This window comes from Arachis hypogaea, chromosome 15, assembly GCF_003086295.3.
Source record: "Arachis hypogaea cultivar Tifrunner chromosome 15, arahy.Tifrunner.gnm2.J5K5, whole genome shotgun sequence".
In the NCBI taxonomy this organism is placed as follows: domain Eukaryota; kingdom Viridiplantae; phylum Streptophyta; class Magnoliopsida; order Fabales; family Fabaceae; genus Arachis; species Arachis hypogaea.
In genome coordinates, this window is record NC_092050.1 from 141,676,738 (window position 1) to 141,737,685 (window position 60,948).

General features: G+C 34.4%; 4 protein-coding genes and 2 long non-coding RNA genes across 21 annotated transcripts; 5 read left to right on the forward strand and 1 right to left on the reverse strand.

Moving 5' to 3' along the window:
- The first annotated feature begins 15,033 nt into the window (after positions 1–15,033).
- LOC112750975 (uncharacterized) lies at positions 15,034–18,467 on the forward strand. Of its 2 annotated transcripts, none has more exons than XM_029293431.2 (2): positions 15,034–16,671; positions 17,952–18,467. In XM_029293431.2, the coding sequence occupies exon 1, from the start codon at positions 16,111–16,113 to the stop codon at positions 16,660–16,662; it is 552 nt and encodes a 183-aa protein (XP_029149264.1). In that variant the 5' UTR covers positions 15,034–16,110; the 3' UTR covers positions 16,663–16,671; positions 17,952–18,467. The 2 variants fall into 2 exon arrangements, with proteins under 2 accessions (XP_029149264.1, XP_072073129.1); XM_072217028.1 differs by having other exon boundaries at positions 17,965–18,467.
- Positions 18,468–26,757: 8,290 nt separating this feature from the next.
- LOC112750977 (uncharacterized) lies at positions 26,758–30,394 on the forward strand. Of its 8 annotated transcripts, XR_011872386.1 has the most exons (5): positions 26,758–26,823; positions 27,139–28,474; positions 28,966–29,112; positions 29,874–29,921; positions 30,084–30,394. XR_011872386.1 is itself a non-coding variant. In XM_029293364.2 (3 exons), the coding sequence occupies exons 1-2, from the start codon at positions 26,786–26,788 to the stop codon at positions 28,460–28,462; spliced, it is 1,362 nt and encodes a 453-aa protein (XP_029149197.1). In that variant the 5' UTR covers positions 26,774–26,785; the 3' UTR covers positions 28,463–28,474; positions 28,966–30,394. The 8 variants fall into 8 exon arrangements, 2 of the variants coding, with proteins under 2 accessions (XP_072073127.1, XP_029149197.1); XR_011872384.1 differs by having other exon boundaries at positions 26,764–28,470; XR_011872383.1 differs by having other exon boundaries at positions 26,758–29,112.
- A 4,357-nt stretch (positions 30,395–34,751) lies between these two features.
- Positions 34,752–36,872, forward strand: LOC112750978 (uncharacterized). 6 transcript variants are annotated; one of them, XR_011872388.1, is made up of 5 exons: positions 34,752–35,058; positions 35,365–35,457; positions 35,911–36,159; positions 36,260–36,334; positions 36,539–36,872. It is a non-coding gene; the product is annotated as an uncharacterized lncRNA (long non-coding RNA). The 6 variants fall into 6 exon arrangements; XR_003176131.2 differs by having other exon boundaries at positions 36,263–36,334; XR_011872389.1 differs by having other exon boundaries at positions 35,911–36,105.
- A 1,979-nt stretch (positions 36,873–38,851) lies between these two features.
- On the forward strand, positions 38,852–41,237 carry LOC112750979 (uncharacterized). 3 transcript variants are annotated; one of them, XR_003176136.3, is made up of 4 exons: positions 38,852–39,310; positions 39,379–39,479; positions 39,570–40,310; positions 40,675–41,237. It is a non-coding gene; the product is annotated as an uncharacterized lncRNA (long non-coding RNA). The 3 variants fall into 3 exon arrangements; XR_011872391.1 differs by having other exon boundaries at positions 38,852–39,269; XR_011872392.1 differs by having other exon boundaries at positions 38,876–39,282.
- A 2,651-nt stretch (positions 41,238–43,888) lies between these two features.
- On the forward strand, positions 43,889–47,103 carry LOC112749083 (uncharacterized). The gene is made up of 12 exons (XM_025797351.3): positions 43,889–44,082; positions 44,267–44,387; positions 44,479–44,551; positions 44,642–45,094; positions 45,175–45,351; positions 45,476–45,573; positions 45,658–45,742; positions 45,830–45,916; positions 46,011–46,094; positions 46,179–46,313; positions 46,398–46,598; positions 46,702–47,103. Exons 2-12 carry the CDS (start codon positions 44,365–44,367, stop codon positions 46,801–46,803), a joined length of 1,518 nt encoding a protein of 505 aa, XP_025653136.2. The 5' UTR covers positions 43,889–44,082; positions 44,267–44,364; the 3' UTR covers positions 46,804–47,103.
- Positions 47,104–48,811: 1,708 nt separating this feature from the next.
- On the reverse strand, positions 48,812–53,543 carry LOC112749085 (protein FAR1-RELATED SEQUENCE 5-like). Its single transcript, XM_072218238.1, has 3 exons — positions 53,283–53,543; positions 48,926–50,837; positions 48,812–48,837 (listed from the first exon to the last, which is right to left on the reverse strand). Exons 1-3 carry the CDS (start codon positions 53,298–53,300, stop codon positions 48,812–48,814), a joined length of 1,956 nt encoding a protein of 651 aa, XP_072074339.1. The 5' UTR covers positions 53,301–53,543.
- Between the last annotated feature and the right edge of the window lie 7,405 nt (positions 53,544–60,948).

Sequence of the window (60,948 nt, forward strand, 5' to 3'; positions counted from 1 at the left end):
ATCTCTTTTAGCTACGGGTGTGTCCATTGGTTTATAACTTTTCATGCCATATCTACTTAAAATCTTTTTGATATAGTTCTTTTGTGATAATCCAAGAATACCTTGAGAGTGATCTCTTAGTATCTCGATTCCTAATACAAAAGAGGCATCACCAAGATCTTTCATTTCAAATTTGTTTGATAGAAATTTCTTAGTTTCATGCAACAAGGCTATATCGTTACTGGCAAGTAGAATGTCATCAACATATAAGACCAAAAAAAGTATTTACTCCCACTGAACTTGCAGTACACATTCATCTATAATATTTACCTCAAAACCATATGAGGTAATGACTTGATGAAGCTTGTGATACTATTGACGCAAAGCTTGTTTGAGATCATAGATGGATTTTCTTCTTTTTTTTTTATTGGATCTCTTTAATGGTACTTCTTGAGGTTGTTGAGCTTGCTGTATGGGTTGGGGTTGAGGAGGATTCTCATTATTTTCCTATATTGTAGCAGTATCTTGAGCAACAACAATATTCTCATTATTTTCTTGTACTGTAACTGGATCTACAGTAGGATTCTCATTGTGCTCTTGTACTATAACTGTATCTTGAACAATAATAGCTACAAAGACCTGATCATTGTCAGTTACAGAATTCTCATCAAAAACAACATTCTTAATATTTTCTTCCCCCCAAACTCAACATCCTCAAGAAATCTTGCATTTCCCGTTTTAAAAATAGACCTTGATGTAGGATTGTAAAACTTATACCCCCATGAACGCTCAGCGTAACCAACAAAGTAGCAACTGATGGTTCTTGAGTCCAATTTTCTTTTGTGCGACTTATAAGGTCACATCTCAATTAGACATCCCCAAATATGCAAATGCTTTATACTGGGCCTTTTTTCAGTCCAAATTTCATAAGGGATTTTGTTAACTGCTTTGCTTGGTATCCTATTAAGGATGTATAGTGCTGTCTTTAATGCTTCTCCTCAGACTGATTCAGGCAAGGAAGAATGACTAACCATACTTCTCAACATGTCTTTAAAAGTTTGGTTCCTTCGCTCTGCAACACCATTCATGCTAGGTTTGCCTGGCATGGTGTATTGCGGAACAATACAGCATTCTTCTAGGAAAAGAGTGAAAGGCCCGAGACGTTCTCACTTGAACCGTCATATCTTCTGTAGTATTCACCACCAAGATCATATTTGACAACTTTAATTTTCTTCCCAAGTTGAAATTCAACTTCAGCTTTGAAAGACTTGAAAACATCTAAGGCTTGGGACTTTTCATGGATTAAATATAGATACCCGTAATGAGAGTAATCATCTATGAACGTAATAAAATACCGTTGTCCATTCCAAGAAACAGTACGGAATGAGCCACATATATCAGTATGTATCAGTTCTAAGACATCTTTTGCTCTCTCGGCACCTAATTTTCTTTCCTTTTTGTCCTTTTTCCCTTTATGCACTCAATGCAGGCTTTAAAGTCCGCCAAATTTAGGGTTCCAAGAATTCCATCTAACACGAGCCTCTGAATTCTCTATTTAGATATGTGACCTAGGCGTTTGTGCCATAATGATGCCGAATTATTATTTAGTTTTCGTTTTGTACCTGTTTGCAGTATTTCATTATTATATGAATTCAAATAAAGCCTATATAGATTATCTACAAATGACCAGAGCAAATATTATTCAAATTATAAAAGAGACTGACTTTATTGTCTCTGAACGAACAAAAATAACCTGATTTATCCAAACGAGAAACAGAAACTAAATTTCGTCTAAATGACGGTACATAAAATGTCTCTAATAAATCCAAGTAAAATCCACTCGTGGAAGATAATCTAAAGGTTCCTATAACTTCAACTGCAACTATATTGCCGTCTGCCACATAGATGTATCTTTCAGCATCACTTGGCGGTCGGGAGCATGCGCAGTAACACTTATATGAGTAGTAGCAGCAGAATCTACCCACCAAGTATCAACAGGTGCAAAACTTAAACTAGCCTCAGAACAAACAAAAGTAAGAATTATACCTTTCTTTACATGCCAAGTGGCATATTTGGTACAATCCTTCTTCATGTGTCCCACCTTCTTACAGAAGAAACAGGTTGAAACTTGATCCTATTTCTTAGTCTTTTTCTACTAAGAAGGAACATCCGCAGTAGTATTACGCTTTCTTTTATATTGAGAAGATGAAGCCATGTGAGCACTTTCAGTCTTATCTTGTTGTAGCCTCTCTTCTTCTTGCACACAGTGAGATATAAGCTCATTTAAAGACCAAGTATCCTTCAGAGTGTTATAACTCACTTTGAATTGCCCAAAATATGCAGGAAGGAAGGTCAAAATGAAATGCACGAGTAAATCTTCAGAAAACTCTAACTTTAGTGCTTTCAATTTTGAAGCAAGAGGAGACATTTCCATAATGTACTCCCTTATGTTCCCTTTACCTTTATACCTCATGGAGACAAGTTTGCTCAAAAGGCTACTTGCCTCCGCCTTTTCATTCTTAGCAAAGAATTTTTCAACCTCTTTCAGGAACTATTTGGCATCTTTATCCTCAGTAATTGATCCCCAAAATGCCTCAGGAATTGAGCGTTTCATGATCATAATGCTCATTCGATTGGATCCCTCCCACTTCTCTATTTTAACCTCATTGAGATTTTCTAGAGTGAAAGTAGGTTTTTCCTCTCGAAGAGCTATATCCAGATTCATACAACCGAGGACAATCTCCACGGTATCCTTCCAAACCTTAAAGTTGGAACCATTCAGCATAGGAATACTGCTAATTTGTGCTAATTTGTGCAGAAGCATTGGTAGCTAAAGCCTGATAAACCACAATTTTATGGTTTATCTTGTATTGAATTTGGTGGATTTTATCAACTTTTCTTACACTTATTAGTTGAAAAAGCATGGTTTTATGAATTTCTCCTAAATTGTGCTTAAGAGTAAAAACATGATTTTTAGGCCATTAAATTGCTAAATTTAATTCACTTTTCTCCTATTCAATGCCTTGATATGTTTGTTTTAGTGATCTAAGGTTTTGAAGGTAAGAATGACTTGAGAAAATGGAAGAAAAGCATGCAAAGTGGGAGAATTAATGAAGAAATAAAGAAATTGCTAAACTGTCAATCCTGACCTCTTGGTACTAAATCGATCATAAATTGAGCCATAGAGATCCGAATGAGGCGGTTTTAGTTGCATTGAAAAGCTAACATTCGGAGCTTTAAAATGATATGTAATTTGTCACAATTTCCTTACAGTTAGGTGATGCGTACGCGTCGCGGGATCAACATGCTTCACTTAAGGCAACATGTGACCAGCGATTTCTAGCTCATTTTGGGCCCAATCCAACCCATTTCTGATGTTATTGAACCTAAGGATTGAAGGGGATGAACCAAGTAGTCATAATTTAAGTTTTTTTTATCATGTTTTAGGTTAGAATTCTAGAAAGAGAAGCTCTCTCTTCTCTCTAGAATTTAGGGTAGTTTAAGCCTAATTTTCTTAGATCTAAGTTTTGATTCTTGTTTCTAGTTCAACTCTCTTTATATTTTATTGTTCTATGATCTTAATATTATTATTTTCTCTTGTTAATTTCTTTTTGTTTCCATTTTTACTTTCATGAACTCTTGTTGGATCTTGATTTTCTTTAATGCAATTTTGATGTTTCTTTGTTTATTGATGTTTATTTGAGTTATTATTATTGTTATTTTGCATTTGGTAGTCATAGATTTTATTAATTCTTGCTATTTACTATACTTTCCTTTTATGCCTTCCAAGTGTTTGATAAAAAACTTGGTTGGATTTTAGAGTAGATTTTTGTGTTCTTGACTTGGGTTGGTAACTTGGGTAACCTTGAGTTACTAATGTCCAAGTGATTGATAATTTGTTTCCATTGACTCTAGTCTCTCACTAAATTAATTAGTGAGTTAGCTAGGACTTATGGATTAGGATTGATGAAGCCCATTTGACTTTCCTCCAATATTGGGGATGACAAAGTGGGATTGGTCCTTCTAATTATCATATTGTGGTTGGTAACAAGGATAGTGATCCTTAACCATCAACCCTTGCCAAGACCTTTTTACCATTTGAGTTTCATTTACTTTCATGCAATTTATATTTCTTGTTCATCATTCAAAAATCCAAAAACACTTTCCCGTAACCAATAATATGCACACTTCCCTGCAATTCTTTGAGAGATGACCCGAGGTTTAAATACTCTCAGTTTTTATTGGGTTTGACTTAAGTGACAAATAAATTAAACTTTGATTGAGGATTGTTTGTCGGTTTGGATCTATACTTCGACAGAATTATTTTGTGAAAATTCCTAACCGACGATTTTCCAACGGTTTGGATCTATATAGTTGATGAATGAATTGAGTTGCCATTGTTAGGTACTTTCTTGCCTTTAATATCATTCTTGTCTATATTGCCTCAAATGTTAGTTTGTTTGTTAAATTTATGCTTTGAGTTGTAGGTTAGTTATTTTGAACTTAATTTTTGTTTGAATTGCAAGTTTGTTTGAATTACTTAGTATAGTATTTGCAAAATTTTTCAAAAACTTAAAGATTTTTATCAGATTTGAATTTTGGTTGTTTTGGAGTGTATATAATGGGTGGGAGTTCCCTGTTTATGTTTCATGTTTAAAAAAACAGGAGGGGGTATCAAGCGTACGCCTCGCCTACGCGTGACCCCAATAATTTGATCACGCCAGGATCGTGCGAGCACTGTGCTGCTGCATGACTCCAAACAGAGAGTTGCGTGCGTAGGGTGCGGGAATCGTGCGTCAAGCACAATTTCTTCCCACGCGTATGCGTCACCCTCTATTTTCCCCTTCTCACGCCTACGCGTGCCAAACACGTACGCGTCGCATCCCATTTCTGCCACTCACGCATATGTGTACACGTGACCCCCCTTCCTATTTCACTCACTTCTTTTCTTCTCCTCTCTCCATTTCTTTTCTTCTTTCCTCTTCTCCTCTATTCTTTCCTTCTTCCAACTATCATCTACCACTACCATTTACCATCCATCATCATCTCTTTTAGTTAGTTAGTTAGTTAGTTTAATTTTCTATTTAATTTTCTATTTTAGTGGATAAGCGCTGGATTATTGATTTAATTTGCTGCTTCTTGATGCTAAAATTTTTCATTGTTGGATTTCTTTATTGAGGTTACAAATTGTTGCTTGGTATTGAATTCTTCATGCTTAATTTTGTGCATACCAAGTACTTATGCCTTTGCCTTCAAAGCACTCTAAACCTTTTGAATTGCATGTTTTGGCCACCATGTGATTTGAATTCTTTATTTTGATTAGGCAATTTTGATGATTGGATGATGTGCATTTATCTTAATGCATCGTGTTGCTTGATCATATGCATCCATGTGTTATGCTTATGCCTTAATGACATGTTGATTCTTAATTGTCTAACTATGTGCTCTACACATACTTAAAACTAGTCATTTTGGCATAATGATTCATTTGTGAAATTGGATTGTAAACTCACCTAGGGACATCTTTTTGAAACTCTCAAGCTATATGGACCATGCTTGCTATGTGATTGATTTTAAACTTATATCTCTCTTTTCTTAAGTTGCATAGCACCCATATCTTCCACACTTTATTTCAACTAGGTGATGCAAACAAAAATTTAATGTGTGTCATTGATTGATGTGTAAGTTTCATATTTCATTTGGTTCATTAAGTTCTCTCGCACATCAACCAATGTCTATTCATCATCCAATTTACAATTGCTTGATTTCTTACTTGAGTGCTTTCATGCCTCTTTATTACTTGTTTGTTTGTCTTAACCAACAAGTTTTCTTTAAAGTATTTCAAGCACACTAGAATGAGTAAAGTGCATACTTCTGTTGTGTAATTGTGGCATAGCTTTCAATGCTAGTGTATGTGTTCTAACCCGCTCGCAATTTGGAATTCACACATTTGTTTTCATCAATGTCACACACTTATTCACTCACTTTATTTTAGTGATTCTTACCTCATTCCAACAATATATGCTTCCTTACTTTTACATTCACTTGTCTTACTATCTTGTTTTCTATTTTTCAAGATGAACCACCATAAGTAAAAACGGAAGCGGAAAAAAGAACATGCAGTAGCCGGTTGATCCACCAGCTGAAGGTGGCAATCCGCATAGTCGCCGTACCCCCTTGCTCACCTTTGAATGCACAAGAACAGTGCAACCTTTTAAGTGTGGGGAGGTCGTCCGACCAATCGGCCGATTTTTGGGTGAAAATTTTTCAATCCCAAAACTTTCACATTTTATTTTATTTTATTACTAGGTCTTTTAGAATTTTTAGTTGCATTTTCTTATTCTGCATATATATATATATATAATAAACTTAGCTAAAATAATGAAATTTTCTAAGAATTTTATCTATAGGGCACCCCAATTGATTTGAGTAAAATTTTTCATTGAACTTGCTTGAATTATATATTGTGGAACATGTTTTTGAGCTAAGAACACATAAGCATGTGAGTTTTGACCCTAATCATGTGATTACATCATATTAACCACTAATTTTCTTCTTGTATGTGTTATTCTCTTTCTATGATTGTAATCTTTGATTTGTTTGATTCTTTATGTCTATTATTCTATGTATGAATGCATTTATATGATTGAGGTCTTTATTTCGAATAGCTCACTTAACCAAGTGGCCTTACCCTTTTATCTACCTTTGTTAACCAATTTTGAGCCTATTTTAATCCCCTTTTTGTTCTTAATTTTAGCATATTACTAGCCTTAAAGCAGAAAACAATGAATGTCCTTAATTTGCATCTTTGATTAGCTTAGGCTAGTGAGAGTGTGCATCATTCAAGTGTGGAAAAGCTTGGGAATATTGGTTGAGATAAAAGTATATTTTTGTATTTTTGTTGAAGATCTTGGGAATTGGGTACATACTCATGCATTAAATGTTTAAACCATATGCATTGATACTCTTGTATATATATTTTATTTTGAAAAGAAAAAAAAAAGAGAAAAAGGAAAGAAAAAGGAAAAAAATATATAAAAATAAAAAGAACAAAAAAATAAGAAGAAAAAGAAAGCAATAAAAAGGGGACAAAATGCTTCAAAATAAATTAATAATATCAATGCATATGTGGTGTGAAATGAAAAGAATGCATGAGTGTGTGAAAAAGTGAAGAATGGGTAGTTAGGTTTGCATTTGAATTGTATAGGTTGTTGTAGGTTAGGTGGAAGTTTAAGTTAATCAAAGATTCAAATTCTAGTCCACTTGATCAAATATAATCTTACCTTGACCCTAACCTCACTACAACCTATGGATAAGTCCTCATGATACTTGTATGCATGCTTTGAATAATTGTTGATTGTTAGAAGAAGAACAAATCTTAGAAAGTATGATTAGAGGAGAATTGAGTGAATCAACCCTATACACTTGAGCGATCAGAGCAGATACACATCCGGTGAGGGGTTCGATTGCTCAATTACATGTTTTCACCTATAATTATCTCCTTCTTACAAGTTTATAATTCTTTTCAATAACTCAATTTAATTATGAATTTGATTTGATTATGATTGCCTTAGCCCCCTTATGTTCATATTTTTATTCTTGGAAATTGATTTATTTTTACTAAGTAGTTGCATGCATTGCATTTAGATAGTTTGCATTAAATAAATATTCATACCCCATTTCTTGTCTTTCTTTATACTTAGCATGAGGACATGCTATTTTTTAAGTGTGGGGAGATTGATAAACCACAATTTTATGGTTTATCTTGTATTGAATTTGGTGGATTTTATCAACTTTTTCTACACTTATTCGTTGAAATAGCATGGTTTTGTAAATTTCTCCTAAATTGTGCTTAAGAGTAAAAACATACTTTTTAGACCTTTAAATTGTTTAATTTAATTCACTTTTCTCTCATTCGATGCCTTGATATGTTTGTTTAAGTGATCTAAGGCTTTGAAGGTAAGAATGGCTTAAGAAAATGGAAGAAAAACATGCAAAGTAGGAGAATTAATGAAGAAAAGAAGAAATTGCTAAGCTGTCAATCATGACCTCTTCGTACTAAATCAATCATAACTTGAGCTACATAGATCTAAATGAGGCAGTTTCAGTTGTGTTGGAAAGCTAACATCCGGACAGGGACGGACCTACATTGATAGAAGAGGGGGCATTTGCCCCCACAAGGTTTTAAAGAAAAACTAATACCACATATATATATATATATATATATATATATATATTAAAATAAAATATAAATAATTTTTTATGTTTTATGTTAAAAAAATATTTTGTTAAACTTAACATTTAATAATAATTATATTGTTAAATTTGATTTAGCATAAAATAAAAATTAAATAAATAAATAAACTCAAAAAAAGTGATAATTAATTTTATTATATTAGTTAATTAGATGATAATTAAATTAAGTTATATTAGCTTAGTCGTCCACTTAAACAAGTGTTGTGAATTCGAATTTCGTCTCGCATATATAGTAACTCATTGGCCCTGTTAAATAAAATTCAAATTTTTTATAATTAATCCTTAATTTGTTGGGTATTGTAGGAAAAAGAATATATCTATATCTAAATTTTATTATATTTTTGCCCCCACAACTAAATTTTTCTGGGTCCGTCACTGCATCCGAGGCTTCAAAATGATATGCAATCTGCCATGGTTGCCTTGCAGTTAGATGATGCGTACGTGTGACCAATGCGTACGCATCGCAGGATCAGCGTGCTTCACTCAAGGCAACACGTGACCAGCGATTTCTAGCTCATTTTGGGCCCAATCCAACCCATTTCTAATGCTATTGAACCCAAAGATTAAAGGGAGATGAGTCAAATAGTCATAATTTAAGTTTTTTTTAATCATATTTTAGTTTAGAATTTAGGATAGTTTAGACCTAATTTTCTTAGATCTAAGTTTTAATTCTTGTTTCTAGTTCAACTCTCTTTATATTTTATTGTTCTATGGTCTTAATATTCTTAGTTTCTCTTGTTAATTTCTTTTTGTTGCCATTTTTACTTTCATGAACTCTTGTTGGATCTTATTTTTTTAATGCAATTTTGATGTTTCTTTGTTTATTGATGTTTATTTGAGTTATTATTATTGTTATTTTGCATTTGGTAGTCATAGATTTTATTAATTCTTGCTATTTATCATGCTTTCCTTTTTTACCTTCCAAGTGTTTGATAAAATGTTTGGTTGGATTTTAGAGTAGATTTTTGTATTCTTGGCTTGGGTTGGTAACTTGGTTAACCTTGAGTTACTAATGTCCAAGTGATTGATAATGTGTTTCCATTCACTCTAGTCTCTCACTAAATTAACTAGTGAGATAGTTAGGACTTATGGATTAGGATTAATGAAACTCATTTGACTTTCCTCCAATATTGGGGATGACAATGTGGGATTGATCCTTCTAATTATCATATTGTGGTTGGTAACAAGGATAATGATCTTTAACCATTAACTCCTTCCCAAGACCTTTTTACCATTTGAGTTTCATTTACTTTCATGCAATTTATAGTTCTTGTTCATCATTCAAAAACCCAAAAATACTTTTCCATAACCAATAATATGCACACTTCCCTGCAATTCCTTGAGAGACGACCCAAAGTTTAAATACTTTCGGTTTTTATTGGGTTTGACTTAAGTGACAAACAAATTAAACTTTGATTGAGGATTGTTTGTCAGTTTGGATCTATACTTCGATGGAATTATTTTGTGAAAATTCCTAACCGACGATTTTCCTACATCAAAGCCATAGTTTTTGGATTAGAACAAAAGGAACATGCAGTAAACATTAGTTAAATAATGAAAAAAATCCATATTGAGATATCTAAAACGACATTAATTTTCAATCTTTGGATAGAAAAATTAACTGTAAGTGATATTCTCATTGCAGTAATCAAATATTGTCAAAATTTCTGTCACACATTAAGCATTTCTTTGGACCGACTGAATGCGCACATGAAAACTTAAATTTCGCAACCTATTTATTACCGCATATATTTTCTATTAATTGGCCAAACAATAACCTTCCTTTGGGCCGATTATTGATTGCATAATTAATAGAAAATAAATAAAAGTGTACAATACTTATTATTTGACCAAACAATAAACTTCCTTTGGGTCAATTATTGTCCGCATAAATAATAAGCATTATTTTATTCTTAATTAGTTACCAAACATGTATTTACCATCAATATATGTATGTAATTCGATCAAATATAGACCTTTCTTTAGGTTGACCAATATTCGCATGAATTACATATCATTATATTTTTAATATTTTAAATAAATTAATTTTCACAAAAGAGGCTACTTTAACAGCATAATGTTCAATCAATTTATTCAAAAATCAAATCTTTATAAAATTAGTGGGTATAATAATCCTTATATCTCAAGAGGATAATTAATCAATGTTGTACCAAATTAATGGCACACACAATTAAATCTAAGACAATTATAATTTAATAATATTTTATAAATATTTTAGAATATTTATTATACCAAAAAAAAAATAACTCTAACAAATCGGTCTCATACAAAATATATATATATGTATATAAGTATACCTTAATGTATAACCAAATAATGATAATATATATAAATATTCATACATAATAATACACATATATATGCATATAAGGAACTGCAATCCACGCGATTAGCATAAAAAAAGTTAATCTCTGTATTCGTCCAACAGTAACAACTACATACGACGCACACACATAATAAAATATATGTGTGTGACACCAATGAACAGAATTATAGCCGACTATTCTTAATTATAATTTTGTTGCATAGCAATATTCAATGTAGGCAGCGCATACATATACATGTATCAATAAAAAAAATAAAATTGAATATTTTTTATGATTAAATTATGAATGGTTCTGATACCACTTGTTGGAATAAATTATTTCAATAACTCAAATTATCCATATTGAATCACAAAAAATATATCATAATGTGGAAGCGTACCTTTACTCATAGAAATTAAAAATTAGACAGAAAGATTGTTTCAGTCTTGTGGTTCTTTCGATCTTTCTCAACCAAAGCCTTTTGTATCCCTAATAGAGCTGAATGGTGACTCTTCTGATGGAGAAAGAGCGACAAAGGCAGTTTTGGTATATTTGGGACCGAAACTCTGAAGGCACTATTTATATTTGAGCATGGCACTCATTGAACCCTAAAGTCCAAATAAAATAGTATCTAAAGTTCAAAAAATAAGATATCTAAAATCCAAAAGATAATTATCTAAAGAACAAAAGATAATATTTGGTTTTATTCTCATTTAATTTCAAATGAAAAGTAATTATGACTTATTCAATTTAGCATTTATAACAATAAATGAGATTACCATTATATAAGTCATTTAATTTGAAATACCACAATTTGTGATTATAATTAATATATGGATTGCCCACAAACAAATTAAAAAATTAAAATAATTTCCTAACATTTTGTGGATGACAAAATAATTCGGATACATTTTTTGTGGTTTATCCTATGTTAAAGTTAAGTGAATTATTATCAGCACAAAACACTTTTTCAAACAAGATAACAACGAAAGAGTGAATCACTAAGACGTTGAATACAAGAATGTTATCATTGTCAACCTCAAGGATCACTTTAACTTTTAGGTACTTCTCTCCAAATCCCTAATTTTGTTCCACACTTCACTCTCCTTTGTTTCCTTTCCTTCCTCTTATCTTCAATCTCATCTCTTCACTCTCCTTCCTTTCCTTTCCTTCCTCTTCATCTTCAATCTCATCCCTTCACTCTCATTCTAAACTTCCATCCAATCGCCAAGTTAATAAAAGTAGAGTCAGGCATGGACTCAACTTGTAGTATGAGGGCACTTGCCCCCACTTTATTTTTATTTTTATTTTTTTAAAAAATAATTATATATAATATGTTTCTATTTTAAATTTTAAATGATTCCATTACAAATAAATTAAATTCAATTGGTCAAAATTTTAAATTTATTTTTTAATTTTTTATTATTTTAACTATTATTTAATCTAATCAAATTTAGTTTTTAGGTCGTCGCTCTTTTATTTCCTTAAATCTCTTTCTTATTTTTATACTTTCAACATTCTTGTTCAATTTTTTGTCTAGTGGTCATCTTCTCTTCATCAAAAAGTAAATTTTAAATTCTTTATATTTTTTGTCTATGAATCTTTCAATTTTATTGTTTCTCTTTTTAAAATTTTCAATTGTAAATTTTAATTCAAACAATTATAATTTAAGTATTAATATAATGTTTTATTTTCTTCATGACTTTATATATTTTATTTTATTCTCAATTTATTCATTCTTATTACTTATTTTATATCTTTTATTCTATTATATGTACTTATATTGCATATAAAATTTTAAAATGAATTGATTAATTTACTAATTTAGAATATATTTTTTATTTTTAGAAATAGTGATGAAAAAATATTTAAATTACAACACATAATTAAACAGATGCATAAAATCTTTCATCTAATATTATATCAAAATTAAATTAATTAAAAATATATAACAAATTTAATTATTTAAAAAAAAAGAAAAAAATTATAAATTATATTTCTATTATTTTATATAAACATACTCTTTATATACAAATTTAATTTTTCTAGTATTCATAAATAATTCTAGTTTCGAATTATAAATATTAGTATATTATTAGCTGTTAATGTGCTAAACTGTTAATTGATTTAGTCTTTTATTATTAAATATGTATAAAAAATTAGTTAGGGTAATAAATTTTTTATAATTTAATTAAAATATTTTAAATTCAAGTTTTAAAAATAAAAAATATTTTTTATAAATTATATATAATGAATAATATTTTAAAAATAAAAGCGTTTACTAACTTTTTAATTTTTATATTTTCATATAATTAATAATATTCAACAAATTTTATTTTAGTGTATATATTTTTGCCCCCACTTTTAAAATTTTCTGGGTCCGTCACTGAGTAGCGTTAATTATCAATTTGATATCTGAAAAATTCACGTGCTGACAAAAAAGTCCCTAAAAGATTTCTTGACAAAAGAGTCTTTGAATGATTTAAAATTGTGACAAAAATAACCAATAAATATTATATTTTTTATAAGTGACAAAAACTTTTATATTTAGCAAATGATAAATCCATTTGATCTTAATTTTGTGACAACATTTAAATAAATATTTTATAAGGTGCATAAAAAGGTTTGGAACAAAATTTGATCTCTATTTTTTTTTTTCAAAATAATGTGGTCATTCTCGATGAAAATTTTTATAAAAAATTTACTTGACATAAAGTTACCAAAATTTAAGAATGAAAAGATCTTATTTTCTAATAATGTGTACAAAAATTTATATTAAAATTTGACCCCTAAAATTATATTTTAGAATATATATTTAATATCTAGCTTTTTTGTGTGTTTTTAAACCTTTAAGAAGCTTATTTGTCATTAGCATCTTTTGAGGTTATTTTTATTAGCGATGTAAATTTTCGAGTACCATTTTTGCTGCTGGCCAATAGGTTGCTGTATGCAAAAGACGGAATTCGAACCTCGACACTTGTTTAAGCAGACAAGTGAATTGACTACTTGACCCATCCAATTTGGTTATTTGGTAAAAGAAGCTAATTCTTGGGAATGAATCCTCTCAATTTTTTTTCAATTGATGGAATAAAATGTGATTTTTTAACCCTTCAATATTTTCTCTTGGTTCTATCTATAACATATATAGTGAGAGATCACATTTTATTCCCTCAAGTAAAAAAAAATTGAGAGAATCCAATTTCTTAATTTTTTAGTTTTGACAAATTTTAAATGTAAAAACAAGTAAATAAAGAATAAATATGTATCTCCACCCCACAATTTCTTCTGAAGACTAGGAGGTCCCAACAAAAAAAAATATTCATTTCGACCCTTGTTCTTTAATATTGTGAGACTAATTAGTTCTCATGTTAATGATATCTTTTCGGAATATGTTTATGTGATACGTTAATCATGAATATATTTTTAATTTAATTTTTATAAGTAAAAATAAATTAAAAATTACTAATATTTCTTAATTTTATATAGTAAAATTAGCAATGTATTTAAAAAAGGTAACAAAAATATAAAAAAAATCTAAACGACCTTAACAATTACCCAAAACATAACGAGACTCCTAATAAAAAAATCTATCAATCTTAATTAGTTTTTAATAGATAAATCAATAATTTAATATGTCACGCATATTTATTTTATTAATATAAAAAAATATTAACAAAAAGACTATTCAACTTCACAAAAATAAAGATTAAAAGTCGAAAACGTACTTTTTTTTTTATTAAACCTTGTTGCGAGGGACGTTTAAGATTTTCTCTTAAAAGAATAATCTCCAATAAATTTGATATTACTCTCATTCTCTAATATATTTGGCTGAAAAGAAAAAAATAAATAAATAAATTGAATGTATTTTTATTTTTTTAAATATATTTGAATAAAAAATATTATAAAAAAATAATTTCATTCTTATAATATAAAATATATTAAAAAAACAAAAGAATAATATTAATAATAAAAAAACATAACAAGTTTTTTATTTTTTTATTTTTAATATTAAAAAAAATTATTAAATCCCATCAACTTTTTGCATTTTTCAAGTTTTTATTCCTAATTTTTCTCCTCATACCGAACAATAAAAAAGAACCATTTTTCTTTCAATTACGTTTCCGCCCTTTTTCTTTGCTTCTATCTTCCTCTTGAGTTTTGATTGCAAGAATGTTGTCATTGTTCTCATCCTCACCAATCAAATTAGAGAAAGTATAGGGAGCCAATGACCTAAGCATACAATGTGTACAATGAAGGTTTAAAAAATATTAGAGATATTATTATTAGTGTTACATTGTTCTGTCAGGTTACGCTTTTGGGATGAGTGGTTTCAGGACATGGTATAAGAATTCCAGATCTAGAAAGTCAGGAGTTCGAACCTTGGTGAACTCAAAATTACATGAGATGTTTATTATCCCTAGTATCCAGATGATTATCTTAGGCCATTGGCTCCCTAGCACTACTCATCAAATTAAGGTTTGCTTTTCAATTCCCAAATTCTGTTCCCCACTCCGCTCTCCTTCTTTGCTTCCCTTCAACTTCATCCCTACACTCTCACTCTCAGCCCCAATCACTTGATGAAGCTGTTGATTCCTTCACTCGCATGCTCTTTATGCGTCCTCCTCCATCCATCATCCAATTCACCAAGATTTTGGGATCTCTTGCCAATACCAACCATTTCCCCACCGCCATTTCCCTTTTTCAGCAATTGCAAGCCAGAGGAATCGCTCCCGACTTATTTACTTTGAACATCCTAATTAATTGTTGTTGCGGCATGGGTCGTATGTCGCTTGCTTTCTCTGTATTGGCCAAGATTTTCAGGATGGGTTTTCAACCTGATACGGTAACATTGACAACAATCTTGAAAGGTCTCTGTCTCTCTAGTAATGTTGAAAAAACACTACACTTTCATGACAGAGTGTTGGCTCATGGATTTCACTTCGACCAAGTCACTTATGGGACCTTGATTAATGGACTCTGTAAGACCGGACACACATCTGCTGCTATTCAAGTGTTGAGAAAGATCCCACGGTATGGCATTGCTCCTGATGTCTTCATGTACAGCGCAATTATTGATAGCCTCTGCAAGGATACACTTGTATGTCAGGCTTTTCATTTATTCTCTGAAATGCTTGCTAAGGGAATTTCTCCCGATGTTATCACATACAATTCTCTCATTTTTTGGATTGTGTATTGAGGGTCAATATAAGGAAGCCATTGATTTGTTAAGTGATATGGTGCTTAGAAACATTACTCCTAATGTTTATGCCTATAATACTTTGATTGATGGGCTATGCAAGGAAGGAAAGATCAAAGATGCTAAGAGTGTATTGGCTGTAATGGCAAAACATGGTGTGAAACCAGATGTGGTTACTTATACCAGCTTAATGGATGGGTATTGTTTGGTTAATCAGGTAAATAAGGCAAAATATATATTCAACACAATGGCCCAAAGTAGAGTGTCACTCGATGTTCAAAGTTACAGTATCATGATTAATGGCTTCTGCAAAAGTAAAATGGTCGATGAAGCCTTGAATCTCTATGAAAAATGCGTCGCAAGAACTTGGTTCCAGACACGGTAACTTACAACACTCTTTTTGATGGCTTGAGCAAATCGAAGAGAATCTCCCGTGCTTTGGAGCTTCTTGTCGAGATGCATGATAGAGGACAACCCGCTGATGTAATCACTTACAATTCGTTGTTGGATGGGATGTTCAAAAACCAACAACCTAACAAGGCACTTATGTTATTCAATCAAATGAAAGAGTGTGCCATTAATCCGGATATATGCACGTACAATATACTTATAGATGGCCTATGCAAAGGTGGAAGACTTATATATGCAACAGAGATTTTTCAAGATCTTTCCCTTAAAGGCTATTGTCCAAATGTGAGGACATATACTATTATGATCAATGGGCTCTGCAAAGAGGGCTTGTTTGAAGAAGCATTGGCACTCTTGTCAAAAATGGAAGGCAATGGTTGCTTACCCGATGCTGTGACTTTTGAAACTGTTATTCGTGCTTTGTTTGAAAAAGATGAGATTGACATGGCGGAGAAACTTCTTCGGGAAATGGTTGCTAGAGGCTTATTGAATTGATAAAAGAAGGTAAGATACATCAACTCGAATTGAAATTACATCTCATTGTTGCTGAATATGTATCATAGTTTTGTAAATTATGTGTTTGTTGGGTCAGAGGACTTTGGCAATGCCATAACATTAATTAATTTTGCACTTTCGATTTTTGCAATTGCTATCATCCTTTTGAATTCCACTACTTTATTGATTCTTTAGTTGATATTCCTAGTTATAACTTACAGATTTAGTGTTTAAGATATCTTTATAGCAATAGTGTTCTTTACTGTTATTCTATGAGATCATGTATTTATCATGCTACAAACTAAGCAAAACTAAAAAGATTGAAAATTTTGTTTTGTTGTTTGTTGTTTGTTCCCTGCTATTCTGTTGTGCAACTTATTTTTCCGTATCTTTGTAGGTGCCATAAGCAACTAATTCCTATGACTTTTTATCATAAGCAACCATGAGCTATTGTTTATTTGATTGAATCCTCTGGGAATTGTTGTAAAAGGAAATTTAAATAGGTACTAAGGATTTATTCTTAGGCTATATAGTTTTCACTTCCATGTTCCATCTTAAAAATAAACCCACCTTCTAAAATGCACGTCTCCTCTTTTCATCAACCTAAGCAACATCGGGTCAAGGTTAATATGGTTCAGTTATTTCAAGATTTTTGGTCATTTTCTTAATTAATGCTACTCAGTTGTATTGCTTGGAAATTGCTTCTGCTGAAAATATTACATTATGAAATACTTTTTCAGAGAATGTTTTTCTGTTAATTCTTAGATAAATTACTTCATTATTTCTTGTGTAGACATTATTGCATTGACTCTGAGTCTCTTTTTATTAGCATTTTAAAAAAGTTACTGGCTTGGAGTTTTGTTATGTGGTGTTTGTGATGGGGGTGTTAAAAGTGAAACAATACAGAATTCTTTGAGTTTTTGCTAATTTTGCCTCCAAATACTAATTTTCCCTGCACATATCCTTCCAATTCCTAATTTTCGATCATCAAAGGGAATCACTTGTTAAGTTTCTCTACACTCTTGTTATTGTCTTCCATTCTTTTCATTTTCTCATGCAGCAATATACTTGCAGATGTAGCCATCTAATGTATTTTGCTGATGTGTTTTAGTGATTATTAGTTTACAGAGGTTTTCTACTTAGTTTTTGCTTCTTCTTGTTGTTAGTAGATTAGCCTTCTGAGACTTACCTAAACAAGTGAAAATGTAGATGTTCTTTCAAGAGTTTGTAGTAACTAGTAAGCATGCAATGCTTTTTTATGTGTTCAACCTTTATCGTATTTGCTTTAGCTCTACTATGCAGATGGTGAAGATAGAGAATCATTATGGACATGCATATGTGATACCAATGGATTCCCTAAAGCGGCAGTAGGTGTTCATAGCTCTAGTTGCTTTAATCTTGCAACTGCACCTGGGGTGTCTTCCTTATTCCGTTTTGCTTCCAACTTGAAAGCTTTTTAATGCTGCTAGTGCTAAACCAATTTTTGTTGTGCTTCTGATAATATGGCTGCAATTGCAGTTGCAGACCACAATTTAAAACCCTTTACTTAACTTTCGTTTTGTAGATTTAAGCCATGATTTGAAACCTTGTAATATTTTTTCTCAATGGAAAAGTCTAGGGGCCAACAACTTTTGTGTTTTCTGGTCAGCACTTAATCATCAAAATAAAAGTGAGTGATCTCCCACCATTAGATGTAATCTCACACCATTAAAAACACTATTGATGGCTAATTGATGGTTACACAACACCAAAATTGCTGGCCCCCAAGCATTTCTCTATATTATATATCTCGACGGCCTTATTGGTGATCTGCTCCTTTGTGAAAAAAAAAAAAATAATCCCAACTTATTGCATCGAGAATGCAATTATAGACTTATAGTTAAAGAATTATATATTTTGGTGACGCTTAAAAATTATATATAAAAATTAAATTTGATATTATCAATTATCAATTATATGAAATAAAATAAAAAAAATATGGTCCGAAATAATCTACAATTCTACGTAAAAGGGAGAAAAGGGAAAAAAAATGAATTGATTTTAGAATAAATTATTATATAAATTCTTCTTTAGTAAAAGTCTGTTTTTACTAAATGGGGTTAGTTATATGGATCAAAGACGTCATTGCGTCGTGTGGTCGTGCATCTCTATGCATTGGGATGCGACATTATTTTACATTGGTTGTTGCATACTAAACAACCCTCCTCATATTTTCGGGTTTGGGATGTAAACAGAGGCGGAATTAAATTATCATATAAATTACAAATAATTAAATAATTTTATTTTCAAAAAAAATAATTGAAATGTCTAAAGAATTGCTCGTCAGCCCAACAATATTTGTGTTCTACTTCCTGTTCTTATGTTTAGAAGTACACACAAATCTCATTCAAATAAAGTCATGGACCTAGTAAGAACATTAAGAATATTTCCTTTTCGATTTTCTAAGGGTGAAACACAATGACTAATCTTTTTGCTACAAATCATCCTATTAAGAACAAATGACTAGTTATAAGATGCTTTTCATGACTAAGGTAGGAGTAGGATTCAAATTTCTAACTTCTTAATCAAGAGACTGAATGATAAAATACCAAACCATACTCAAGTAGTTATATCACCAATAATATAATCACACATAGTAATGTAATGTCCAAATAATCTATATCACATTTATACCACATTTATATCACTTATAATAAGCGAGACTTCTTCCATATGAAAGTCTTGTGATTTTGGACAATGCGGGGTGTTAGAATATCTGACACCCACTCAGTTAAAAGTTAGAACATTGTTTAGCTCGTATTTCGTTGTCTCTACGCGTTTGTTTGCTTTTATAAATACGTAACACGAAATTCTACTGAAATTTTTGCTCATGATTGTTCAATATCAATATAGGCTTTTAATTCTAAATTCTTTGGGGGTATTCACTAGAATCAATTTCGCATCATCCTGAGTTTTCTGCTATTTAATTAATAAAATCCTAAGTTATGGTCTAAATAGAATAAGCTGTTCTTTAATGGTTTTGCTAAAAAATGTTTTTCTTTCATGTATGTTGGCCCGCAAAATACAAGTGTTACAATGGATAAGCATTCGGTACCAATTAAACATTTTCGTGAACCACCAGCCTCATTTTTTTCAATTCCATTTCTTCAGTTGTTATACAATGCTCTTTGGATGAAACTGCACCTCATGCAATTTTGAAGACTGAAACTTTAGCCTAGACTTACCGGTTAATAAAAGCATGAACAATCAAAATCCTTCAATGCTAGAGAGAAAATTCTTTATTGTACATTCACCTTTTCAAACATCAAATTTTTAATTCTGAATTTATCTTAAGATGAAGTCTATGGTACCTATAAATTGGTACTTAACTTTTGCTTCACTTATTTTTTATATCAAATTCTAAATTTTAAAAAATTATTTATTTTTATACTTTTTAAATTTAAATATTAATTTTTAACTTTTTTCAACAATTTAGACTCCACCTTTTAAATACCATAGGAATCACCTTAATATGCAACACTCTTGATTGAATTTCACTTTTGAGTGAATTTCAGCAAAGGATGATAAATCTTTTCCTTGATTTGATAAACCCCGTATCCCAAAAATAAAAAACACAAAACCAAAAAGAGTAGAAATGTTATATGTATATATATACTTCTTGTAATGAGCTGGCATTAGAAGACCATTCTCAATCTAGGCTGTCACCTCTGGTTCTTTATGAGAAATAATATCCTATTCAACCACAAAGCTGTGATAATGATAGAATTGAAAATGATAACAGGGCAAGGAAGCTAAAATAATGACACAACTCAGTTTTGAGTAAAGAGAATGCAGTGACTAAATGGATGGCTAATTATACTAATGCTAGTGAAAATAGGAAGTTACAAACAAATCATAAAACAAGAATTGAATTTTGTAAATAAAAGTAGTGAATTCCTACCTTGATAGTCCGAAAAATGCTCTATATTTTCCTTTTGCATCATAATACACCGAAGAACTTACATAACAATTAGTCTAGCTAAGAAATTTACATCATAACAATTCATTAATAACCATGATTGAGATTATGTCATTCTCAATATACTAGTTGACCTTGAAGAAGCTAAATGACAAGAGATTGCAAAATTATAAAACACTTTAGAAGAAATGCAAGGTCAGCTAGATGAAGCCTATGTTGCAATTATACGTAATAGAGAAGCAACAAACTAGCAATTGAGCAAGCACCACAGTAATTAAATAGGATTCTGTTGTGGACAACACTAAGCTAGAGTTACTGGCAAATAAAAGTGAGGAGCTAGAGGTAAGAGAAACAGGACGACGACAGCGACACACATTGCACAAACAGCGACGGCGGAAGAAGACAGACTGCCGGAAACGTCAAGAACCCTAGCAGAATCACAAATTATGTTTAAGGGTGGAGAGGGGAAATTCGGAAATTAAAAATCGTAGGGGTAAATGTAGAATTACAAAAAAGAAAACAGAGGATTCAATTTGAAATTACTAAAATCCGTGGCCTAAATAAGATAACAAAAGTAGAAACAATTAAACAAATAAGAGTAAAGGACATTTTCGTCCCTGACCTTTTTTTTTGCGGACATTTTCGTCCTCAAGCAATGGAAAATACATTAAAGCCCCTGACCGTTGAAAAACGTGGACATTTGTGTCCCTCCGTTGATTTCTGCCGTTTCCACTTGACGGAAAAGGCTGAGGTGGCACAGGTGGCGCTGAGGTGGCACGTAACGGAGGCCACGTGGCATTGGGGCACAAAGTTATAGGACATATAAGTCCCTGGAGACGAAAACGACGCCGTTTCGTCTCCTCCCCCAATCTTTGAAATTCGTCTTCCCTCATCCCTCGTCTGCACAGTGACGGCGCAGTGGGTGTAGTGGGGAGTTGTGACATAAAGGAAATTCCTCCTTCCATGGCATCTGAAGGGGTATCATCCAGCTGGAGAAGAGGTGGAGGTCAGGTGGGCTCGAGCTCGTGTCCTAAGGAGAAGGACAGCAAATATGGCGTCTCACCAAAGTGCTTCTGTGGAAAAAACGCAGTCCTTTTCATGTCGAAGACCCGGAGCAATCCGGATAGATTGTTTCTGGGCTATCCCTTTTACAAGGTATGGAAACGCAATGTGATGCACGTTTGGTTGAAGATGTGTTAGGGTTTCTAATTTTTAGGGTTTGAATTATGTGGGTTGATTTGCTGCAGGCAAGACAACCATATTGCAAATTTTTTGTGTGGCTTGATGAGCACGTTGCCGGACTTGGATTGACAGCAACAAAGTATATGGGAGAGAAGGAATTTGTAGATGCAGAAGATTATCACAGGCAGCAGGACATGAAAATGAGGATAAGTTGCTTGGAGAAGAGGATATTAGCTCTAGAGATGAAAAGAAAGCCAATAAGATGGTGTATCTGTGTCATTGTCATTGTGTTGATTTTTGTTGTTCTAAGTTGTAAGAGTTGATAAACGAATGAAAAAGTGTGTAATATTGTTGCAGCAATTATAGGTGAATTCAATGTTATTTATATGAATGATGATTGTATTGCCCTGTACGTGTTGTGTAAGATGTGGAAGAAATTAAAATTGGTTCCCTAATACATAACATACCATTGCATTAGTCATCAAAAAAAGTTGTTTAGTTAACATCCATATTTATCTGACCCACAAAGGGTGTTCAAAAAGTATGGGATAGAAAGCTAAATTGTTTGAACTACTTGTCAACAACCATTACATAGACAAAAAGTTATCACAAAAAGCACTTAATGACAGTAGTCTTCATTCTTTTGAGTCCTTTGTTTTTGGAGAAGTTGACAAATTTTGGGGTGGAGCATCTTGATTTGGAGCTGCAGATGGGATGGTAGATGGAGTTGGCTGTTGTGTACTAGTGTTGATTGTGGATGTAGCGATTGGTGCCGGCGGCCTAAAGATCTTCTGCTTCGGTCTGAACCTGGACTGTTGTGGGCAAGATGTGTCATTGGCTTTCGCTGGAGGTTTAAATGGACGACCTATAGTTGGAGCTGGTGGCCTGGTTTGAGTAGTTGTTGGCCCTGGAGGTAATATGATAAGTGTGGATCTTGTCACCCTTGTTGGAGCTGGTGGCATAGGTGGATTGCTTGGGGCAGGTGATTCCACAACAGTGGGGTTTGGGGAGCTGCCTGGTTGGCTGCTGGATGCATCCTGCAAATATGCATGGAAGATGTGAGCAGAGTAGTATTACAAAGACAGATTAGTCCCTAACCTTAGCAGTACTAAAACAGAATAGTCCCTAGACATATCAGTAATCAGACATCGTAGTCCTTAATTATTTCCATACTAAGACAGATTAATCCCTAACTTTAGTAGTACTAATACTAAGACAGATTAATCACTATATGGTTCTTACCTCTGAACCTGGAGCAGATTGTGACAGTGGAAGCACAATCAGTGACTGGGAGGAAGTAGCTGCTTTCTTCCTAGGGCGCCTTGTCTTCGGCTTCCAGTTTGGGTTGGAAGGGGCTCCTTTACATGTTTTGTAGTTGTGACCCTTCTCACCACACTTGCTGCAGGATACAACGAATGACCTTTTCAGTTTTTCTTCTTGCATGAGTGGCTCAGCCGGATCCTTTTGCCTATTATGAACCTTTGGCCGTCAAATTGGCCTTTTGATAATAGGTGGGTCTGGCTTCGAGAACTTAGTTCCAACCCAAAATTTTGGACTTGGAACAGGCTTAATACAGTGTGCATATGTCCTCCTAATGGACTCCATGCATAGCCAAGGGTGAACATAGTCCTGCGGTGTGTCATGTCTCTTCCTTATGGCAGCAAATGCATGTAAGCAGGACATGCCTAAGGTAATGCAGTGAAGGTGAGTAATATAACCAAAATAACAGTAAAGGGAATTCAGATCAAAATAGCAAAGAAACTGGATCAAGTACTGTAGAGGACATACCAGTCAGTTGCCATCGATTGCATGAGCAACTGTGCCTAATGAGGTCCACATCCACCTTAGTTCCTTTCCGAGAAACCTCAAACCTCTTTCGTTCATTATCGCCAACCCATTCAGCCGTCCACTTGGTGCTTAGGTTTAACAGCTTCTCCATCTTCTTTTCCTGAACTGGTGCTAGCCTCCCTGAGTGATTCTCCAAGACCCGTTTATGATTCACCATCCGCCTCATGAGATAGCACCTGATCTCTTCACACATGGTCAGGATAGGCTTGCAGCGATAGTTTACTATTTTTGCATTAAAAACCTCACACATATTGTTTGTGAGGTTATCCACTTTTGGCCCATGGGAGAAGTAAGCCTTCACCCATGTCTCAGGTTCAAATTTGCTGAGGTACTCCCAGGCACCCTTGTTAACTGTCTTCAACTTCTCCATGCATTCCTTGAACTCAACAACAGTCGTGCACCTGGCACACTCCCACACAACTTGTCGAATGTATAGATCCTTGTAGCGATTGATGAAGTTTTTCCACATATGCATAACGCAGTTGCGGAGCTTAGCGTGTGGCATGACCTTTTTCAACGCAGGCAGCAAACCCTGGCCACAACATAATCAACCACACAGCAATGAAATTAACTAAGTAGGTGGCAATGAATATCATCAACAAATTATAAATGATCTAAACCAAATGCAGAGCAATGACAATAACCATAAACTGGAGTTACCTTCTGTTGGTCTGATATGAAGTTCCAGCCATGGTTAGCATCGTCTCCTATGTCCCCTTGCAGATTGGTCAGGAACCACTTCCAGGCTTCCTTAGTCTCAGTCCTGACCACTCCATAGGCAACAACATAGAATTGGTTGTTTGCATCCTGAGCAACTGCTGCTAGAAGCCAACCACCGTAATATGTCTTCAGAAAGCACCCATCCAAATGCAACAGGAGACGACATCCATCTTTGAAACCTTGTTTGCAGGCATCTAGGCAAATATATAGTTTATCAAACACAGGGGGACCATCTGGAATTGGCATGAGCTCAAGCCTGGCTGATGAGCCTGGATTGCTCCTCAATATTTCCTCACAATAATCCCTGGATCTCTTGTATTGTTCCTTTTCATTTCCTTGGATCTTCTCCCTAGCCTCCTTCACTGCTCTATAAACCATTTTAGGATGGGGACAGAGGGCAAATTCCTCTTTAAGAAAATCAGTAGCCTCCTTTGTATTCATGTGTGGTTGGGTGGACATCCGCTTCTCAATCTTCTTACTTAGCCAGTGTTGATCAGCAGCGTTGCTGCCCAAATCCCTCGCACAAGTGTGTTCTGGATGGTAGGTCTTCACTTGATAACACTGCAGACTTTTGTTGTATGACAAATGAACCAAGTAAGGGCACTCCTTATCCCCACACCCCACTCTCACTCTCTCTTTGTCATTTTTTATCCATTTCACTTCCCGACCCTCAGCGATAAAAGAATCTTTAACTACCTCCTTGAACCTGTCTACAGTGGCAAACCTAGTTCCTAGCTCAAACCTGCCCTCACCATGATTATACTCATCGTTAAACTCTGGGTACTTTTCACCTCTGCCTTCATCATCAGATGATATGGGAGTATATAAGTCTTCAGACTCATACTCAAACATTATCTCCTCCACCTCCGTTGGGAGCTCACTGACATAAAACCCACCCCCGACTGCATAATCCAGCTGGACATCAGGTCCTTGATCCCCTGCTTCACCACGTGCATCAGTCCCATTCCCACTCCCTTCCCCTCTTTCATTGACCCTTGTGCGAAATTGTCTTTTCTTCTTCCCTTGCTTCTTTGGTGTAACTACCTTCTTCCTAGGAGTATTTACCTTCTTCTTAGGAGTAACTACCTTCTTGATCGGCGTAACGACCTTCTTCTTACCCTTGACACCTCTTTTCCTCTTCCCAACAGTGACCCCACCATTGCTGTCACTCTCACTACTGTCACTCTCAATTCCAGCCGGTGGAGGTTTGTACAAGACGTCCTCTGTGCTCTCGTATCCGTCATCAGATGAAGAGGAAGAATTCAGTTCCTCTGCAGTTTCATCCACCTCCCCTGCAGTATCTCTGTCCCGGGAAGCATCCTCAACAACCTCCGGCTCGTCAACAGGATGGTCAAAGTAAATATGGAACTCACCTCGCCCTGGGTGCTTCATTAGGTTCTCTCGCATTGCGTTGATCCCGACATCCCCAGTCAATATGTTCATCCCGGATTCAAATTCAGTGCTTGATGGATCATACCAGTATACTGCCTTGTATGACTGGTAGCCCAAACCCTTAAATAGTGTCACTAGGTCTCCGAAATTCACAAAGTCTAGGTCCATCTCAGGGAACCTCTCCTCCTTTCCATTCTGATAAACCATTTCTCCACCAACTCCTCTTACGAAGTTCCCTCCATGATGAAACACCGGAACCACAAACACGTCAACCATCTGAAATTGACCAGTGCAGAACTAGGATTAAAAAAGGAAACAACACACCATATGAAAGAAACTACATTTCCCGAACACAATCCCTCCCTCTAATCCTACACAGCACGCAATACACCCCATTTTCCCTTTCTTTCTTACACAGTAAACATGCAAACACAATGCATTCCTAGCTAAGCATAACAATCTTACCTTGTGACGAAGACAGCAGCCACGACCTCAGACGAAGCTTCTCCTCAGCCTCTGCCACCAGCAATCACCCCTGGCCTTTTGCTCTTCTACGTGTTGTATTTTTTGGAGGGAGAAATAGAGACGAAGGAGTTTGATCGTTTTTGGGTTAGGGTTTTCTGTAATTCTCTCACTCAACTATGGGTCTTCTGGGTATTGTGTATGGGAATTCAACTGTGTTGATTGGGGAAGGAGACGAAACGGCGTCGTTTTCGTCTCCAAGGACTTATATGTCCTATAACTTTTTGCCCCAATGCCACGTGGCCTCCGTTACGTGCCACCTCAGCGCCACCTGTGCCACCTCAACCTTTTCCGTCAAGTGGAAATGGCAGAAATTAACGGAGAGACACAAATGTCCACATTTTTTAACGGTCAGGGACTTTAATGTATTTTCCATTGCTTGAGGACGAAAATATCCACAAAAAAAAGGTCAGGGACAAAAATGTCCTTTACTCAATAAGTAAATAACCTCGAACAAGCTTGATTCTACCCTCACTCTTTTGGTGGTTGCAACTTGCAAGAATGTTGTCATTCTTCTCGTTCTCACGAAACATGTTAAGGTATGCTCTTCAAATCCCAAATCCCTCTCCTTGTTGTGTTCCCTATTCAGCTTTCCGTATTTGCTTCCCTTCAACTTCATCCCTACACTCTCACTCTCACTCTCAACCCCAATCACTTGATGAAGCTGTTGATTCCTTCACTCGCATGCTCTCTATGCGTCGCCCTCCATCCATCATCCAATTCACCAAGATTTTGGGATCTCTTGCCAAGACCAACCATTTCTCCACCGCCATTTCCCTTTTTCAGCAATTGCAAGCCAGGGGAATCGCTCCCAACTTATTTACTTTGACCATCGTAATTAATTGTTGTTGCAGCATGGGCCGTATGACGCTTGCTCTCTCTGTATTGGCCAAGATTTTCAGAATGGATTATCAACCTAATACGGTAACATTGACAACAATCCTGAAAGGTCTCTATCTCTGTGGTAGTGTTGAAAAAGCAGTGCGCTTTCATGCCACAGTGCTGGCTTATGGATTTCACTTCGACCAAGTCACTTATGGGACCTTGATCAATGGCCTCTGTAAGACCGGACACACATCAATTGCTATTCAAGTGTTGAGAAAGATCCCACGGTATGGCATTGCTCCTAATGTCATCATGTACAATGCAATTATTGATAGCCTCTGCAAGGATACACTTGTAAGTCAGGCTTTTCATTTATACTCTGAGATGCTTGCTAAGGGAATTTCTCCAGATGTTATCACATACAGTTCTCTCATTTTTGGATTGTGTCTTGAAGGTCAATATAAGGAAGCCATTGATTTGTTAAGTGATATGGTGCTTAGAAACATTACTCCTAATGCTTATACCTATAATACTTTGATTGATGGGCTATGCAAGGAAGGAAAGATCAAAGATGCTAAGAGTGTATTGGCTGTAATGGCAAAACATGGTGTGAAACCAGATGTGGTTACTTATACCAGCTTAATGGATGGATATTGTTTGGTTAATCAGGTAAATAAGGCAAAATATTTATTCAACACAATGGCCGAGAATAAAGTGTTTCCTAATGTTCGGATTTACAATATCATGATTAATGGCTTTTGCAAAAGTAAAATGATCGATGACGCCTTGAATCTCTTCGAAGAGATGCGTCGCAAGAACTTGGTTCCTAACACGGTAACTTACAATACTCTAGTTGATGGCTTAGGAAAATCAAGGAGAATCCTTTGTGCTTTGGAGCTTCTTGAAAAGATGCATGATCGAGGTCAACCTGCTGATATAGTCACTTATAGTTCTTTGCTGGATGCTTTGTTCAATATCAAACAACATGACAAGGCACTTATGTTATTCAATCAAATGAAAGAGTGTGGCATTGAACCAAATATGTATACATACAACATACTTATAGATGGCCTGTGCAAAAGTGGAAGACTTAAAAATGCAAAAGAGGTTTTTCAAGATCTTTCCATTAAAGGCTATCGTCCATACGTGAGGACATACACTATTATGATAAAGGGGCTTTGCAAACAGGGCCTACTTCCTGAAGCATTGGCTTTCTTGTCAAAAATGGAAGACAATGGTTGCTTACCAAATGCTGTGACTTATGAAATAATCATTCGTGCTCTGTTTGAAAAAGGTGAAAATGATAACGCAGAGAAACTTCTTCGTGAAATGATATCTAGAGGCCTATTGTAAGGATAAAAGTAGGTGAGATTCTTCTTGTTAGCATCACAAAGTGTTGTTTGTATCTCTTTCTTTTTAACTTGTGTTTTGTTCTCGATCATCTTTCGATTCCATATTAATGCTTTTAGATCTTCACATGATTGTGATTCTTTATTCTGCTTTACCCACACCTAAGTGTTTTCTTTGTCGTTGCTTATTTTATGGCATTTTCGGTGACTAGATGGCTGTTATATGTGGCTTGTCGGATCTATCATTATTTCCTTTTTTATTTTTGTAATTATATATGTGCATTGATGTTAATTTATTCTTAAGCTGAAATGGTTGTGATTTTCATCATTCAAAGGGAATCCTTGTTAGTTGTGAAACTTCCCTGCACTCTTATTGTCTTTCGATCTTTTCATTTCTCCCATATTTAAATTAAACTCCCATGCAGCAGCATATTGTCTGATGTAGCCTTAGATGAAATCTCAAATGTTATTTTGCAAACATCTTGTCATTTTTCTGCGTTCATGCAGTTATACCTGAAGCATATTGTACCAAAGCAATCAACTTGATAAAAAAGGTTACTGATTCAAACTTCAAAGCCAAAGGATTTTGATCAAACACTAGCCTCTTGCGCAATCTCGAAGCACCCCAAAGACTAGCAAGAAACATTTGCACAGGTTAATGCTCAAAAATGTTGGAATACTCTATCATGAAGTGCATGTTCCCATATAATCATGTTAAGAAAAATAATAAACCTATAAACTTTACAATTAAAATGAGAAACTTTGGTGGTATATTCGGGCTTTTAAGTTCAAATCTCATTAAAGCTAAAATATTGTGTTAAGAAACATTTATGTGATCAAATCTGGTTTTAATAAAACAATTATGGTAATTTTATATGATAGGAATTGTTCAGTAGAGAGTATTTTCATTTGTTCGCTGAGCTAAACTTGTAGGTTGATGGCTTGATAACTTTCATCTTTATGCTGGCTCTACCATAGATCAAATGATTCATTTGAAACGTTCTTGGAGTTATCATGAAAAACGTTGGTCCATTTGTTTGTTGTTTTTCTTTTTCACAAAAAAAAAATGACATTAAAAATTTTGAAAAAATGGCATTTATCATTGTCTTTTTGAGGTTTTTTTTTGAAGGTGGAAATAGAAAATAACTAGTTTACAAGGGCAAGCAGTAGCAGAAAGCCATTGGATTTTATTCAGATGCCATTAAACTAAGCAGCAAGAATGCAACATACTACAGTAATAGGGCCCAAGCATCTAAGTCTTTATGTACTTGAAAGCATCTAAGTCTAGTAGGTAGACACTGAATATTACTGGCTTAGACTATACGAGATATAGATATTACATTGATCATATTGGATTGAAAATTTGAAATGGCTTGACATTCACAAGTTCATTTCCCTGACATGCACATATGCAGTTGAGCGGTGTTAAGGTAGTTCAAGGCAGGTGTTGTGCAGCTGTTTGTGTAAGATCAAGCTTTGCACTTTTAGTTTCTTTCCATTTATATCTTTGTACCCTTTATTGCTGAGATTGTTAATTTATCCATCAGAGGCATTTATTTTTGTACTTAAAGATTGATTAATAAATATGATGATAGTTGCTGAATGACAATTTTAAGTGCCTTTAGGTGAGGGAATGATGAGGAGTTTATGCGAATCCATTGGTGGATATCAAAGATTGAAAGAGTGTTAAACATCACATGCTGCTGCTGCTGCTGGAATTGACAAATAATTCATAGTCGATGCATTGCCTTAATTTGTTGTTGTTAGGTGTATTGTGTTTCTGTAGTGTCTCTGCAACGGCTTTGATTGGTTCTTGTAATGCTTTTTCACTCATCTCGATGGCTTATTAGGCGAAATTAGTAAGTTACTATTCTTTTTTATTTTTTGAAAGTGACACAATTACTAATACTATTTTTCTGAGTTTTTTAAGGTGAAACATAGTTATTAATCTTTTCGCTACGTTCATCAGCATAAAGACAAATAATTTGGTCACAAAATGTTTTTCATGTCTAAGGTAGAATTTTAAACTACTGACTTTATAGTAGTTTGGTCATAAAGACAAATAATTTGGTCATCAGAATAAACTGTTCTTTATTGGTATTGCTAAAAATGTTTTTCCTTTCATGGATGTTGGCCCTTAAACACGAATTGTTAAAATGCATTAAGCATTCGGTACTAACATCTCGAATTGTTTTTCCTTTTTCTCAATGAGGTTGATAACTTTTTAAACACTTTCCTCTTCTTCGGCTGTTATATAATGCTCTCTGGATGAAATTGTACCCCTGCAATTTTAAAGAACTCAAACTTTGGTATAGAATTGCCATTTAATAAAGACACCTACTCCAATAAAGATATAAAAAATATCTCATGAAAATATTTGATTAAATTTTGACTTATTTATTTAGCTATACTTTAAATAAAGATAACAATTTTATAACATACTAAAATCAAATCTTACAATCCACTATCCAATGGCTAAACAGAAGCATTCTCACATGAAGATAATTTAAAATCTTCATTAGAGTATCCACCTTTAATAAAAGCATGAAGCCATAAACAATCAAAATAATCCCTTCAACACCATAGTAAACATTCTTTATTTGTACATTCACCCTTTTAAACATCAGTTCTTAATTCTGAGTTATTTTAATAGGTGCACTCTTGAATGTTTTCTGAATTTAAGCAAAAGGATAATAAATCTTTTCCTGATTTGATCAAAATAAATTCCCACAAAAGGAATAAGAATGTTACCTGCAAATGTTTATACTTCTTGTGACAAGGTGGTATTATAAGACCATTCGCACTTCAGGCTGTCACCTCAAATTTTTCACGAGGAAAATCCTCCTTGTTTTTCAATCACAAGGCTGTGATATCTACTAGCTAAGAAGGACTAAAAATGATAACAGGACAATGAGGCTAAAAGAATGTACAACTCAAAAAGTTTTATGAATAAAGAGAATGCAGTGGCTAAACTGATGGCTAATCAAACTAATGCTAGTGAAAATAGAAAAATACAAACAAATCATAAAACAACAATGAATTTTGTAAATAAAACCAGTAAATTCTTGCTTTGATAATTCAGCAAATAATCTATCTTTTTCTTTCGTATGATCGTATGATAATCCAACAAGGATATACAATGTTATGATCAATGGGCTCTGCAAAGAGGGCCTACTTGATGAAGCATTGGCCTTAAAGTTGGAAATGGAAGACAATGGTTGCTCTCCGGATGCTGTAACTTACGAAACAACTATTCGTGCTCTGTTGGAAAAAGGTGAAAATGATCAAGCGCTGAAACATCTTCATGAAATGATTGCTAGAGACTTATTGAAAAGACCCTAAGGAGAAATAAATCAACTCAAATTAATAAATTTTCTATTGTCAAAATTTGTACAGAACTTGGTAAATTTTATATCTATTGGGTTGGAGGTTTGGGAAATGCCATGAACTCACTATCACCTTGATTTTGGTTATCTCACTGTTATTGATTTAATTTTGAACTTGTGTTATTGGCTGATGTATGATTTTCACTGCCATCTTTGAAATAAATACATCTACTAAATGCATGACCCCACTTTTTTTGTTGACAATTTCAACATTTTTGTTATTTTTTAAAATCTGATCATAGGTGAAGAAACCTGTATACTAAGTCTGTGATTTCACTTGATGTTTCAAATAAAAAAGGCTGTGCAAGAAGGAATTTCTAGGAATTTGGCTAATTTGGTTCAAATATGAATTATCTTAAAACCTTTGTTTATTTTCATAATTAATGTTACTTGGCTTTAATTCTTAGAAATCAATTGAAAATATGTACATTATGTTCATTTCCATAATTAATGTACAGTTGTAATTAATGTTATCTTAAAACCCTTGTTCATTTTCAGAACTAATGTTACTCAGCAGTTAATGCTTAATTGAAGTATTTCATTATTTCTTATTGAAAAATCCTATATAGGGATTATTACATTGTTCTTGTTTAAAGTCATGTTGAAAAGCTTTTATTATTAAAACATGGTTTGGAGTTTTGTTGTCTGTTATCAGCTACACCTGTCATGAAAGATTTGGTGATTCTAATGCCAAATACAACTATTTCTACACCTATTTCTTTGGTATTTTCTAAATCTTCTCTGCATTGTGATGAGTGGGGTTAGAATAAAGAATTAAAAGTGAAACAGTGTTGTACAGATTGAAATTGCATTTGTTCTTGTAGAATATTTTTGAATGCTAATACAATTTCTTTTGCGATCAAAAGTTGAACTATTATATAGCCTCACTGCTTAAGTGCTGATTAACTTATTCTATGAAACTGGTATTGACCTTGTATTGGTGGTTGAGTATTTGGATTCTTATCATGGATATCATCTTTGTTCCATGCTTACTGATTGCTAGGTGCACTCAAGCATGTTAAGTTAAAGCATGGCACAGACAATATTGAAGATCTCTAGTATGAATTTTCCTTTATACTTGGATTTCAGTTTGTCCCATTGAAATAATTTTGAGACACTTGATTTAATATTTTGTCAGCTTATTTGGTTTCTAGTTGAACCCACCTTTCGATTATAAGCTTCAAATTCAGTTTTAGATGGAAGTGAATAATAGCTACTTTCACAAAACCCACTCTTCAGATTAGACTAATAAACATAAAATGAATTGATCTCAAACAAGATAGAATATGGTTGATGCTGCTATAAACTTTGAGGAATCAATCTTAGCATCATAATGAAATTAGATTGTTCATGTACTATTTATTGTGTGGTGTGTACTGCATAAATCAATTTATGGATTTAATTTCTTTAAAATTTCCCTTTTCACAAATAATTGCAGGAGATATACATTTTGATCTTTCGGAGGGTATAATCATGCTTTTTTTTATTATTGTGGATATATGATTATAGAATGAATCTTAGATTCTTAATGTCATAAAATTTATTACTGCATTTTTTGTGTGTTTTAGTCTGATAAATGCATAGTTATATATAAAAAATTTAACCATTAACTATTATTTTCTTCTTTCTTTTACTCTTAAACCAAACTCTAGTGAGAAAAATTGTTCAAAACAAAAATGTCATTTCTATTATTCTATGGAAAGTTATAATATATACAAGTGCTGATTCAAGTTCTAACCAGAATGAATCAAAACTATCCATAATTTACACACAAACTATCATTTTTCTTTCAAGAACCTCTCTCAATGGATCTATTCTAACCCTGACAGGTTTTGGAAGGAATAGCTCTTTGCAATTGAATGCTATAGAAGGTAGCATTTCAAGGACCAATACCAAATTGTTGTTCTTCTTTGCATGCTCTGCTACTTCATTGTCTAGGGAGGCTTTAGCAATTTTAGTGATGAAAATGAATAGAATCACTGAAAAAAACAAGCTTTAGTTTTGAGTTATGTGAGAGAAAAAAAACTTCACAACAGTAAAGGATGAATATTTAATATGGTTACGTAACTACTTATTGGTAGATATGTGCCTGAAGAAGAGAAAGGACAAAACAATATACATGAATATTGAATACAACCAACTGATATTTCAGTTTCTTATCGTCTCAAGAAGTTACACCATGAATATTGAAGGAGAAATGGTTATGTTTCTTTAGGTGTGTTTTTTTATTTTATAGGATAAAGTATATTTTTTATTATTAAAGTTCGCCAAAAATTTTAAAAATATTTTTAAGTTTTATTTTGTTCCAAAAATTTTTGATTTGTATTAAATATATTCCTGACAACTAAATTTTAAAAATTTAGTACTAATCCAACAATAATGCATGATAAATATGTTTGATTTTCTTGTGTTAAAGGTTGCTTTTGTGAAGTTATTCCTGAATTGGTCATAATTTTTTTGAAAAATTAGTTGTTAGGGGTAAATTTGATGCAAATAAAAAACTTGTAAAACAAAATAAAATAAAATAAAACTTAAAGATATTTTTAAAATTTTTAATAAATTTTAAAGACAAAAAATATATTTTATTTTATATTCTTTTTTACTCTGACTTTCATTGCATGCCAATATTTTAATATTTCAAGGTCTTAAAAATTTTTATTAATGTAACAAAAGAAGGATTTTTACCATTTGAGAAAAAGAAATAGCACCTTCAACGTAGTAGACTAATTTAACCTTTTATTTTTTTTATTTTTTAAATGATCAATTACGTCTCTTCATCATTTTTAGAAACGTGATTCCCATTATTTATGAGACAAACTCCTATCTCATAAGTCATAACCCACTGTATGGATATAGTTGAATGTCGCTATGACACTATAATTGCTTGTTAATGAATATCTTTTAATTGCAGTTAATATAGTGTTCCAAAAGTAATTTATATAACAAAAATGGGTTTGTCTATAATAAGCTCAAGTCTTATGAGCTTTTCTGATGTGCACAAATAATAATTTATAAATATGCCTCATATGGGGTTTTAATAGTAATTATTATTTTTTTACATTTACCACAAGTTCCTTTCGTTTTTTCTTCTCTTTGTATGCACTCCATTCAACCCTAAGTCCACATTTTTCTCCATCCTCTGCCACCGTGACTGCGTCTTTCTTCGCCGCCGCCGCCTGAAGCTCTGTTCTGTTCAACTGGAGCTATAATTCAGGTTTCCTCTTTCAACATTGTGCTTCATTTCTAACTTGATTTTTCGATGTTATGAAAAGAAAAATCATATTTTTACTTGTCAATGTAGAGTTAATAGTGTGATTTGTGTTTGGAAGTTGATTTAGGCTTTGATCAATGAGTTCCTGGATTTGTCAATTGCATAGAATTTTTCAATTAAGAACTTAAAGCAATTAAAAAAAATGGTGGAAAGAAGCTGTGATATTTTTCTGTATCTCCTCAGCCCAGTACTTCATTGTCTCATTCATTCTCCGTATCTCTCTTCTCTCTTCGCGTCATTCGTCTTCAGCCTCAGAGTGGTGGCGTGGGTCTCAGCGAGTCAGCATCCTCGTCAGCGCTGTGGTGCTCTACTTCCAGAGTTTCAATGGAGCCTCAGACTTAGGTATATATGAATTTGCTTCATTGATTGATTTCATTTTTTTTTTGTTCCTTTTATGTTCTTGGTGTATGAATCTGTTTCGTTGAATTCATTCAATTGTTTTTCTGTTATACTTATTTTTTGTTAAGGTTTTTTGTATGAGTTTATTTCATTCATTTCATTCAATTATTTGTTTTGTTCTGATTATTTGGTTGTTTGAATTTTTTTGGGTTCTGTTTATGAGGGTTAAAAAATTTTGGTATTTGTTTTTATGATTTTGATTTTAATTTCTGTGTTTATGTTTCTGTTCATGATGTTCTAGTTCAATTTCTGTGTTTATGTCTCTTAAATCTCAGGGGCAAATGATAATGATGAGGCGGAATATTTATAGGACAGGATAGAAACTGACATTTGAGGTTGTGTTCTCTGCCTAAGTGCCTAACTGTTTCAAAAATTATTTCTGCTTGTTTATTCAAGGTTCTTCGTATACTGAACGGTGACATGGTCATGGACACGAGTTTGCAGATGCAGCACCATTACAGCGCTCCTCTGTTAGAAGAGCCACTTGAATCATTTAGTGGGAAGCTATCTCTTGACAAACACATGCCTGCATATTGGGATAGGGACAACAAAGCAAGAAGGACTTCATGTGAAGATGACATTTAAAAAGGGGTCGATACTTGATGATCAAAATTGATGATCAAAATTGAAAAATGCTTTTTACTGGTTATGCTAAATATGTTTATTTTCTCTCCTATTTTGTAGTTTTGCATTTTTCTAGCTATCTTTCTATAGTGAGATCTAATTTTGCATTTGTGTATAATAGCAGGGTGAAAGTAGGATCGGTAAAAAATATAGAAGCTTTTGAAATTCTTCTCAGTAGCTACATCACACACTAAAGGCAAGAACAAAACTTTTTGTTGCTAGAGTTTTTATTTTGGCATGTTGAACATACTTTGTGAGGCAAGAAAAGATCCTTTATTGGTTGGTATAGCATAAGCCCATCATTAGCTGGAATCATTCAGAAGGCTATAGAATAATGTGGATGCATGGCTATCATGTTTGAATTTTTTTTAATCTTATGATGGTTTCTATTTGAATGCAGGTAAGCACTGGATGTGAATGTTGAGAGAGCCGTGGATGTTCTTATGCACAAGAGATTGCTGCATTTGGCTCACGATCCTGTTAATAGGCCTGCAATTGAATTCATGCTTTAGTGGTGTTATTTAGTTTAGAGTAAGGCATTGCATATGAAACAGTTTGGCATATAGTCATTGTTTGACCATGCTGTCTTCTTTTATAAGATTTGATGCTGGTATAGTTTGGATGAAGTATGATGTATCATTGATATTTTCTTTTCTGAATTGCTTTTAAGTAGTTTTTTATACATTAAGTTGTTACGTTGAATGAATAATCTATTTTAGACTTTTAGTTAATCATATTGCAAGTCTTCAACATTGCTTTATATTGAATCCTTCGTGGAGCCTAAATGATGAAAAATTGATGAAGAAACTTGACCATTCTTTTTATACTTACAATATACAGTTTTGTATGATTTTTTGTGTTTTGATTTTACATCTTACACCATATCAAGAAAACTTTGGTTAATATTTTACCTCCAATTCAGCCACCGAAGCTTTATGCTATGCTAAATTGCCATTCAAATCAGTTATGCAATAATCAAAAGCTTTTTACGTACAATTTCATGACAAGAAAGTTTTATGTCTATCAAAGATTTGTTTAAACCAAAGCTACTAACCACATGAAAACCTGAAGAATATAGCTCAAAAATTTGGAAGATGTCATTAATATATATGCATGAAAGTAATAATTCTTCATATATCAACCTCAAAGTTGCAAGAAATCCAATATGATTTTGACAAGGAAAAAGAGCAAGTTTCTTGGCCAACAGAAAAAAGTTATCCAAATTTATTGAATTCAGCTATACACATAACATCATAAACAACCAATTCAATATAATAAAAAATAAAAAATGGAACAAAAAGAATCATCTAAGTTCACTAATAACAAAACTGAACTCTTTAGCTCAAATAAAATGAAATTATTCAATAAAATAACAATTGAGACATTCTTTCATCCATTTTCTTAGTACATCAGAAGATAGTGATAACTACATTTCTTTTCAAGAATGACACAAGGATTATATTCCCATTCACATATCATCATGTATGGCGGGTACATCACTCCCTCGATTGGATCCTCCTTGATCAGATCCAAAAGTATTAAGGCTTTAACCACTTCTGATATTGGTGGTTGGAATTCAGGCTCCAGCTGTGCCAAAAGTTTATTAGTAGAATGAAACAAGACAAGGCTCAAAGGAGTTGACCAGAATAGTTTTGTTGTCATATTTGACTGTTCAGATTTAACTATTGAAACAAGGCAGGTTGGTAACCATAGAAATTTACAATTTATTATAACACAAAGGAGGAAAATCACAATAAAGTAATTAACGTCTTCTACAAACAATAGAATCATAATGAAAAAATCAACAAAATTGCAACCCATGAAGCCCCCTTTGATATCCACATAATCAGAAATTGAATGCAAGTACTATGTAAATTCTTATTTTAAACCTTCTTCTAGTAATATAGCATAAAATTTCCAGAATTAAATCTTTGCACACAAAAAATTGTTATCGTACAATCTGCAATTGTGATTTTGTTGAATTTGCTTTTCATATTATAGTAATTACAATTTTGAGTGTAGTTCTACCGAGATCTAACAAGTGGTTTCTCAGAAATTGGCATTGAAAAAATTCTTACAAGATTCGAGAAGGAGCTCGAAACCACCAACGGGCCGTTAATGACCACGGTAACACATGGTTATATCCCCATCCGTGTCTTCTTGTCAGTTGTCATCTAAACCATGTAATCTTGCTCTTCCCCTTCACCGTTGTCCTCGACAACATCGGTGTCATGGCCTTCTTGGCACTAAAATTGGTAACGCCGGCATTCGGGATGATGTCGTCGGCATTCGTTCAAGGAAGCGTTTCCCAGATTATCACACAGAGATAGAGTAGAGTTTCGTTTTAGTCTGCCTTACCCAGATTAGCAGACACAGGCAAGGAGGGTTTCGTTTTACTCTAAGGAAGAGGAGGGGTCTTTTTAGAATTTTGAAACATATTATATCCTTTGATTTAATTTTTAAAAAGTTTTAAATTAATATCATCTCAACCGTTGGATTTTTTTTAACATAATCCAATGATCTTAATTACATGGTGCATCAGATATGCCCAAAATACTTGGGCTGATTTCAGCCCACCTCTTATGAGCTTATCTGATGCACCATTAGATTCAAAGCGTTAGATTAAATTAATAAACGATCTAATGGTTTATATTTAAATCATTGTTAATTTATTAAAAATTACATTAAAAGATAACAACTCTTTTAATATTTTAATATTGCCCAATATAAAAATTCAGAACTAAACGCTCCTGCCTCTTCCCTCCACCCACTTCCTCTGTGTTCTTCGTCAAACAAAGAACCCCGTTTCTTCTTCTACCCCCTCTTTCCTCCGTTTCTTCCTCTACTCACTGTCCACCGAAGAATTGTCTATCCTTTCTAAGCCTTCTGGCGATGCGAATTCAGAGATTGTGAGCTACCAATTCACACCCGAGCACGAATTTCAGTTGGTACCTATGAACAACTCGTAGCGGTCTCAAATCCTGCAGCGATTCATGAAGAGGGGAGATGCTACCAGTTGTAGCAAGGGTCTGGGGAGAGAAGGCTGTCTTCCTCATCATAGGGTTGCTATGATGGACTCTAAACTCCTTGCTCCTCATTTTTACCGATGGGAGACCCATATATCAAAATTAGTAAGATTATTAGGTTAAGCCTTCTTCCACAACGAAAATTGGTAGGGTTTTGGTCAAACTCTGTTGCTCGTCTTTCGTTTATCTTCTCAAATTTTCGAATCTTTTGTAGGGTTTTGCTCAAAAGAAGTTGATCTATAATGGAGCCTCGAGTTGGAAATTAGTTCTGTATTGGTCGGAAAATTGGTAGCGGATCCTTAGAGATCTACCTCGGTGAGCTTTCTCTCCTCTCTCTTTTTAATCTTTTTTGTGCATTATTGAACTTCTAATTTCCGAATTTTCCGATTAAATTTTTCCGATCAGGGAAGTATTCCATAGAATTGTGAGAAGCAGAACAGAAGGGCGTGATTCTCTTGGAAAGCAAAACCTTGCTAATTAACCTTTTTTATGCATACCCTTCAGTTTTCATTGTTGGATTTTGCTTCCTTAGAAGCCGAGAATGGAGATCAGAATTGAAAATTAAGCCAACAATAAAAAACTTAGAGGGAGGATTATTGTATCTAAGAACCGTGTAAAATGTATAGAGCTTAGATTATTTTATGCGGATCTTTTGTGATGTCTGGTGCTTTTTATTCTCTTGGTAGTTGTATCGCTATATGTTGAAATTTGAATTAATCTTGCATGCTACTGTTTCTTTTTTTTACTTGGAATTCTCTCATGCTTGTGTAGTGATGCACACAAATTCTCTTGTTATGCTGAGTTTCGATGGCCTTAAGCAGGCTGTTGTTGTATTTCTATCCCATTGTTGTTGTCATGGAAAGACCTTTTATGTGCAATTCATTATATGTGATTCTGACCGGGGATTAGGAGACCGTGGAAAGGTGTTCTCATGTTTGGGCCTCCCGGAACTGGGAAGACACTTCTTGCTAAAGCAGTTGCTACTGAATGCGGTACCACTTTCTTTAATGTTTCTTCCGCAACTTTAGCTTCCAAATGGCGTGGTGAGAGTGAACGCATGGTGCGGTATTTGTTTGATCTTGCAAGAGCATATGCACCAAGTACAATTTTCATTGATGAAATTGATTCTCTGTGCAATGCTAGGGGGTAAGTCTTTGCTGTTCTTTTCCCTACATAAAAATCTTGAGTTTTGCATCATGTATGCCATATTTTTATTTAATTGATTTACCTATGACACTGTCTTAAAGATATTATTATTATGTATTGCCTTTAATTGATTTCTTCGATGGATTCAAATGAAAGACATTGAGCATCTAACAAATACAAGATTATCAAGTCCTGGTGCAGAAGTTAAAATTCATTTCACTTCCTGTAAAGTATTAGATGTACCTCTACTGTTAAGGATGCCAAATTCTTCTATTTGCATCAGAAAATAAATGTGAATATGTTTTATTCAAAATCTAAACTAGTGATTTTGATGTCTTGTGTTTTTTTCTGGCTATGCTTGCAGGAAACTTCAATAAGAAATACATATGCAATGGGAAAGGTGAGGATGGTAGCTTCTGAGTTTGAAATTGTAACTAGAGTAGTGAAAAACCGGAATGCCTCTGGGTGCGCAGAGTCCAGTGGATTTGTGCTCTGGCAGATGAAACAAAAATGGGCATTCTGTGGTAACTCTTTTCAGGTTTGGGGAGATGGCTATGAGCCATACCAAAACAAAAATGGAAGAGGCATGGACAATTGAAGAGGTTGCATTCAATGTCCCAGGTCTCTCAGTAGATTGCTTCATTCCCCCGGTAGATTTGAGGACAGGTTCTGTCAGTTAAGCATTGGAGAAATTTCATAATTGCAGTGTTGATAATATGATCTGAAAGATGAAAATCTAACAATGCGGTTAGAAACATCATCAATTCAGACCAATTATTAATAGCAGTCACTAGTTTTTTTACTATTAAAGTCTAGAATTTGATGTACCCATCATATCTTTTCTAATATATATGTATTTCGTTTGTATTTTGATGCTGTTTATTATTACTTCTCAAAAAATGAAATGTACACACTCCATTGATTGTCTATTCAAGAAGTTTATGCATTGCATAAATGACTTGCTTACAAGCCCATATGGTATTAGCATATTGCCGGAATCTTTGTTTAGTTAATTTTATAGAAAGATGAAACTACAGAAAATTGAAAACTCTCAATTGGACATGCATGCATTTAATACTATAATTACGAAAAATGAAATTATGCACATTGTAACGTGCATAAGAATTAAGACTAAGATGAGGTACTCATACATCTTGTGATATAATAAGTTCTTAGTCTCTGGAATTTAAGAAGTGTACAGCACATACTTTATATTTATCTATTTGGTCATGACTACTGCATGTGTGGAAGCTTCTCTTTTTTTCCCATGGTCATGGTCAAAATAAGCAAAGCACTGGAAAACAGGGAACTAATGAAGGAATAATACTTTAATGGAGTGAATGGAAGCCAGAGGGAATTATAATGAAGAACATCATTTTCAATAATGAATCATCAAAACTTTCAGCTGTTATTTTCAATATCTTATGACAGATTTGGTTGTAGACAATAATGAAGAATCAAATTTTGTGTAAAAGGGTGTTGTTTCTTTTTCGTGATTACTGAGGTAAAAGATGTCCTAAGGGAACTGAGAATTGATAATCCATTGAAGTGTTAAACCAATAAGGGGCTAAATAGGCATCTTGATTTTGAAAACCAACAATTTCAATATCTTGGTTATCTTTGCATCGGTGATATAACTAATATTATTTGCATAGTGTAGAACTACTGTGATCATGAATAAAAAGGCATTTCTTTTTAATGAAGTGCATAGGAATAAAATAATACACTTGGGTGGAGTGATACTGGTAAGTTAAAAACATATAATAGTGGCTCTTTTCAAAAATGCTTCCCCAAGACAAGCATTCTTGTTTAAAAATTAGTTTCAATAGACTAAGTATACATCAGAAATTGCCTCACCAACTGGTTGTTTCCAATCATTAAGTGGCAACACCATTTAATAATCTTGTATTTGTTAGATTCAAATGAAAGACATTGAGCAGCTAACTAAGATTTAAAAATTCTTATTTAGTTATAGGTTTTGATTACTTATTACAAGTAATGAGATCATTTAATTAAAGCACATAATATAAAGTTAAAATCAAATCCAACAATACACATCAGATATTATTAAAGCGCATGATACAATAAATGATATTTATTAAGATTATTTTTTGAATAAATGATATAATAAAATTAAATTAATTAGTTGGTTATCTAACTACTTAAAAATTAATTAGTGTCATCAATGAGATTCCTGCCTCTGCTGCCACCTTGACCCAATGTTTTGTGAGTCCATAAGGGTTGAATACTGCAGGATTTTCATGGCCTGTTTTCCATTCTCTATCTGTGAATATGTTGACTCTAAAGTGGAGGAACATTATGATCTCCCTTTGTTGCCATTTTAACTACGAATATGATGGGCAGTGGCAGAATTGGCAATGGTGGTAGTGTTGGTAGTTTATGAAAAAAGATGTAATAATGCTGAGTTTGATTATTAGTGTAACTAAGAAAGAATAGCACCATGGTGTTCTGTCTAGGCATGGTGATATTGATGGTTATGTTGTATCTGCTTCTTTTTGTAGATTTTGTATATAATTGCTATGGTTGTAAGGATGGAATTGAAGAATCATGAAGATGGAGGTAAGTATAAATATTACTAAACATGTATAAATAATAAATATCAATATTTTATTTATGTTACACTCTAGTAATTTTTTTTATGACTATACAATATTTATTAATATTATTTTTTGAATAAATACATGTAATATACACTAATATAATAATATTAAATTAATTAGTTACTCATTAAAATACAAAATAGGTGCTTAACGTTAAAAAAAATAAAAAAATTTGTACTATAAAAAATACTAGAAGTTTATCTAACTACTTAACAACAACCGGTTTATAACCTGTTGATTGTAATTTGTTGAGACTTGATTGTTCTTAAGATATTAGTGAATGTATGTTATTTTAAACAACTAGTAAGTCGTTAACAACTCGATTTGCTAAGCTCATGAGCTCGAGGCAACTTTTTAGCTTTTAGTCAAACTTGACCTTGGTTTGGTTTGGCTTAGCTAAAATTACTTAGCCTAATATAACTTTTATTATTAGTCTTTCATGTCCAAACAATTGACTTATCTTGTGAACTTTTAGTGAGTTAATGTTGAGTTTGGTCTATTTTAGCTTAGTTTGAATTATTTCTAACTTTAATTATCAAATTTTCAGAGCTGTTAGTTCGAACGTATCAATGTAATTCGCGCACCTCAACAGTGCACCATGAAAATGTATACGAGTTATCTACTAGGTCAGTAGTATAGATATTTTATTTTTCCGTTTTATTAAGAAGTTGTAAGTATAAGTACTGTTGAAATAAATACAAAAGTACTTGTATTTAGGAAAGAAAATTAAAAATAGAAAGTTATTAATAATTTTTTTTAAAGGTTTAATCTTTAAAATATTGATATAATTTTATTTATTATGAATCTATAATAATAACTGCAAATATGAAAAATCAAAGGATTAAATGATGTTCCATTTAGTGATAATAAATAAAATTACGTTATAGTTTATAGGTTAGTAATAACGCATATATTCGATTTTGAATTTTGAAAATTTAAAAACAGTTTGCTTTACTTGTTTTATTTTATTTTGGGGGTCAGGGTTTGCTTCTCACTCTCACGGAAGAAGCTTCGCAAAAGGGGAAGAAGATGCCCAACATAGATGACGTGAGAACAGAAGGGAAAATGGGAAGCACCACAACAATGGAGAAGGCCGGCGTGGGAGATGGCGACGAAGCAACTCATCATCGATGTGGTGTATGCCCTGTTAGGTAATTACATCTTCTCATCTCCTTTAATCACGCATTCATCTTCTTCTGTTATTGATTGATTACCTTAATTAGAGAAGATTTTGAACAATAAATAAGAAAGAGAATCTACATTTAAGAAATCAAATCAATTTCAATTAATGGATTGATTGTGTCATATCTCTACTGATATTGAAAAAAATTGCAGAGATGATATCGATGGATTAAAGGAGTGTATGTGACGGGATCTTGTAAGAAAAGAGTCTGTTCAGAAGAAAAAACCTAGAGGGAGAATTGCTCTGATCAATGGCAACCAATAATAGCCATGGGTAAAGGCTACACTCAATTCATTACGTTCATTGTTATTTTTGCTACTATTATTGGTTGAATTATATCTTACTATTATCATTATTGGTTCAGTTTACCCAACTCATGTGCACCACCAAGTGTTCTGATGAACTCCTTTGAGAGAAGAGTTATGGCTGATTTAGAGGTATGTAAAATCAACAAATATTTGTGTCCTATTTTTAAGTTTCAATGCTGTTGTATTTTAAATTACCTATGATTTATCTGTTATCTGCAGGACATCAAAAGAGCTAACAATAGTATACGAGAGGAACAAATTCTATTGAAGTCCATGATTGAACGCATAAATTCCATTTATGTCAAGCCTGAGTTGAAGGAGAATGAAAGACTTCTGAAAAACACCAAGACCAATCCTATCACCACCCCTCATAAGACATGCAAAATTACGGAAAATATCAAAAAGAGTGACAGCAAGTCAATATTTAATATGGATGTGGACTCAAATATATGTCTTGATGTGTCAGATGATGAGGATGATGTCATGGAACTAGATCGAACAACCATAACCCGCCAAGATCCACGCAAAGTTGCTGTCCAACGGAGCATTCCCTCTATCAAACGCCAGAAACTGTCACCCCAGCCAAATGGAAAAGGGAAGGCGAAACCACTATCAAAGCCATGGTTCCCTGGACCTGGTGAAAGGATAACCAGGTTCCAAAATAGGGTTGAGGTAAAATCTTTGCACATCCATGTGCATTTACATGTTATTATAAAAGGGATAGGTTTATAATGCCCAAATTTCATATGTAGGCGTTCAGAGGTGTACAACGACCACGCCGTATGTCAACTTCTGAAATGGGTGCACAAGAATCCCGTGGAGAAGCAGTACGAGCATCAAGCACGCCAGTTGCTGCACGTGTACACGCAGAATCGAAACCGCTATCTATTTTTGGACAGCAAAATTTGGTAGTGCAGAAGAAACCAAAGGTCACCAATTCTTTTTTCTTCTACTTTTTGTTTTGTCCTAACTATTGTGGTTAATAAATTAGAATTTTTAACTTTGAATGATGCAGAAATAATTCTTTAACAGAAATTATTTGAACTCGAACAGGGAATAACAACTTATTTTAAAGTGGGTGGCGAGATTAACTTGACTAAGGGACAAGTAGAGATGTTTGCATATGTTTTTGATCCGGATTTATTACCAAGGTATATATTTTTCATGTTCTTAAATAAGCTCAATATTCATTCACGGCTGATTTTCGCATTGAGTCTATGTTCACTTGTTATCAGTGAGCACATTGTAAAGATAGGAGGCTCGTCCGCAACACGTCAAGAACTTTTTTGCTTGAGCCCGGATCATACAATTACTGTCAAGGTAAAAGTGATTATCTATCAATCTAACTTACTCATCTATATGCTCAAAAACTGGATAAATACCTAACCATATCTATACTTGAATTAGATTATGGAGCTTTGGGCTAGGAAATGTACTTGGGAGCAAAGAATCATTACTCTGAAGACAACTTGGTGCCTTCCTCCCTCTTTTTCAGTACGTTTTGTTATGGTTATCAAATAAGAAAGCTTGGATTATTATTTTTTATTCTATACTTTTTTATCTACATAATTTATGACATATAAAACAGGTTGATGTATTTCAACATCTCCAAATAGAAGAGTTAATTGATAAATATGACGATTATATGGGAAAATACCCTTCACTTGAATATGTAAGCTCCTGTCCTTATCTCTTCAGTTAGCATACAATTATGTATATTTTTTGACACCTTTGTTGAACAATGCATTGTATTCAGATTTATATACCCATTCAAGATAATGAACACTGGCATCTAATGGTCATGAGTTTAGAACCAAAAATTGTGTTCCATTTGGACTCCAACTTGCCCCGTGAGCGCAAGGAACCAAGAACTGAATCTACTAACACTCTGGTATTGTTCTAAACTGTTTCAATTGATGTGGCTATGTCCCTATGATATCTCCTTCCGAATTATAACGCTACTCGCTGTTTGTAGGCTGTTGTTTTGTCCCATATTATTTCTTCAGCACACTTTGAGGCTTGTCCTTTTGAACATGGTGACTTTTCTGGTGGCTGGTCTTCCCAAACAATTGAAGTGGTTCACGATGTGCAACCTCCTCCAACATGCCAGTCTGCCTTATGGGTACTAAGCTGGTTGCATATGGAATATTCATTTAATCCTAAGATACCACCAAAGGTTGTACCTCAACCATTTTATTTCCTATGTGTTTTTGCTGCATTCTCTCTAGTGACCTCTTAATTTTGGATTTACTTTTTCTCTTTTTTTTTGATGCTTTTAGATTTCTGAAAATCAGGTGCTAATCACAACTACCATAGACTTAGTTTTGGGATCCTCCAATAAATTGAGAAAGACCATTATGGACAATGCTAGTGAGCATTGATTTCAACACAACGAACTCAATCAACCATAGATGATTTGTTATTTATATACACTAGTTTGTGGTATCTAGTTTTGCAATCTATGTTATTTAATACTATTTAAGACAATTTAATTGCACTTCAGGTTATTTGATATTAGCTTTCAATTTCCCCCCAAAAATATTCCCGCACAAGTGATATAATTTAATTTAGCTTTCCCATGAAAATGCCAAAAGGGTGATCTGATCATATGAAGGCAGTTAGATTGAACTTTGTCTTATTTGACAACATTATTAATATTATTATGGCTTTGATTTGTTATACTCTTTAATTTATATGGTGCCCTGCATGGATCCGATTATGTGGATATTATTTCAGCAATTACTTGGATTGTAATATTATTTTTGGATACATTACTCAAGTCAATATGTGTTAGAGATATAGCTTTCATTCTGTTTTGCTTATCATTTTTTTTCTTCCATTATCATGGTATAATTTGGCTGAATTAGTATATAATGCATGTCCGTTCAATATCAGCTTTATCATTGAATAAATATGTGTTACTTGTGCGCTATTTCTCGAATTTTAGTCCAAGAGACGGATAAAAAATAATGATAATTGTGTTGCTAAATGCTAAAGAACCGTCTTTAAGCTCAGCCACTCAAATTTTAAGTTTTAAAACCAGTAAAAATTCTTAAAACATTTATTATTAATTTATTATGTAAATCAAAGATATGTTATGGCAGGTACTTTAAAATTCTAGCATAAAAAACTGAATTCGATTAATGTTTATGAATACTTGGAAGTTTTAAAATTATGAAGTATTAGCCATTTAGCTTCTTAATCCATGACAGTAAGGGATGGGAACTGTGTTGAGCAGAATTTGAAAAGTGATCCTTTTGAGCATATGTACCCAATTTTTGTTCAATAGACCTTATACGAAAAGCTCTCCCAAACTACTCTTACAACATTGGCTTTCAATCTGTATTTCTAAGTAGCAAGTTTCTAGCAAAATGAGTTCTAATAAGAGCTTAAACTTGTATAGTCCCTGACAAATATATATATATATATATATACATACATACACTAAGCTCTCATAGTAATTTACTAGTTTGGAGCTAGCAAATATATTCATGAAAAGAATAAGGAAGGGAGTCAGCACACAATCATTAAAGAAACCAAGGTAAAAAGGACAAATTAATTCTTCTACAAATCAAAATAAGAGCCAGTAGAAGAGAGAATTATTGTCAAATAAAGATAAACCAATATAGCTTATGCTCAAATAAGGATGCAATGAAGTCAGGTCACAAGCATGTTGCAGATTAATGAGGGAACAACAATCCCTTATCTGAAATGAATAACTCATTCTTCTGTTCTAAAGTATTTAAGATTCAGAGTGATGTAACTAAGTTCCAACAGTAAAACTAATAGAAACAGAAAAAAGTGCTGTTAAACTCCTCTTTGATTGTTGCAACGGATGGTTCACAACTCTGCCTCATCATCATCATTTGCCCCTAAATTTTAAGCAACATATTTTTAAGTTTAAAAAGAGTAAACTAAGTATAACAAAAAATAAAAAATAAAATTTAAAACATTTTATACCACCAGAATCGTAATCCATTGAGGACTCAGTCTCGCCACCACTCTGTTCATAATATCTTGAGAAATCTAAATATTCCTGGATCAAAACAGCAAATAGGAAGGCTTATGAGCTAGCCATACAATATTATATGTAACAAAATATACTTGAACTTAAATGTATAGAACTTACATCTTCCTCCTCAAACCATTCAGTGTGAACATACTCATCACTTTCAGCATCTACGAAGGAGTAGTCTTCACCATCAACATTCTCCGCAGCGTCATCATCAAATTGGGGAGTCCTTTCATCCATTTTCCTCATGGAACACGTAGCAATATTATGACCCCCCTTGCGACAGTAGCTGCAATGCTTAGGCTTCCTTGTGGTCTCTATCTCAGTACTTCCATTCTTTGCAAGGTCTTCGTACATGTATTCCGCATGCCCCTCCATCATGTTATTATCCCCACTATGAGCCCTAATACATGAAAGTATATTTACCAATGCATCTCGTGATTCATTAAAAAGATCCCCTTTTAGGCACCCTTCATTCATAATTTGTTTACACCAATGTGCCAAACATGCACGCCGACTGATAGCCAAGGAATCCTCCATCAAGCCGCCCATGTCGTCATACCCACTAATGCCTTCCTTCGCTTTTCTAGTCCATCTTCGCAGCACTAATGATTTTGGCAGCTCTGCAATGTCTACAAAACCCAAAACAGCAAGTATATGACTGCATGGAATACCTATGGAGTCCATTCTCATGCATGAGCATTTAAATTCATCTTGCTCTCCATGAAAAGACACATGCCATATCATGTTAGGCTTGTAAAATTTTGACACCTGATAAATCTTGCAAGAACTCGTTTCTTTTTCATATATTACCTTCAAAGTGCTGGCCTTGTGGAGCATTGAACGGAACAACATAAAAATTTGCCGGGTATAAATGGTAGCTGCTGACCTTTCTAATTGTTGAAAGTGTGTCTGCATCACAGGTTGTCCAGTTGATGATTTAAAGTCTGCCAAATCCTCTCTGTGCCGCATGTAGCTCAAACAACGCTGGAAGTGTTGAACAAATTCTGTCAAATTATGGCGTGATTTAACATATCTTTTGAGGACAGCATGTAGACTTTCACACCTCGAAGTCGTTCTAAACCCAGCAAAGAATTTTCCTCGGATATGAGCGGTAGCCCACATGTTTCTTTTCCCATACATATCTACTATCCATTCCCGATCTTCCACTCCAAAGAATCCAACCATTTCCTCCCACTTTTGTTCGAACACACCAACTTCGTAATCACCTAGCATTAACTTTGTAAACATTTTCGTAAACTGAGGTTTGTGAATATTGCTCGTTGCATTACGCATCAAGTGCCAGGCACATAACCTATGATGTGCATTCGGAAACACTTCCCGAATAGCGATAGCCATCGATTGATGACCATCCGTAATTACTGAAGTCGGTATCTTTCCCTTCATTGCTATGAGAAGTTGTTTTAGTAACCACACATAGGTGCTTTTCCTCTCATTCGAAACTATCGCAGCACCAAATACAACGGTTTGATTATGGTGGTTAACTCCCGAGAATATTACCACCGGCAATCTGTATCTATTCTTCTTATATGTGGCGTCAAATGCTAGCACATCTCCGAATAGATCGTAATCCAACTGACACCGGCCATCACACCAAAAAATTTGCCGAAACACTCCTTCTCTGCCCTTTTCAACACTATAGAACAAGTTTCGATCCCTTGCTGCTAGCATTTCCAGGTAAGCCATTGCAGAGGTTAAATCATCAGGTAATTGTCTTCTTTGCTTCGCAACTTGATTGTGCATATCCTTAATTGAAAAATTAATGTTCTCGTACTCACCACACTGGCTAGCTAATGACCCAAATATGTTTGGTATGCTGATCCCCACCTCTTTCATATGGTTCATTTGACTAATGTCAGGCTCAGTCATTTTCTTGTGAGATCTTAACATTCTTGCTAACTTTGGAACAACAAGATCATGATTGTGTTCATCACAAAAATCTCTCACTACCCAACTCTCAATTACCGCATCGAAGAAAACATGAAGTTTACTCATACAACCACATCTTGTCTCTGGTTTTGGCTCCCTAACTCGATTTTTCATATGGTTCCATTTTTCTAATCTATACCCTTCACAAGAACAAACATATGCTTTTTCTCTAACTTTTCCATCAACTATTCTACTCCTACTCTTTCGCACACTGAAGCCCCTCGTCTTGGCATATGAATTATAAAATTCGAATGCCAAGCCAAGATCAGCAAAGTGCAATTGACAAATATTTTTCATAGATAGACTTGAAAAATCAATCTTACCAATATCTTCCCAAGAGTTTATGCGATATTGATCCATATCCACCGCATCAGAAGTTACGTCTTCATCCACATGATCACTAACATTATGCACATTTTGATCACTTGTGTGTCTTTGACTATTTGATGCTTCCTGCAATTTATAGTGACTAACATTAATTACCCAAAAAAAATAGCATAAATTAGGTACAATTTATAATCAAATAAGCAAAATTAACCAAAAACCATTGAATTTTCAAAAAGAATCACAATACTAATTTCTGAATTTTCTTATGGCAGCTTAAACTCTATCTCGTCTCATATTTTGGTGATTAAGATCAATTATATAGATTCATATATGGGTGGACATGGTTTGGATTTTTATAAATCCAAACTGGATCCACTTCAGAACCAGTTTTATGGTTCATGAAACCAAACCAATACTGTGAACAAGAGGGATTACGATACAGCATTTTTACATGATCATTTCAAGTTAAACAAGAAATCTGTTTAAAGCTTAGTCACAAACTGAACTAGGATATAGTTAAATATATCAATAATAATAGATAACATTCAACAAATTCAAATTTAAGCATAAATCAACAATGTGGGTCTTCTTAGGAGACAAATATTCCTGCAGAGTTGCAGTAATACACGAATTTGGAATTACTCAGCACAAAATAAAACAACAAAATAACATTTAAAATTTTAAAGCAAGTACAAGAACAGCAGTTATATGTGAGTATAATATTTTTTTTTCCAATCCACTATTAACCTTAAAGATCAAACCTTAGAGAGAACAAGAACAATTATACTTTAACTAAATACGAATACAGATAGTCAGATATCACAATAGCTAGTTCAAGTTCTCTAAATTCTTAATGATCCCAAAATAATCATAAGAAAACAATTTATATAAACAGTATTAATTTATTACCACATAACAATGCAACCTAAACAAGAAAAACCAACCTTCTATTCAATTTCAATCCTTCAGTTCTCTCAGTCAATGCTATTTAAATTTACGTTTCATAGTTACTTTTGCACAGTAAATAAATATTAAAAAATTATTCAGAGTCATGTATATTAGACGAAGAACCAACTTTAGTGGGGACAAAGAGGTGAGGAGAAAAGAATGACATGTTTCACTTGGAGCACAACTAGAAAGCCAAAGTCAGAAGGGCAGTCTAGGATCTCAAAAACTTGAGAGCTTTCAATCTAGCTATGCTGGGGAAGCAATGTTGGCGGCTTCTAACTAAAGATCACTCCTTATTCTACAAAGTTTTTTGGCAAATATTTTGGTTCTATAATTGAAAAGTAACTAAATGGCAAGTTGGTAACTAGTATTGAATCAATATCCATTGAAAATTAATTAGAGCTAATAATTTTACATATGAAATGGGTCAGGCAATTCATCGAACACCTGTAATGCAAGGCAGTGATGTAATAATATGAAGCATGTATAAGAAAGGGAATTACTGTGTGCAAAGAAAGTGTTCAGGGAATTTTAAAAAAAGTGTAGGAAAATTAATTTGCAATAAGTAATTTGCTTAATTTTGCACTGCTGTGAAAGAAGCTATTTTTTTAAAATTTAAAATAATTTAAAAAAATTAGCTGATTTTCTAACATTACTCAAATCTAAAACACTCACTTTACAGGCACTTGCTTAGTCAACCAATAAATTGCAACAGTTCATAATAAGCTTTAAGTAAAATGATACTACTGAAATCCAAATTAAAAGCCAAGGGCATATATATGCATGTACCTAATAAATATGATATATAATCATGTATCAGAATTTAGGTAATTTTCCTTATTTCACAGTGACATAGTCATTTCATTTCACTACCGCACATGTTCTCAAACATAATGTAATACTAGTCAACAAGCATTCAAAGGTTTCCTTGAGTCAGTTGTTAAACTCATAATAGAACCATAAATGTAAACAAACAGTAGAGCAATTTTCAAACTAAACTCAACAACTCCGCTGTTGTAGCCTCCAAAAGTAATGAAATAAAAAACACAACATCAAATAGCTAGAACTCATAACTTGTTCAATACTTCTATAAATAGTTTGGCATAAGAAAAATCATGATCTAGATGAACTATTTTTTTTTACTCATTTCATTAAAAAAGAATCATCTATAAAATAGTTTGGCATTCTTCTTTTAATGCAAATTGCATAACTAACTAAACATTGGTTACTCAAAGACAGAATATAAGAACAGGTTAACTAAAAACCAGAACATCAGAGTTTGTTACATCACTAAAAAGTAAGAACTGAGAAATTTACTTCTTACGCATCCACATCCATTCTCATACCATTGTTTGTAAAATCCATGAAGCCTCATGCCTCACTATGTTAGATACCAATAGAACAATAGTTGGCATGAATCTTAGCTACACCAACATACTTGTAGCACAAAACAGAACAAATATAGCCTACAACCCGTGAATCAGAACAAATAAATAGAACAAAAAATTTGAATGAAATCAACGAAAGAAAGCAATACAACAGATTCATACAAGGGAGTGGAGGAATACAACAAGAAGATAAAAGGAACAAAAAGAAAATTAAATCAATGAAGTAATTTCATACCTGAGTCTGAGGCTCCATTGTTACTCTGGAAGTGGAGGATGCAGGGGGAATGGAGCACCACAGCGCTGACAACCACTCGACGAGAGAAGAGAGAAGAGAGAAGAGAGAAGAGGAGACGGGGAGGGAGAGCCTACGAACGACGCTGGAAGATGGATTGGACGGCAACGGCGACGGCTTGGCTGGACGGCGACGGTGAATGCTAAGACCAGTGGAGAGTAGAGTAGGTGGCGGTAACTGGTGAGGCAACTGGTGAGTAAACAGGGGAAAGAAATTGGGAATTAGGGTAACGTATGGTGAGTTTGGGGGTGGGGCTGAATTTGGATTAAGGGTTTTGTTAGTTAAAACATAAAAAAATTATTATTATTATTAAACCCCCATGTGGGGTATATTTTTAATTTATATTTTGTGCCTATTAGAAAAGCTCAAAAGGCTTGAGACCCTTTTAGAAGGACTAAATTAAAATTTTTATATAATTTATAAAAAAAATTAAAATTTAGAGGAGGCCATTGCCCGCTTTCTTTATATGAGACTCCAGCTCTCTTTACACATCAACTTTATACTAATGGATATTAGAAAAAGTTTGACTGGACCATACTCGTGCTTCTAAATATAAGAAACTTAGTTTAAAAATCACTTATCCAATTAATTTTAGGAACCAAACGCGTATTAATTCAAAAATTATGAATACCAAAAGTTACAATGAAGAAGGAAATTTTGGACAAATAATTGCTCCTATTTTGGTTTTTTTTTTTTTGTTAGTATATTGGACAATTCTCAATTCTTGATACTCTAATAAATTAGACAACTTTTAATCCTAGGTACACAATACATCCTATTTTGGTTGAATATGCATTTAAGGGATAAAATCATGATGCCATGCACAACTTGAATTGGTAACTCCTTATAAAATGGAGAGTGAAAGAATTATTAGATTAAAATCAACATAAATTATCTAGTATTCCAAAGCTTAGTAACAAAAGTACCTAAGATAAAAACAAGAATAAGTATGTAAAATTAAGTGACCAAAAATGGTATTTAAATCGTGATACATACCAAGAAAGACCAATATGTGATTTTTGGATAAAATATTAGTTGAAAGTGTATGTTCGACAATAATTCAAATTGATTAGCACATTATTGATGAGTAAATACCCATAGTAGTCCCTGAGATTCACGCAATTACTCTTAGTAATCCCTAAGATTTCGAATTCCCTATTGTAGTCCGCCAGATAGAGCTCCGAGCACTCAAATTAGTCCCTGGCCATATTTCAGGTGATGACTCGTCACTGGAACGCTGACGTGGCCTAGGATTGCCACGTGGGACATGTCCAAAACGACGTCGTTTTGGGTTTGGCGCCCTTGAAAGCCAAAAACGACGCCGTATAGTTGTTACTTAATATGAAAAACAGTTTTCTCCACCAACACAAACACTTCGTCTCTTCTTCTTCCACCTTCTGAGTTCTTCTTCATCTCCCCAACAATGGTGTAGCCATAGGGTTGTATGTGCTGGGTTAACAAAAATTTGAGAGAAGAAGTCATCTGATCAGAAGTTGTTGTTGCTCTTTCCTTCCCTTCGTTCACCACAAAGACGAGGTTCTGACGTTGTGATCGAACTCAAGGTAACCTTTTTTTTTTTTAGTTTGCATTTTGAATACAGTGTTGTTTGATGATAGCATTGGTCAGTGTTGTTGAGGTTCTGGAATTTTGGTGTCATTGTAGTGTCTAGGGTTTGAATGTTGGTTGGGGTTTGTGGGGTTGCTGTAATACCAATGAAACAGGGAAGAAACAGGGATTAGTATGGAGGTTTGAAAAAAAAAGTTTTCTTGTGGTGATTATTTTTCCTCTGATAATGCATGAGTAGGCTTTCAAATTCTCCCTATGTATTGTAAAAATTTTAAATTTCTTGCAGATGGAGGAGAAGTTGGACATCATGTTTCATCATGGGGGTGACTTCAAAAAAAATGCAGAAGGAATTATGATATATTCTCCGGACAATAAGGCCTGTTTAGGTGATCTAGACACTGATACTCTGGATGTGTTCTACATAAGGAACTACCATAGGGAGCTTGGGTACAATGACATTAAACAGTGCTGGTGGCATGTTCCTGGAAAATGTTTGGAGAAGGGGTTGAGAAATGTAAACAGTGACAAAGAGATAAGAGAGATGGTGAATTGTGCTAGGACAAATGAGGGATTGATTAATATATATTTCGAGCATACAGTTTCAGTGCCGGAGGTGTTAGAGGGAGATAACACAGTTGTGTACTTGGATGATCATGGTGGAGAGGGATGTAATGCAGGTACAGATACTGATGTGAGTCCCCCAGTTACAGAGACTCATGCAATCATAGTTGCTCCTCCTATCCCTAAGGTTGTACCCAACACTTCTTGCAAATCCAGTCCCAAAAAAAACAGAACATCTCCACGACAATCACAACCATCACACTCCAAAACTGCCAATCCTTCCAAGACAACCAAACCTGTGAAGAAGAACAACTCCCCAAAAGCCACCAAGCCCACCAAGCCCACCAAGCTCACGAAGCCCACCCAGCTCACCAAGCCCACCAAAATCAGCCAGCCCACGAAATCCAGTCAGAACACCAAATCAGATAGGAGCAAGAAGCAGAAACTGTCCAAGAGACCAAGTATTTCCAGGAGACCCTGCACACGGTCTGCTTCTAGAGGATTTACTAGCAAAGTGTTTAACAATGAAGTTCCCTTTGATGTATCTTCTGATTCCTCTGATAGTGAAGAGGATAGCATGTTCAAGCCAGGTCCGGATGAGGGTAGTTCCTCTGAATCTGAGGCTACAGGGAATGATCCTAAAACTGGGAGTAGGATTAGGAGAAACATGATACATGCTACGGTGGGTAAGAGAAATATTAGTCCACTAGGTAAAGGGAATGAGAAGATATTACATGAAGACGATGGTTTGGTGGAGGAGGTGAGCGACGCTGAGGTTGACCTTGGGTTTGTGGGTTGTGTTCATGAAGGGGTAGAGGATGGCCTAGACCCAGGTGTTGACTCAGATGGCACCAATTCTTGGCACTCGGAGGAGATGAAGACACCTCCAAACTCAGAAGATGAGCTGGAGGAAGGAAATGAATCTGAAGAGGCAAGTCCGCTGTTTAGGGAGGGTGCAAGGTTTGGAGAGCTGCACCTTGAGGTAGGGATGAAGTTCGGAACTAAATGGGAATTTAGAGAAGCTGTGAGAGAATATACAATCCAAGAGGGAAGGAGCATAAAGATAGTGAAAAATGATAACATTAGGTGCAGGGCGGTGTGTAAGGTGAAAGAGTGCCCATGGGTGGCTTATGCATCAAGAGACCATGAAGACACATGTTGGCAAATTAAGACATTCAATGATGACCACACTTGCCCAAGAGAGGACAAGAATAGGGCTGCCAACAGGAATTGGGTATGCAGCAAGCTTGTGAAGAAGGTGAGAAAGTATCCAAATTTTAGACACTGCGAGGCTACAACTTACTTCAAGACACGGTTTGACTTGACTCTGAATAAAAACTCAATATCCAGGGCATTAATGGATGCAAGAAGTGTAGTGTATGGGGATGAAAAAGAACAATATAGGATGGTTAGGGATTATGGTATGACACTGTTGAAGAGTAATCCCGGTTCCACTGTACAAATATGCACCACCCCCCAACCAGATGGTGAAGTTACCTTTGATAGAATGTATATATGCTTAAGTGGCTGCAAAAACGGGTTCAAGGCTGGTTGCCGTCCTTTGATAGGTTTGGATGGTGCTTTCCTGAAGACCCGGTTTGGTGGACAGATTTTGTCAGCCGTGGGGTTAGATGCTAATCATCATATCTATGTCATAGCCTGGGCTATTGTCAGAGTGGAGAATACAGAGACATGGAGATGGTTTCTCGAGCTACTTCATCAGGACTTGGGTCATTATAAAGAGCATGACTGGTGCTTCATATCGGATATGCAAAAGGTGTGACTTAATTTGAATGTCTCTATTTGATTTTATGTGATCTTATATTAAGAATTGTTTCGTTATGCTTTCTGTGAATGATTGTGCTTTCATTAGATTCGGCTAGTTAGCTTTTAGTGTAAGACCTTTGATCATTGGATTATTGGATTTTGGTGGTTAGTTATAAGGGAATTCAGATTTCTGCTGTTATGCTTACTTGAATAATTGTAGCTTCCATTCGAGTATGATGGTTATTTATTTTGTTAAGAATTTTGCTGTTTTGCTTATCTGCATAGACTGTGAGATGATTGGATCTTCATGGTTACTTATTAGGTGTGCTGTTATGCTTGCTTGAATAATTGTGCTTTCATTATGCTTGTAGTGCATCTTATAGAGAACTTGTAATTACTGGTTTTGTCATTAATCGAGCTGTTCTACTAAACGTTAGGGACCTTTATGGGTCACGACCCTCAATTATAGGGACTATTATGGGGATGTTAATCAAATTTTAGGGACTATTATGTGTAACGATTATAATGTCAGGGACGATTATGTGTCTAACATTTACTGAATCTGGCAGGGACTGATATCAGCAGTGAAAGCGGTGATGCCTGATGTGCATCACCGTTTCTGCGTCTGGCATTTATGGAAAAATTTCAACAAGAACTGGAAGGACTTACAGCTAAGAGGACTTCTGTGGGAATGTGCAAGGGCAACAACATACCAAGAATTCAGGGATGGAATAGAGAAGATCAAAAGGTTAAATGAGGATGCCTGGGCATACTTAGAGAAGTGGCCTATGGATGCTTGGACCAGAAGCTTATTCAGCCATAAGCCGAAATTGGATAGCATCTGTAACAACGCCTGCGAAGTGTTCAACGCTAAAATCAAGGATGCACGAGCCAAACCCATCATAACATTGCTGGAGGAGGTAAGGATGTTTGTTATGCGAACCATAGCGAAAAACAAGGTGAAGCTGCAGAATCACACTGGGAAGCTCACACCTGTTATAAAGAGCAGGCTGGAGAAGGTGAGGAAAGAATCCAAGCATTGGAAGCCTATTTGGACTGGGGATAACGGATACGAAAAATTTGAGGTGCACGGACATCCAACCAACCATGTTGTGGACATAGGAAAGAGACTGTGCACATGCCAATTTTGGATGCTAACGGGTAAGTTAATTGTGTTTATGCATTTTACTTTCTTCAGCCATAACTATTATCATGGTTCCTCTCACTGTTTGGCACCTGCAGGTATCCCGTGTGTGCACGCTTGTGCTGCTCTGTCTCGTGTGAACAAACAGCCAGAAGACTTCTGTCACAGATGGCTGACCATGGAGTCATACAAGGAAACTTATAACCACCACATTAATACAATTCCGGGTCAACCACTGTGGGAAAAAGCAGAGGACTGTAACAGGCCACATGCCCCTAAAATCAAGACAAAACCTGGAAAACTAAAGATGAAGCGGAGGATGGATGCGGACGAGAAGAGTGCTTCTGGATCTAAGAAGCCTAAAGTTGACCCAAAACTCTCAGACAACACTGCAGATGGTGTACACCTAAAGAGACAGCTGGGTGCATTTACATGCAGTTACTGTGGTGATAAGGGGCATACAAAGAGAAGCTGCAAAAAGAAAAAAGATGCTGATGCTGCTACTGCTGCTGTTGCAGCAGCAGCCGCTGCCGCTGCCACCAAGGCAACTGAGAAGAAGAAAAATGATGAAGTTCATACTGTGCCTGAGAAGCCGGTTCATCAGCCCCAAGACGTGTCTGGCCAAGCAGATTTGGGAAGCAATCCCCAGGAGATCGAATTAACTCAGCCTTCTGCTTCTGAGCAAGAGGATTCTGAAAAGGTAACTAAAATTTTACATTTGATTATGTTGTTATTTCCATGCATAAATAGTAGTTAATGCCACTTATTTCTCCTATAGGATCCTGCACCGAAAAGACCTTCCAAGCTGTCACCACGAAGACGATCCTCTAATCAGCCAACCGCACCAACAGTGAATCCCTTGCAGGGTGCATCTTCAGTAACATCTTCAAAGTTTGCCAACTTGATGCAGTTCATCCCAACGCCAGGATTTAGGCCTCCAAGAAAGAAGAATTGAATACTAGATATATGTACTTAGGAGTTTCTGTTTTGTGTTTTGTTATTAGTATTTTCCATCGTATAATGACTAGATGGTAAACTGTGATGCAAAGGCCTTTTTGGTATGCCTTGGCCTTGCTTTTGATGAAACTACTGATAGCAGCAACATGGTTTTTAGGCTGCCTTTTACAGTCAACTTTTGTTGTTTCTTGATAGACAATGGAATTTAAGTTAATATGCTATGCTATGTGCTTTACCATTCAAGAAGCAGTTTCTTTATTTTTTTCATACACAATGGAATTTAAATTAACAACAATTTCATAGTTAATAACACTTTTCATTCCATCAAGAAGCAGATTTTTACAAATGTTGATAACAAGGAACCCAAAACCACCAATTCATTCATCATTTACAATACAGGATCACCAACAACACTGTCAATACACACACACCTAACACTAACAACTGGGTCATCACTTTTTGCATCTGCACATCCTCCTCCAACCTTCGAAGCCTCCAATTAACGTTGATCTTCACTTCATCACCACACGATTCTGACTTTTCAACCTGTTCCTCATTCACAGAATCTGCCCACACAAAAAGCCCGCACCATCTCTTCCCACTTGTCTGCAACCAATAAAGGATCAAAGTTTGGAGAGGAACAGCACAAGAACAGTCAGGGGAGGAGAATAACAGCAACAAAAGTGATTACTCTAACCTACATTATAATTGGGGCAGCCATAGAACGGTTTGTTTGGATTCGAATCTGTGCCAGACCATCTGAGAACTGGCCTACAGCCACAGCCGCACCATTCTGGCGGCGCCGATCTTCTGCTCTTCGTTTGCGTTCTACTCCAATCATCGACATCAGTAGCAGCCCCGGATGAGAGTGCATGAACAGGAACAAGTGTATGGAAGAGGAAGAAGAAGAGGTGAACAAGACGAAGAGGGGAGGTGTATGAGAATTTGGGGATTTAGGGTTAATTATACTACGAGGGACCAATTTGGGTAAAAATTGAAACTTAGCCAGCTCAGCTAGCCGTTGGCAGCAGTCCAGCGTGGCAATTCTAGGCCACGTCAGCGTTCCGGTGATGAGTCATCACCTGAAATATGGCTAGAGACTAGTTTGAGTGCTCGGAGCTCTATCTGGAGGACTACAATAGGGAATTCGAAATCTTAGGGATTACTATGAGTAATTGCGTGAATCTCAGGGACTACTATGGGTATTTACTCCATTATTGATATAGATATCATAAGCAGTTTAAACTTTGAACATTTTAGCCAAATACACTAAAAGTAGAGATAACTAGCGTTTTCATATAGATATTGTGATGATATATTTTAGGGTAAGGTATATTTTTTATTTTTGAAGTTTGACAAAAGTTTTAAAAATATTTCTAAATTTTATTTTGTTTTAATTTTGTTCCAAAAGTTTTCGATTTGCATCAAATATATCACTGATGGCTAATTTTTTAAAAAATTTAAGACCATTTCAACAACAATTTCATAACAACTCTCAACACAAGCAAATCAAGCATAATTGTCATGCATTATTGTTATATTGGTTTTAAATTTTTTGAAAATTTATTAACCGTCGAGGATATATTTAATGCAAATTAAAATTTTTTTGGACAA

Coding starts and splice junctions, on each gene's coding strand:
- LOC112750975 (XM_029293431.2), top strand. CDS start 16,111: ATGCGTCGCAAGAACTTGGTTCCAGACACGGTAACTTACAACACTCTT.
- LOC112749083 (XM_025797351.3), top strand. CDS start 44,365: ATGGCAACCAATAATAGCCATGG. Junction 45,352..45,475: donor TAGTGCAGAAGAAACCAAAG/GTCACCAATTCT, acceptor GAACTCGAACAG/GGAATAACAACTTATTTTAA. Junction 45,574..45,657: donor GATCCGGATTTATTACCAAG/GTATATATTTTT, acceptor ACTTGTTATCAG/TGAGCACATTGTAAAGATAG.
- LOC112749085 (XM_072218238.1), bottom strand. Junction 48,838..48,925: donor TGCATGTTTGGCACATTGGT/GTAAACAAATTA, acceptor TTCATGTATTAG/GGCTCATAGTGGGGATAATA.
- LOC112750977 (XM_072217026.1), top strand. CDS start 26,786: ATGTTGTCATTCTTCTCGTTCTCACGAAACATGTTAAG. Junction 26,824..27,138: donor TTCTCACGAAACATGTTAAG/GTATGCTCTTCA, acceptor TTGTTGTTGCAG/CATGGGCCGTATGACGCTTG.